Source organism: Scomber japonicus, chromosome 10 (assembly GCF_027409825.1).
Source record: "Scomber japonicus isolate fScoJap1 chromosome 10, fScoJap1.pri, whole genome shotgun sequence".
NCBI lineage: Eukaryota > Metazoa > Chordata > Actinopteri > Scombriformes > Scombridae > Scomber > Scomber japonicus.
Window position 1 is genome coordinate 18,753,010 of NC_070587.1, and position 72,089 is coordinate 18,825,098.

At 39.1% G+C, this 72,089-nt stretch overlaps 3 protein-coding genes across 3 annotated transcripts; all 3 read right to left on the reverse strand.

Moving 5' to 3' along the window:
* Positions 1-15,191: 15,191 nt before the first annotated feature.
* sult2st3 (sulfotransferase family 2, cytosolic sulfotransferase 3) lies at positions 15,192-20,452 on the reverse strand. The gene is made up of 6 exons (XM_053326992.1): positions 20,251-20,452; positions 17,247-17,455; positions 17,000-17,126; positions 16,730-16,824; positions 16,441-16,621; positions 15,192-15,987 (listed from the first exon to the last, which is right to left on the reverse strand). Exons 1-6 carry the CDS (start codon positions 20,387-20,389, stop codon positions 15,872-15,874), a joined length of 867 nt encoding a protein of 288 aa, XP_053182967.1. The 5' UTR covers positions 20,390-20,452; the 3' UTR covers positions 15,192-15,871.
* A 6,805-nt stretch (positions 20,453-27,257) lies between these two features.
* tmem147 (transmembrane protein 147) lies at positions 27,258-31,364 on the reverse strand. The gene is given in 9 exon segments (XM_053326753.1): positions 27,258-28,033; positions 28,036-28,130; positions 28,885-29,006; positions 29,523-29,607; positions 29,739-29,875; positions 29,986-30,051; positions 30,237-30,306; positions 30,711-30,813; positions 31,297-31,364. Coding segments are annotated over 8 exon segments (735 nt in total). The 5' UTR covers positions 30,788-30,813; positions 31,297-31,364; the 3' UTR covers positions 27,258-27,950.
* Positions 31,365-37,798: 6,434 nt separating this feature from the next.
* gapdhs (glyceraldehyde-3-phosphate dehydrogenase, spermatogenic) lies at positions 37,799-49,796 on the reverse strand. Its single transcript, XM_053326614.1, has 11 exons — positions 49,774-49,796; positions 41,398-41,457; positions 40,756-40,852; positions 40,491-40,597; positions 39,843-39,933; positions 39,618-39,736; positions 39,349-39,430; positions 39,060-39,211; positions 38,760-38,922; positions 38,400-38,497; positions 37,799-38,298 (listed from the first exon to the last, which is right to left on the reverse strand). Exons 2-11 carry the CDS (start codon positions 41,424-41,426, stop codon positions 38,229-38,231), a joined length of 1,008 nt encoding a protein of 335 aa, XP_053182589.1. The 5' UTR covers positions 41,427-41,457; positions 49,774-49,796; the 3' UTR covers positions 37,799-38,228.
* Between the last annotated feature and the right edge of the window lie 22,293 nt (positions 49,797-72,089).

The window sequence follows — 72,089 nt, forward strand, 5'->3', positions numbered from 1 at the left end:
TGAAAGGCTATAGAATGTTATCTTTATGAGCCTTTTAAACAGCTGGCATTTTAACTTAGCATGGTAAGTCTATGGTAAGTCATGGTAAGACTGTCAGGCTGGGAAAACACACATCCTCCACCATCTCCATCAGCACCGACGTGCCCCAAGGATGTATGCTGAGCCCCCTCCTGTTCGCCCTCTTCACCCACGATTGTCAGTCAGTCCACACAACAAACACCATCATAAAGTTTGTGGATGACACGACAGTCGTGGGGCTGATCTCCAGCGAGGATGAGTCGGCCTACAGGAGTGAGATCCAGAACCTGACAGCGAAGGAGATTGTGGTGGACTTCAGGAGGTCCAGCTCCTGTCACCATCAACGGAGTGGAGAGGGTCCCCAGTTTCAAATTTCTGGGGGTCCACATCAGCGAGGACCTCTCCTGGACCACACCCAACCTAGAACTGTGCAATACGTACTGCATACTGTGGCCTAACATTTAAATATATCTACTTATTTGTTGTGTCCTTATTTATGTATTATGCACGTATTCTTTTTTATACTCAGGGATTCGCCAACTTAATTTCATTGTTATGCTGTCCACAGTAGCACATTGACAATAAGACTTCTTATGTACATAGCACAGGTGTTACTGATAACAGAAACAATGTGTTATATACACATGATTGTAATTAAGAGTTTATGAATTGTAAATAGCATTCACATCAACTCTCAAGTTGTAATTACATTTAGGGCTAAGTGTTGATTCTGATTGACAAGCTCCCGTTTTGATTTGATTTCTGATTCAATTTGATTCGAACCCAACCCTAATTACAACAGGGAAACTGGAATTCTTCTAAAAACTCGGACATATCTGATTTGTTTCACTATACTAATACAGAGATGCCTGGAAATCAAACAAAATCCGACAGCTCACAATAATCTGTCATTCAATGTAACTGAACTTCATCTGACATAGTGTGAGCCTTTATCCAAGACATTCATATCACAGTAAGCACAGGTGTAAAACAAATGATGGCTGAATTCCATTTAGCTGCAATGGTTTCAGGGTCCAGGTGCATGCTTCATGGCTGTTACCATGTTTAATATATTCAACCATCTTGAGTGAAAAAAGCCTGTGGGAAATTCATAAAAAGTCTCATCACAACTCTTTACACAAGCTATGGTTATTACAAGTTGGAAGCTTCATTCTGTAACATGTCTGGGATAAAAGGGTCAATGACATGATCATCCCGGAGTGACACGCCCAAACATCCACACCTACAAACACCCGGCTTACGTCACCGCTCTTTTATCTACGTGGTGTGAGTGCTCGGTGCCAGTCAAGTTTCATTCCTCTGGGTCCTATCACTTCTATTGGCTAACAGCCAGCCTGCCCCTCCCACCTTCCCCTTGATAGGTTATCAGTCTCCACACTGCCGTTCGGCCAGCCAATCAAAGGATGGAGAGTCCAAAGGGGCTACCTATCAGGTTGATTATCAGGAGGTGCTATTATGGCTCATTAGAACGGAGTGTGCTCATAATGAGGGCTGTTAACGAGGGCCATTAACGAGGGTGGGCACACACTGACAGCTACTCTGTAGCACAGCTGTCTTTCTAACTGTGTTTTTCACTGGATAACTTCATAAATCTGTGAAACTCTTGTTTTGCTGCCTTTCACATTGGAATAGAACAAGTCCAGGACAACAACAAACATTCATATTTTGAGGGCATGTTACAATCACTATGTGCATCATTCTGACATGCTGCATGTTATTCTTCAAAGATCCATTCCAGAAGATGGAGATGTATGAAATACTCTACTTTAATAATTTGATCAGTCTAATAATATGATTTCTCTTCTACTCCCATCCTGTTCCTGGTCAATGTTTACAAGCAGAAAAACTGTTGAACAGTTGAGCTGAAACAAAAGCAGCTTTTGGCTGCAACTACCATTGTGTTTGCAGTGGTTTGTTCAGAAAAACCAGCCACAAAAAAAGAGAAAATGCTGCATAATGTAGACATGACCCTGGTTGAGATAATAGATGTGCTTCCCTGGAGTCTCCAGTGGAGTCTCCACCATGTTTACAATGAGTGAAAACACAACCCAATGGTGAGGTGATTATACAATAATTAAAACATACTTAAAAATGTTATATTCCATTTCTGCCAAGTCCGTTCCACTAGATGCTGCTAAATCTTACATGCCTGTCCTTTAAGGTGACATGTTGAACTTGTTAATTGCTCATTACAATTCAAGCAGTTAAAGGGCAACATTATCATTCATTTGGAGTTGTGCTTCTTTTCACCTGGTGAATGTAACTCTAACACTCACACTTCTTTTAGCTCAGTTTTTGGTCTATACTTACTCCTGAGGGAAATGTTTGGCTCTATAGCTGCTAGTCTGGTAAAGTTGCAGGTTGGACAGCTAAACAAAGAGCTGAAATTCACTATAATACAATTCACTGTAGGTTCATCACTGTGAGCTCCACATCTCATGTGGAAAACTGTCATTTCACACATTATTATTTTAGAAAATATTAATTATTAAATTATAGCTGCTTCATGTTGAAATATGTGAAGATTACAGTTTGACAGGAACAAACTACCTTTATTATTAGATCATTTGTTCTTACATATTTCTTACAGATTATCTGTCATCAATATTAGCTATAAACTACACTATGGAAAGTCATCATTTCATCCAGGAAAACACACACACGCACACGTAGACATACACACGTTCAATGTTCCTCTCTTTGTTTTTGTGACCAATAAATAAACACAATACTGAGAACAATAGCCACTCTGTTGTTGCCAAAATCTTCACATTATGTTTATAATTGTATTCACAAACTCACACACACAAATACACAAACACATGCCAACATTCAATTTTGGTAATGTAGTAGTGTTATATAATTGAAAGAAGAAATGCTGAAAGTTCAAGAAAAAGTGAGCCAACAATGTGATTCTCATCCAGATGTCCAAGTACCATACATGTTGTACTTCAAAATAATTAATAGGGTATGTAAAATCATTAATGTTAGTTAAATATTTAGTTATAGGGTATAGGTTAGTTGTAGGTAAAATATTATTTTTCTCACTGATCCAGAGTCAGAAAACTTAAAAATGTCTCTTTTTGACCAGAGTTGCCAACTTTTACTATCATACAACAAACTGTGACTTTAGTAGCCTGCTATATGTTGCTGTTAATGTGTTAGGCTTGAAGGCAGTGCACGTGTAGTATGTGTTTTGAAGTCTCATGACACATACGCAAACTACACTGCACAATAGTATATAATACCTTTACATAATTCAAAATTGAGTATGAACACATATAACACAGAGACAGAAAATACAAACAGCCACATGTAACAGAGACACACAGAGACAATAAGCTGACAGCTGAAGACATGAGGACGAGACAGCAGGAAGAGGGGCTAGAGACAGAGACAGACTCTCGTGACTGGAGAAGACACACCCTCACTCTCCCCTTTGTGTGAACAAGACAACACAAGAAACCTGAGTGTGTGTATGTGCATGTCCTCATGTATCTTTACCACACAGATAAACTCATTGGTTTATATAACTGGAGCTAGAAACACTGTCTAAAGCTATGCCATGAGGCAGATGGTGAAAGGGGGGCAAAACGTTTTTTTATCATATTATATATAGGTATTATTGTTATTATTATTATTATTTATTTTATTCTTTTTTTGATTGTTGTTATTGTTATTATCATTTTTCTTATTATTATTATTATTATTATTATTATTATTATTTTACTGTTTTATTCTCACTGTGAGATATGCTACATTTAACAGAGCTGCCATCTTTCACTAAGGAGAAATTTTATTGTTAACAATTTTATGCTCCCTTTTGGAAATGTCACCAAATGTGATTGGTATGTGTATTATATGCTAAATCTAACAAATTTAGAATGTACACGTTAAAAAAACCAAACGTCCATAAAAAATGTCCGTCCAGATTATCTGAGTTGTTCTGGTTATAAATTTAAAAGTATTTTATTAAATCATGGATAACCCAACACATTTCCACTCAGAGAGTCTTCATCAGAGACAACATATAAGACATAACAGTAAGAAGAACAAAACAAGTGCAAACATATAACAACCTCACAATTATAATGACCAGTCAAATCCACTCAAGACTATTTTTTGGTTAACCTTCAATCTGATAGTTATAAATATTCTTTACCTGAACACAGCCTGAACTGATTAGTGGTGTATATTACGTAAATATTAGCCCATAAATGGACATTAAACGTAAAAAACCTTAAATTTTGCTTTCTCATATATTTCAACATTACTCTACTACTCAGAGTCAAAGGAGGAATCATTGTCCACGCCGCAATGCAATCATGTCGTCACTCACAACATAGAATTAAATCGAGATGCAGGAAGTACCAAGTGCTCACACACAAAGATAATAATCAGTGCTTTACTCTGCACATGTGACACTAATAGGTTGTGAACGTGTGTGCCTGTGTGTGCGTAATGCCCACACACGTCCTCTCCACCCGGCCGAGCGTATGAAATGACGCACACCAAAGATTAAAGCCAACACATAATGCATGTAACCCGTCATGTGCCCCCCCCCCCCCCAAAGATTAGCTCATTGAAATTAGCTTGAAAGTAGTGTAGATACAAAATTCTGTGGATTCAGTAAATTAAAAATCTCACTCATTACAAGTAAGCAATGACCCTACTTTCAAAAATTGTTCATGTCTAGATAGCTGGCATGTAAAATATTTGCATGTATGTTTACCATCTCAGATAACAGCTGTAAGTAAAGCCACAACATGTCAAAGTAACAATAAGGATTTACACAGAGTTACTACACTATTGTTTCCCTCTACCACTTACAGTATATCTACAGACTGGTATAGCTTTATACAGCTAAATACAAAGTCAGGAGTCAGTTGACTTACAGTACATGCTACATGTGTTTGTCCTGTAAGCTATTCTTTTTTTCCCACACTCTCTTTAATCAAATTTTACATAATCTGTACATTTTGGGAAAAAATATGCTTTGATCATTTAAAGGTCCAACACACAATCTTGGGCTGACAGCAGCCAGACAAATGATAGAGCAATGGTAACATTTCTTGGGGAATTCATAAAATCTTTTAACTAACTATAATTAACGTGAGTAATGAAGTAGGTCAGTCTATCTTTAAAGATACATGCATTGGTGATTTTATATTAATTTGAATGCTAAAAAATACTTTGACTGTATATAACTTATATATGACTGGCTGACAAAACATGTAATAATAATTAATGTGCCATTTCTGTGACAAAGATGCTTGATCAAGATGTCATACCATCACCATGAAAGTCTTGCGAATAATGATTTGTTCCTCTCACGCAGGGCTGTGGTTTACACTCACGTCTGTAGCATCATCACTGTTACTAAAATAGCATCAGTCCAGACTCTAAACAAAAGGAATACTTCCTTTCTCCACTACGCTCTCTATTGTTATCAACGTGAAAGTGACAGCAACACAGCTGCTTGCTATATTTAGTGATATTTATACACAGAGAAGACCATGAGAGAGTGGCCTGAGGTCATCCAAACCTGTGTTTATGCCAACCATTGTTGTCACATAAGCAACTAATAAACAAACACTGTTGTGTGTTGTCCCGTTGTCCACCGTGCTTAGATTGTGCGGAGCTTTTTTTCTTACCATGTTGTTTCTATTCTGGACTGGTCCAGTTTAGCCTGACCTGTATACCTCCACAAATCATCAGCTAATAAGGGGAGTGACCCAGACAACTTCCTGCCCTCTGCTCCTCTCTTCCTGACTTCTTGTGTTGTATAGGAAACTCATAGTGCATTATAAAGGGGGACCTCTTAACATCTGTTTGTCTGCTTGGTTTTCTCTGGACAGCTGTGCAGTTAAATGACAGAGAACCCACCAGCTGAATAAATTTAAATTACACAATCAAAAATCTTTGATGAAAACTGAAGGTCTGGGGCGCAGAACTACGACAATATTCCTACAACAACTGCTAGGTGGAATAAGAGAGAAGGCTGGTGCGAAGTGTGTTGCTACTCCAAGTTATGATTTTTCAGACAAAATCATGTTCCTCATCAAACAGCTGGCCAGTCTAAACAATCCTGAATGTCGCCATTAAGTCTCATCAGATCTTTCATCTGAACATCGAGAACATCTAAACCCACTGATGTTAAGATGTGCTTTTCTTTTTATTTTCTTTTACTACCGCTCCGATTAAAATACCAACTGCAGTAACAACATTCAAATGTGAGAACACCATGTGAGGGAAATGGTACTGAGCAATTTAAAAGACACCACAGAGATAAAGTTTTGAGAGTTTCAGCAAAAATATCTGCTGAAATCTGGAACTGCTAACACCAAATATGTTTTTACATGTCAAATGTGTGACAGCATTTCAGGTCTGCTGCTGATAGAATAGTGGTGAGAGAAAAGTGAAGAAATGATCAAATATATATTCAACTCTTCATTCATTCAGTCCATCATCAATCTGTCATCTGAAGCCACTCTGCATGATTCGCTCTGTGCATGTTACGTCACTGAAATTCAAAATACAATCAGCCACAACAATAGTAGGAAGACAGATGGTACCATAGGCTGGTCTATCGTCCGCTTGTCTAAATAGTGCTAATCAATCAGAGCAGTGTATTCTTGTCAACCTCAACAGGATTAAATTGACGGGCAAATGGAGCTAATGAGCACCTGCAGGATGGTTGTGCATCTGTACACTCTGAAGTTTATATCTTTAACAAAATATAAATAATTAAATATTCACTTAGCTGCAAATTCCATCTGCTGAGGGAGACCAGGAGATGTGATTGAAATCTTAGGATTCATATAGGTCTTCAATTTAGAGTCAACAGAATAGTTTGTGTTAAAGTGGGTTGGCAGCTCTATTTCTAATACAGTCCATTTTAAACTGAGGGGAAGTTGTTGACCCCCATCCCTGCTTAGCAATACAAACATTATTTTACCAGAATGGACCCTGTTTATTTTACTTACAGTTTATTTTTGCCTGCTATCACGAGTGTATGAATACATGTCCAAACATTGCAGGAGGCTCTGAGCGGTGTGCCAGCAGCTGATATTCCACTAGAATTTCCGTTAAGGATGTTTTCCTCCAAACACATGCAACATCTCATTTAGAAAACATCATTAAAACTGACTGTGTTGAATATGTGTCATGCTTTAGATTGTCAGTCAGTATTTTCTGAATGAATGTTAATGACCTACCGGATTTACAAATCTTAACAACCAATTTCTTGAAAATTTGAAAGATAAGGCACATAAACTATCTTGTTATAAAGAATGAAAGCACACATGTTTTCTCTCTATTTTTGTATATTCATATGTAGGCAATATTTGATCAGATTTATGTTCAGTGTTGGTAACATTGGCACGCAACCTCTCCATGCTGCCTGACTTTAGGTAAACTGTTGTTGGGTCTTATCTGTTTTGTAAGAAGAACTGTATTGTTTTGTTGAGCTGCTGTTACCTCCGGGAGTTGATGAGGGTAAAAGAGAGAATTTCAGATGTAAACACATACAGTAAATCCCCCCCTCCCTACCACCACCACCACCACCACCACCACCCCCTCACACCACTACCACTTTCTCTCTCTTCTTCTTTTTCCACCCTGTGAAAAACACAAACACACAAACACACAAACACACGTACAATAATACAAACCCTCTTTATCAAGTATTGTTGTGAAATGAATATCTTTGGATTTGGACCTTTTTTTTGGACATTTCATAGACTACACAAATAATCAAGTAATTGAAAATTACTTCAAATACTGTTGTAACTTATTTACTAGCTGGAAAAATGAAATATGGCCCCAGATACAATCTTAAGTCTGTTTTGTTAATACACAAATTAAAAGAAATACTCAAGCAAAACAAATTGAAGGTATATAGAAGTGCATGTCTCTACAGCAATGTTAAAACTTGGCCCTGATGATCAGTAATATAAATAAAAAAAAATTGGCCCATGGTCGAATCTAACGCTGACCCCAGCCTGCATAGTGGAAAGTGTTTTCAGATATTCAGATAGTAAAACCATTATGCAGAGTCAACGCTTTTATATTATTATATATTACTGATTTGTTACTATGGATGCATTTGGTATAAGCCTTATTTTAATATAGCTTATACCAAACTAAACTGAAGAAGAAGACCAAGGACTGGGGCAGGATATTTTTTCTACCAGGCTGGTAAAGATCTGAAATTCCAGTTACAGTTATGTGTGACATGTGGTGCAAGATTGCTGCTACTCTGATAATGCACATATGTAGCCTCTGGGAAAAGATCATTTTTAATTTTCATAATTCATTCTAATGAGTGCATTGTGACCAGGAAATGGGCTACAACAGCCAGTATCTTATAAACACCACACTTACACTTCAGATAAGTCTTTACAGCTTGTACAGTATATACTACTATGGTGCAATAAAGTCCAGAAATCTTTTCCATAGAATAAATTACCATCTGCACGGAAAACCAGTCTGGACCAACAGCCTGTGAACTACTGGTGGGTAATAGAGAAAATTATTGCACTGGTTCTGTAGTTGTAGCTGATGCCTATTTAGTAATATATTTTAAAAACATATATACTAAAATCTATTGGAACACATATTCTGTTAAAAGCTCATTAGAACATAATATTAAGAATATTGAAAGCTATTAAGTATTGCAGTTAGTTTTTTTTTTTTAAATTAAGCCTTTGAAGTATTTGAAGTATAACAACCTCACCAGATGTTGATACAATTGCTGGGTATGGCACAGTCGCAGTGGAACCTGAGTGCCTGCCAGTCTGACTATGTGACCTGGAGCTGATAAAACCTACGTGACTGTTGTGTCTGAGCCTCATTCAGTGATTTCTTCTGTTTGTTTTGTTTAGGTACCACATCCTCTTACGTTTTCCAGCGCTACTCCTACCGTCATCCCTGTTGCCCCTAAAAGTCCACACCCACTCAGACACCCACTCCTAGACATGTGTGCGGCGACATGCACACAGGAAGAGAGACATGCTGCTGAAACAATAGAAACAACGTAACTGCAGCCAGGAGTCTTGCTGCAGTCCAAGCAGTGGGACATAGATAGGCTATTAGGTAATATTGGCAATCTACAAAACATGACATTCTTGGAATTTGAGGAATCATTGATGTTGCTTAATTTGACTGAGAAACTATGGTCCAGAGGATCATAGGCTAGGAAACTCTAATCAAGAGACTTTGAGATGGAAACAGATAGTTTAATTGTATTTAATTGTACTCTTAAGAGAGAGTCTGGGAGAGAGAGTACCAGCATTTGCGTGTTCCCTCACTCTTGACTTTAATGTCTTATTTAAAATGTAGCCCTGCAGGTAAAAAAATGTGGATGTTCTTTAAGGCCATTTGCCTTGGGGCTCTCTCTCCCCCCTCCTCTCACTCCTTCCTCCCAGGCTCTGTGTCTGACCGTCTGTGTCTCTACGTGACCGGTCCAGGGTCTGTCAGTGCCAGTGGAGGCCGCCATGGCAGCAGATAACGCTAACTAGCTTCCTGCCATTACTCCTAATTGTCCCACGGCTCGGAACTCTGCAGACACCCTGGGTGGGGCGTGACTGAAGAGTGTGTGTGTCTGTGTGTGTGTTTGAGAAATTTAAGTTATTCACATATCTGCCAATTCTACCTATTTATGTGACTGCATGTATACATCCATCATCCAGGGGAAACACATGGTTGACGTGTTGCGTCAGTGTTATTGGTGCATTCGTATAACAGGGAGGATAGGAAGAGGGATATGTAGACAGCGGAGGGATGGATGGGGAAGATAGTCGGCTGCCAGACAGAATGTGTATGTTGTCTACATCGCAAAGTAGAAGAGGAAAAGTCTATAATCAGAGCTGGCTAAACAGGTCGAGGCTGGTCAAATATTGAAAATCAGCAGCCTACTAGGAAAGACAAGGGTTTGTTCAAGTTAAAGAACATAGATACACCACATGCAAAGATTTTCATGTATAAATTTGAAATTCAACACATGTAGCAAAAGAAAAGCAAAAAAGTGAACAAATAATATGTAAAAGTAATTAGTGAAGGTCGCAGAGTAACAGAGTAAGTGCTAAAACAATAAGGAAAATAAGCAGCTGGTATTAAAGTGCCATAACAGAGTGTTTGTGTATCTACAGTATTTGAAAGATAAATTAGACATGTGTTTGACATGTTAGCGTCTGTGTTAAGCACCATAATGCCATGTTATATATAGTGTACATAAGGAGCATACAAGGTTGATGGTGCGTCAGTGTTCATGATGACTTTCTTGTGTCATACAAAAAGGGAGGAGAGGATGTTTAGATTTTGTGCTTTATGTTATCACTGAGCCATTTGTGGATGTCTACAGCAGGCTATATGACCCTGGGGAAGGCCAACAGCCGACAGCTGACAGCTGAATGTATCTAACAAGGACATCAAGCACGGACCATTTAGCCATGCTGAATGATACAGAGACAATATGGGTTAAACTGGTGGGCTTCACAGATTGCGAGTTCATGACATAATTCCCAGTAGTTTCCCATTAAAACATTTACAGCTCATTCTCAAACTTGAGAGTCAAATGTGTACATACTGTATGATGTTAAAAGTGGTTGACTGAAAACACACATCACTCACACATACAGTAATCAACCGGACGGAGCCACACACAAATTTCTGCACCCGAAAAACAACCCAGGGCTTTTATCTTTTCCAGTTTGGATCCTTACCATTGAGGTTTGGACTGATAGCCATCTGTGTATATATGTGCATCTCTGGTTCCTGGAGTGCATTCACTGCAGCATTTGCTTTTCAGATTTATGATTCAAACTGTCAAAGCAACATCTTCCAAAGAGGTTTTGCAAATAGTGGACAGGCTAATTCAGCAAAAAAAATGTTTCATGTACACTATCTTTTGAGGTCAAGATTTATATGGCATCAGATATGCCCTGGGTGACATTTATAACTTCTGAATGAAGGAAACCTTTTCCAAACATTGCAACTGATCAAAAGCATTTGGTTGGCCTTCACAGCAGCTGCATCTGATAAATGAGAGTGTGGCTCTGGGCAGAAGAAGTAAGCAGACTTTAGAGGACTTGGCTAACTGAATGGTACAAACTCTAAAAAGATTACAGGATCTTCTGAGAAGTCATTGGCTATCTTGTGTATGTGTTTGTGCGTAAGTTGAGTGTTTGTGTGTGCGATGAGAGGAGGGCATCAAAGCAGGCTAGCATCCTGTGGGCAGCCCAGGGCAGGACCAGTGGGCATAAAGCGGCAGCGAGGTGGGTGTCCTCGGGCAGGCACCATACCGTCTGCTTTAACAGATACAAACACACACACACACACATGCATATACTTCCCTTGGGCACAAAAGGCCACTGTTTAATTGAAGTAGTGTCAGAACTCTGGGGAGATATGGGAGGGACACACATACACACATATCAGATCATGGTCACTTCTGGGGACATTACATAGACTTACATTCATTTTGTGGAAACTGACTCTAACCATAACCACTGACCCAAAATCAAATTGTCCCCAGTTGCATAAATCCCAATTAATTAAGTCTGAAATTAGCCTCCACAAGTAGCCTATGACGCACGCACGCACGCACACACACACACACACACACACACACACACACACACACACACACACACACACACACACACACACACACACACATACAAACACACACACAAAGCAGCTATATCTCAGCACTAACTTTAAAAGAACTATTAATTAAGAAATGGTGGTTTTGTTACAGGATTAATCATCTTTAAAATTTAAAATTTAATCTTTTTAATGCTTTTTTCTCTGATGCTTTATTATTATTATTATTATTAGTAGTAGTAGTAGTAGTAGTAGTAGTAGTAGTAGTATTTTCAGTCTTTAGCACAGAAACAGAAAATGGACAATTGGTCTTGATGCATAATTCTTTCTTTCTCATTACAGATTTTTAGCATCATCATGATGAAACACAACAAATGTAAATCAACAGTTTTAATTTGATGAAAATAAATCATCAGTGATCTTTATCCTGATTAAAGGTTATTGCTAGATGAGCTGATCAGTTGTCTAATCAGTTGTCTCTCTATCTGTATGTATATTGCTGGTGCGGTATCGTCTTGCCAGACATACAGCACTTAACTCAGTTTAGGATGTTTTTTTGCAAGCACAAAAAGAAGAGAGAGACAATCTCAAAACATATATTAACATACAGTGTGGGTTTCTTTTAGAATTTCTAAAAGTGTGAGTGTATGAGTACATGTAGAAATGACAGTAAACTGTTTGCACTCAGGGCTGCTTATTGGAATACATGAAGTGAAGAAAATGCAACAAGCTACACAGTACTGATTTATATAGAATGGTATGAATATGCAGCTTTGCTTCTTGCTTGTCTTTTCAGTAATCCATGAAATTAGTGATAAATGTGAGATATTGCTGTATGAATGTATTTGTATATTCAGCGTGAAACCAAAATCAGTTGAAATGGGGAATGTGGTGCAGATATCTTACCAGACCTCCTTTTTCTTCTACCATTATAGTTTGAAAAATAATTTGTAGTGGAAAAGTTGAAGACAAATAAAAAAGAAACAGAAATAACCATCATCCATCAAGTATTGTGGGTTTCCTTCCTATTACTTCTTGAACTTTTGTTGTGTGTGCTATTAATGGTCAACAATGTAATTATGGAACATTTAAAGTTTTAATGAGAACCGCAGAAGGATTATTCATATTTCATGTCATGATTATCAGTGTTAATAGCTTTTACAGGTTGTAGAGGAAATGCTCATGCAAAATTTGATTAATTTGTAATTAGATGTTCAGAAATGATTCAGCTACAGTTGGCAGTTTAACATCGTCTGTCTGTAATTTGTTGACTAATTAATTGTTTAGTACATGTTTATTTTAAAAAGTAAAGAAAAAAGTAAAGAATATGTTTCTGTGCAAATCTCCAAGATGATTTTCTTTTGTTTGTGGGAAATGTACATATATTGAGAATAAATAAGGTTGTATTATTGGAATTGTTTTTTTTAAAATTATCATTATTTTGCATTCATAAATTATGTGTGTGTGTGTGTGTGTGTACTCGCATTTGAGAATCTGTCACAGCATCTGACAAACTATCAATGGCTTCTTCTCTGCCTGAGTGATTATTTGTGTGGTGGCTGGCTACTATGGTTGACACTCCTGCAGAAATAGAGATGCTGATTTGCCGCCATCTAGTGGCAAAATCCAATAAATTTCAAGTAAATGAGTGTTCTGCTTCAGCATTTTTTTAAAGTTCATTGTCAGTGAAATTATCCCCTTAGCAACATTAATACATTTGACAGTTTCATGGATTAGTCACTGCCACCAACTGTGACTGTGTGTGTGTGTGTGTGTGGGGGGGGGGGGGGGGGGGGGCGGAGTTGCCAGACAGTATCACAGACTCTTTGCCTTTCTTGTTGTCTGTTTGATGGAGAAGGAAACATGTTAAGACAAGTTTGTTTTCATTCTCTAGCCCACCCGACCCCACCCCCCGAGGATAAACTAGCACACTGAAACACTCAAAGAACTGCTCTGCTCTATTATCACGGCAAAAAAACTAAGGACTGCCAGTCAAGTAGTTGACCTCCAGCGTGAGAGATATAGATCAGTGTCATAATGCTGTATCGACACATGAGACAAGGGCCCACAGAGACATGAACCCATTTTTTTTATCCTACATGCTGAATGCTCTTCTTTGTGTCTGAAAGTGTGAAATCTGACTGACTGGCTGATTTAAAGGCCACATCCAGTGATTTATGACCATGGAAACATTTCAATACACACTCAAAGAAACACATACTATGAAACAAATTATTTTGCTTTTATTTATGACTTGTAACATATCTATAAAGCTATTATGTCATAAAATATACAGTATGTAATACATCTATTAGTTATCTCAATGAATACAAGAGTAAGGAATTAAGATTTGTTTATTGTCTGGGCTTTCAGAGCTTTTTGTCTCAATGTTGCACACTGATTTACACCAGCACTCTGTGGTTTCATGCTAGACTGGAATCATGTACTCAGCTTGTTTGAGCTTGTCTGTGAGAAACAGATACCTATCTGTAGTTTTATATGTTAAGGGTGATGACAGCAGTGAGACAACCATGCAGTATGTGGCAGCAAGTTATCCATTAAGTGTAGTCCAGAGGCCTGTACTACGAAACTGGATTAACCTATCCAGGATCTCTCTCCGTTACCTGGGTTGACTTAACCAGATCTTCGCAGTCTAGGATAAGCGGTACTACGAAGCTGGTTATCAACTCGGTAAATCAACCCAGGGTTTTCCAATCTGGATCTCTGCGCGCTCACATAAAGGGGAGGTGTTTGCAGCGTCTGACCAATCACAAACATGGAGAAACCCTGCAGAGCAGCCTACTTTACCATGGAGGAGCAGACAATTATTCTTCATAAATATGAAGAATTCAAACATCATCCAGGACAAAAGCAACACTGTTGCTGCAGCAAAAGCCAGGAAGGAGTGCTGGCAGAAAATTGCCGACTCAGTTAATGTGTAAATTCATGAGATCATACAATATTAATTTATCAGACAATATAAACGGACAGCACTCTGATCACACAATGCCACTTTATTACGGCACAGACGTTTGGGGCAGAGCGCTTCCTCAGTGCCCTTCCTCTCATAAGAGACATTAAGTTAGTTTAATATTCAACATTCAAAATACAAACTTATTATGCTTTAACCATTTGAGTGAATGATGTCAAACCAACTGTATAACATACAGAATAATATCCCTCAATGATTATTTTTTAAATATATATTTTGGCTAATTAAAAATTGCATCTAACCCTAAAAACTCTTCCTCTCCTAAGCGCTCCTCTCGCGATCCGCGCACCAATGTTGACAGGATCTTCTAAGAATGGGCAGGTCATTTTCTAAGAGAGCTGATTGGTCAGGAGGTGGTGCTTTTGTACTCATTGATCTCTTATCCAGAACATAACCTGCTCCGGAGCAGGTTAGCCGTTCAGCATAAGTTACCATGGTGATTTACCCCGGTAAGAAGTGAACCAGCTTCGTAGTACGGAAAACCCAGAGTTAACCCTGAAGTTACCTCGATAAGAGAAAATCCAGCTTCGTAGTACAGGCCTCAGGTTTTGCTATCCTTTAATCACAATATCTAACCAACAGTGTAACATCTACAAAATGTTGACTCCTGTTCCGCCATTTGGAGCTTATACAGAAACTAAGCTGCTGTAACTTTGGATGATCTCAACAAGAAGATAGCCTACATGTACAATGCTACTAATACAATGTAGTACGAGTTGAGTAAAAAAAGACCCTCAGTGAAGGCTAAAATGTACATGATTAAACCAACTTAGAATTGAACAGATGTATAAAAGATTAAAAGTTTGATAAAAAATAAACAAATCATTACAAGCCAATAATAAATTAGTTTGTTCCCTCATTTACTCAAATAGGTAATTACATGTATATCATGGACACAAAATAGTAATACCATGGCTATTATATCATATAACTGACCAGTAAGCATTATATGAAATTATTGGGTAAAAAAAAAAGTAATTAATAGAAAAGAATTCACTGTGTGGCTACAAGAGTCAGACAATCAGATTATCCAAGCTAGCAAATGCGTCATTGTAGTTTTAATCATGTTTATTGGCCGATGACTAAATATATGTGGTACTGGCACATTAATGTGCAAAAAGCAGTTGTGAGGAATCCAAATGATTGATGTTGTTATGTTTCCAACTTGGCTATGGCTACTTCTGCTATATACTCCTGCTTCAACTCTCTGTCTGCCTTTCCTACAGTTGTTAGTCAGTCCAGGCTCCATGGCAGCGAGAAGCTCTCACCCTCCAGCTCTTGGCGAATGACTGATGTGAATCGGGCCAGTTGCTCCGAGCTGAAATGGTTCTTCCAGTCTCCAGCAACACCTGACACACACACACACACACACATACAAACACACCATCATCAAATCAATGAATCAACTGTGCAGTACTAAGACCCAAGTCAGGCATTTGTAAGAGTCTGAATTAAATGTCATTAACTTGATCAGCGTCAACCAGCATGACATCAAAATCCAGTCAGACAATTAAAGGGAGTTTAAAACAAAGTATACTGGAATGTAGATCATACTTTATGTTCAAATGTATTCCAGAAAATGATCACTAACTCATACAAGGACATTTCTAAACTACAGGATCAGCCAGTAGAGTGAATCAGAAACAGCACTACATAAATGGGCACAAGTCAAAATAAGTATTATAATCAGTATTATAATTGTCTTCTTTACCACATTAGTATAATTGGATAAGAGTGACTTCAGTGCTTATTCAAGCAATAGATTGCTGCTATGAGGGAGATGCGGACAGATGCAGCCTCACCTTTCCTGAGGAACGGAGACTTGTCTGAGTCCATGTATATTTTAGGGACCAGGCTGAAGTTGGACATGTTGTTGGACTTCATGGTCTTGAAAGAGCAGTACTCTGCTATCTTCTGAATGGCTTCTTCACTAAGATTACGATCCAGGAAATCTGAAATACGTCTTAGAGCTGCAGGAAGGTCCTGGAAGAGAGGGGAGGGGCGGGGGTCATGGACGTGAAGCTTTTCTCCTATGGTACACAATCTCAAAATTGGGGCATCAACCTGTAAGAATGTTGAGTAGTCAATTACCTGAACCATTTCTTCATATGTGATGTACATTATTCTGTCTCCCAGATCTGTGTGTCTCCAACCTTTCACATGATCAGTCCATTTTCCAAACATCACTGCATTGGACCACATTATAAATGTTAGATAACTTTGTCTTTCACATGTTGAACTGTCAGAAGGTCCTGATTTTCAACATTCAAAATTTTAAGTAATATAACAAAATGCTAAAGCCCATTTTCATCTACAGCAGAAATGCACTTATCAGGCTAAACTGTGTATGTGACCTCTGACCTCTGCCCTCCAGGAATTTTTCCATGAACTCATCAAAGGTTCCAGGGTCTTCAAGGAAAACTGCCATCTGATGGAAGAAGTACGAAGACACCATGATGTCCTTCGGGTTCCTCATAACATAGATCACCTAAAAGGCAGAGAGGAGAGAGACAAACTTCAACATTAAGGGTAACATCATTTTATCTGCCAGTAACTCAATATCTGAAGGCTACTTTATATAGAGCCTAATATCACACAAAGCCTCTACCTTGGCTTTAGAAGTGTGGAAGGAGGGGGGCATTAAGTGGTAGGGAAAATGTGTGACCATTGCCCTTGGAGATGCCAACTGATCCACAACTACTGACAGTCTTTTCTCCTCCAACCAGGGCACCCTGTCCCAGTTAGGAATGCTTTGAATCGGTTTCAGATCCCCTCCATTCAGCACCAGTGGGAGGATCTCCTGCATCCAGATTGTACCTGCAGAAAAGAACAGAAGAGCAAATGATACCACAGGGCTGCTGGAAGCACTAACTTAATTAAATATTTGTTATATTATTGAACTATCAGGCATTGAACACATTGACTGCTGTTTGCATGCATCCAGGACTCTTTATTGCTTGTCATCCATCCACCCCCCATACCATTAGTTTTATAACAGCAACTTTAAAAGACTTACGGTATTATTACAGGGGAAATACAATGTAATGGAAGCAAGTGTTTTTTATAATATTGCAAACTTTGTTGTTGTAAATTTGAACCATTCTCTAATTTAGCTGTGATGATAATGTCATCATGTGAATTCTGTTGTTTTTTTTCAACAGGGATAATATAACAACTTTTAGGACACTCTGGCAGCACCAGCAGTTATTCTACTGGGATACAAGAATGTTAAAGTCTTCAGCAACAGATATGCACAGGAAATAAATGAAAAGAGGCTCACACATTGTATGCTGGTGTTGCCCTAATGAAGTTATGTCCCTTGGAAACAGCTACCAGTCTGCAGTGTTTTCCAACTTCAGTATTTTTTTAATCCTCTAAGCACCAAATGTCTACATGATACTCATTACAAATAGCCAACAGGCTCTAACATCGCATCATCCAGAAAACCATATGCTGTATGTATTTGTTTAAAGAAAAAAGTGAAACATATGTCCACAAATATAGAAGCTGGTAAATCCTGCTATGTCCTAGAGACAAGAAAATTACAATACAGTACATGCATATGAATACACTATACCTGACTTGGGGTAAGTCACGGCAAACACATCTGTGTCTTTCAATGGGAAATTTTGGGCATACTCCAAGCTCTCCAAGGTGTGAGCCTCAGATGACACGAGGATGCCTCGGTACCGAATACACTTGTCTGTGGACATTTTTGTCTGCTAGATGATACTTCACGGCTTTTGTTTTTTTTCCAACAAAGTTTTATTGAAAATTTAACAAACAGACAATCAAGAAGACGGAAAAAAATACACGAGATTGTACAACATACATAAAACAAAGGTAGACATATCTTCATAATATGATAATGTAAATTTGCTTTTTTTGTTGGTCATTTGAGTTAAAGTATCAATATATAAGTTAAGATCTATAAGAAACATGTTAAAGGTTGGAAGTGATTTAGAGAATGTTGCTTTGTGTATGTGAAATTTACCAATGCAAGCATGAGGTTTGTTATATAACTTAAAGATTTATTGTCCGATTCAAATTTTGTGATAATATGTTTAGGCATAATGGTTATAGAAAGTCCAGTTTTATTGTCCACAGCAATAGGTTGCTTTGGGCCATACTTTGTAAAGAAAAAACAAATGGGAGATTTGGCTACATTTGTCTTAAATCCAGCAGACAACACCATAAGAATTCAGTCTCCGTTGGGTCATTTAGATAAAGGGCATGACTAGCTGACACAAACAGTCAACGAACATGAAGATTTGCTGCTTTTGTTTCTAATGACTCTAAATTAAATATTTATTGATCTCAGATAGTTGGCTGGACAAAACAAACAATTGAAAAAAGTCACCATGTGCTATGGGCTGTGGTCACGGGCATTTTTCACTATTTTCTGATATTTTGTTCACCAACAATTAGTGGAAAAATAATCAGCATATTAACTGATGATAAAAATAAATAAATAATTGTTGGTGTAGGTTTAATGATAGTGAATTAGACTTGAAATAGCCTTTAAATAGAGAAAGAACTGTGTATTTTATGAAAAATTACCAAGCCTAGCCAGTGTTCCAGACCTGACTATTTTTTATACTGTGGGCTGCATTTAGTGGTATTTAGAGGTCAGACCAATAAGCATTGTTTTAATTATGTTTGGTGGTTTCTCTACATCTGCTACATAATGTTGCTCTGAAACCCTGCTGCACGGGGTTGAGGAAGCTTCCTGCAGCCTTCTCAAAACCGCAGTCAAACCAGTTATTTCTGTCTGAATGTACACTTCTGTTAGCTTTTTTTTTTTAGAGGAACTGAATAATCGGTTTGCTGTCTCTTCTTTGCTTGATGTTTCTTATACAGATTAACGAGGTATCATATTCAGCATATTATGAAAAGGAAATCATCTGTTTCAAATCACTAATTCCACTTCTGACACATACTTGAGGACTTCAGGTAGCTACTCAAACAATTAATTAATTTATCAATTAATTAATTAGGACATCTTGTTTGGGTGTACAACAGATTTAGAGGCGCCTTTATAGTTAAAATCCACAGTGAGTCATCGAGGAAATTTTTGAGCAGCTACCTGGACTTCTTTCAAATGTGTCTGAAGTGAAATTAGTGATGTGAGGAAACAGACAGTTTGCTTTTACTACATTTCTGAGAAAAACATTTTCATAAATATCTCGATGCATTGCTAACTTTTCAAAAAATAACAAGCCATACTCCAAGAAACATTATAGAGGTAAATCAGGAAGATTGGAGTGGACGAAATGAAATAAGGTTATGAAGTCCATTGCATTATTAGAAAGATATTGGACAAATCAAACGAATGCAGTGACATATAGAGGATGATACCAATTTTTATATGCAAGAAAAATAGTTGCATCCATACATGTAAAAATGAGCTAATAAGTTTATGATCCACTTAGTAAAAACAACACTTAGACTAAAGCCTTACAGCATGCACCCTCCCTGCACACTGTTAAGGTCTCTGTATACATCCATGGTGCAAACCATAGTCTATGGTGCAAACACGTCAACACAGTAGATAAAACTTTATCTTTCGACTTTTATAAAGTTTGTATCACCTCTTTCATAAAAACACTGACCTGCCTTCGGGTACGTAACAGCCACGACGTCATTGTCTTTAAACGTGAAGTCCTCCGCAAACTTCAAGCTCTCTAAAGAGTGAGTCTCCTTCGGAACCATCAGTCCACGATACAGTAAATACATGTCTTCAGACGACATTATGGTGCGAGGTTTGGTTTACCCCATAGCACCGTGTTCAAGGGTTCAAATACTGGGGTGGCGCTGCTGCTGCTGCTGCGTTCCAGTCGTGTGGGAAATATGAAATTTACATGAGCCAAGACGCGAGGGGAGAGGGGATGTTTTGTTTTGGCGTTAGGGGAGCGACACAACTACAACTTTTAATACTTGCGGTTTGTTTTATTTTACATACTTTCTTTTCTTTTCAAAATACGTATTTTACCGCTGTATGGTGACTGTAGGGACTCACAAAACGTTTCTGAGGAAATAAACCATCTAAACCTGTCTATAGGCTACAGATTGTGCTGGAATGTGCCTATCAGCATTTTGCGCCTCCACCGTTGCTGGGAGGAAAAATGGTGCTTTCAGCTCTGTGATTGGTGGTCCAGCTATGACTTTAGAGAGCCGTGTAGAATTGACCAATCATAAACATATTTCCCCCCCTAAAATGGGTGGGCTTTGTTGTCGCTGCCATTACCACGCTGGTTCACCTGTAGGCGGAGTCTGCACTATCTGACAGGTATAGTAGTCTCAGATTGGACAAATCTGCAGACAGATTTCAGCTGCGTTTACGGTCACCACGACCACATGGAGAAGACTAACACAAACAAATAAAAGGATATTGATGATCATGAGAAAGAGAATTGATGAATATTTATTTTTTTGTCAGCGATGAAAGCTACAATCGTTTGCCCTGTCGTCGTCAGCTGACAGTGTCAGTTGACAAATTACACCCCATATAAATATAATTTTTAAAAAAATCTTTATTTAGGCTATGGCAGCGCAAAGGTTATGCGTGTCCCTCCAGTAACTCAGGCTGATTGTTTGCTCTGGGGAGGGTCAAGATACAAAGACAAAGTCACACCACAGCCACCCCTGTGATAAATAACTAAGAGATACTAACCTTTTGTGCCTCCCAAAGTTTGAGCTGATCAAATAATCTCACATTTAAATTCATATTGTTCTATGTTGTTCTGGTTTTCTCAACTATAGGCTATTCTTTGGGCTACTAACCTACAACTTCTTCAAGGAGCCTAGCTGTCATTTTCACAAAACAACACGATTTTAGAAGTGGCAAGTCTGGGCTTCTCTGCTTAGGCTGCTGCCCCCGCGACCCGACCCTGGATAAGCGGAAGAACACGGAACAGAACAAGTTTCCCGAAGGTGACTTGAACGCATCATATTACTTCCTCAATGAGCGCTATAGTGATCTGATGAACACACGGGGTGAACTAAACTTTACACCCCTCTCTGTTGCATTAGAGAAACATTACACTCGTTAATCAGAGAGCTAAAACGAGCAAAAACCTATGAATTAAATTCACCCATGTCTTTCCTTCTCTGTCCATTTTCAACAACATCATGATGCATTCAAGGACTCCTGGTGCCGGTTTAGTAAAAACTCTTGAGACAGCTCAGAGTTAGTCAACCTAGGGTTAAGATTTTAACTCAGAGTTTGTTAAACTTGCTTCCCGAAACAGGCCCCTGGCTCCCCATGTAACCACAGGCTCAGGTAGTTGCCACAGGACTCATGAGATGGACATAGAGAGACTCCTGACACATATTATAAATAAGGTAAGTTGCTTAGAACATACCACAAAACACAAGTTGTATAAGGTTGAATGTGATGTTGAGTGTGTTTTATTTAATTCCTTCGCAGATTTATGTTTGTGTTGCTTCTATTGACATATGTTTTCTTATTTATTTTTTTAACCTTTATTTATTCAGGGTAAATTCACTAAGAGCAATGCTCTCAGGGAACACCCTGATCACATTCACACCTGGAAGCTGCCAAGTACAACCTCAGTCTGATTTGCTGGTTACTGAGCAGGTGGAGTTAAAGGCCTTGCTCAAGGGCACTTCAGTGGTGGTAAGACAAACAAGTGCTGCTTCTTCACTTTTCTCCACGCAGATCTGGCCTGCCAGTTCCACCTTCCAGTCACAAGTTTGCTTGTCTAACCTTTAAGCTGCCACTGCCACAATGTTTGGTATGGTACTCTATAGGGCTGAGCAATATGAACACATGGCCGAATCTACCATAAGGGCAATCTGGGCAAGGGGCCTTCAATGATGGGATGTGTGTTCTTTTTTAGCACTTTTTTTATCATTGGGCTCCACAGCAAAACAAAACCAGGCTTGACCCTTTCTCTTGATGCTGATAATTAAGGTCACTCTCAGAAATCTAATATGTCTAAAACAAAATATGGGGTTACAAGGTTTCTACCTGACAGCTGCATTATCCAATTGGAATAAAAACAAAATTGTAGCATGAGCTTCAGCAGTGCCCATAATCAATTCAGCCTTGTATGGACAAAATCAAATATCACCATATTTTTTACCAAATACCTCGATATTGATATTGCGACAATATTGTTGGGGAAGCTTTCACAAAATGAAATTTGAGATAAACAATCATCAGTAATGTGGATATAAAGAATAAGTGGTTAAAAGGTAAATAATAGAGCAACTAGAACAGTCTGGTAAGTTTAGAAAATTACATCACTATACTTTAATGCAGCCTTTAAAACCAGGAAATCAGGGGGAGGCCCCTTAAAAGCTGCTAACGTGCATATTCCACTGAGAAGTTGCTCTGGGTTTTTTAAATTCTTATTATTATTTTATAAACAAACGAAGGGAACAGTAAATAAAATTATAGCTGATATTCTAAGCATGATAACATCTTTCATTTATAAAAACCCACAGACTTTCTTAGTGCATCTTGGTGAATTTACATAGTTTGAGTTAGGAATACAATAACATCATGCCTAAACAGGTGGAAACTGTTGCTACAATGAGTTTCCATGGAAGTTTGTAAAACATGCTACATCCACCGGATACTTTGAGCACCAGTTAAAAAGAGAGAAGCTATAAAAAAGAATCCACTATACCTGATTTGGGGTAAGTCACAGCAAATACATCGGTGTCCTTCACAGAGAAATTCTGGGCATACTCCAAGCTCTCCAAACTGTGGGCCTGAGGGGGCAGGAGAAGGCCGTGGTACTGAATGTATTCAGGGGAGGACATGATGACTGTGCCTGGCTCCGGGACTAAAGCTCTGCAGGGGAATTCGTAGCCTGCAGGTCTGGTAGTCTACACGTTGCTCCTACCTCTCTCTGTGAGGTAGTCAGGGAGTTTCTCCCGTTACATACAGTCCCTGGGCTCCTCTCTATTTGCCACTCTCCCAGGCAGGGTTGAGCCACTCTTCTTTCCTATACAGTTTTCTGAATGGCAACTCTGTACTGCAAATCATCAGCTGGTAACTAATCGAGGGCTGGAACCTCTGGGGAATGTGAAGACAAGGTTTGATAGGTTTGTTGGCAACGTTTGCTTGCTAAAGTCTGCTTTCTTTTTATATGGGAATGAATTGCTTGGAGCAAGGAGAGAGAGATGAACATTTCATTGCCACAGACAAAAGTAGAGAATGGATATGTACTTGTCAGCATAGATGCAAGGCTCTTTACAATAGTGTTGTTGGTTCATGTTAGTTTGATTTGAATTTGGAGGATTTATTGGACTTGGGCTTTTGATAAATTTGCTTCCCATATCTAGTTTTATGAATATCACTGAATGTTTTAATCCCACTCAACATGTCACAGGTCCTACACATCATCACTTTTCCAATTACTTCAGCTGATAAGTGCGCTTAATCTCCTTTTGTTTGTAAGATAAATTACATACAAGCAACACCTCCTCCTTCCCAGCTAACAATCATGGGGAATTTTTTTATCAGTCTCACTACAAATGCTCACAAATCAGGTTCTAAATCAGGTACTATAAAAACCTCCTCTAGTCCCCTTGATGTTGTACCCAATTCTTTGTTAAAGAATGTTATTGATTTTTCACCCATGTGGGTTCTGGTCATGTCCCATCTTATTTTAAACAAGCCAATCTGGACCCTTTTTTGCTCCAGAACTCCAGAGGCTTGTAAGTTTGTTTTGAGGTGTTCCCCAAGGTTCTGTCCTGGGCTCATTGCTGTTTGCATTAAAAAGATGATAAAGGTCATTTTAACGGTATTTAATTCCATTGTTATGCAGACAATATTTAATTATACTTGTCATTTAAGCCTTAAAATGATTTAAAACTGTCTCAACTCTCATTTCTGCCCCTGATGATGTTTTCCCAAAGGTAATGGAAACTCTTGGTTCTTAATCTCCCTCTGTTAAACCTACCATCTGTAATCTGTGTGTTTGCCTCAGGTTTTGAATCTTATTTTCACAGAGAAATTGATTTCATGTTATGTATCCATGGAATGGATATGTTGGTGGTCCTAATATCCAGCGAGTCCAGCTCACCCTGTCTACACTATTAATGTTGTAAAGTATGAATTGACCTATGAGGGCCAAAGTTGGTACCACCCAGATCCTAGAGTCACACTTCTCTAATTCTCACTGGAATTCACAAGGTCAGGCAAATATTAATGTGTCACTGCATCCTTCATTCTTACAGCCACAAGCAGCAATAGTGCATGAACAGAGAATGCAGTGTGTGTGTGTGTGTGTGTGTGTGTGTGTGTGTGCGCGCATGTGTATTAGGTAACAGGAAAGACCATTGTGGCATTTCAATAATGAGAGCTTTGTAGGCCTCCAGAGGCCCCAGCTGAGAGAGGGAGAAAGAGAAAGGCAGAAAATGCACACAGTGTCTAAACTAGCAGAAAATTGGTGAAAAACATTAGGTTTAATAAAGGCGGAAGTGTGTTGTGTGAAGATATATAAATGAACAGTATTTGAATAGCAGACACTCAACAAATCAGGGCTAGTCTAATATGTTGCAAGTCAATAGTTTTTATTCACGACGCATGACTCAGATTTGAATCCCAATTCCATTCTGTCTAAATTCAGTCTTCCTAATCTAATAATTGTAAGTAGTCTTTCCTGTAGACACTGTGGAATGAGGAGCCAAAGCCAGGACATGATGTGTCCTATTCGATTTTTCAGATCTGTGACATATTTTTGCAGAAATTATATAGTTTGCTTTACTGATATTGGTCTTGATGTTTTAACTGAGAAGCTACATGTCATCTGCTGCAGTGGTTAGAAATATTAGTGGAGGAGTTAAGCAAAAGACCCAGAGATAAGATTATATAATGGAAACAGAACAGGTCCAAGAATCTTGTCCAACAACCCTTATAACAGATCTGGAGTTTGAAGGGTTAACAAGAAAATGGGAGATCACACTTACATCAGGTTTTGTAACTCCTGCAGGACCATAGTCAGTTGAGTGTTGAGGACAAAAGGTCATATCCCATGCAGAAAGGGTGCAGCAGACCATATTTCAACAGTTCTCACAAGTTCAGAAAGAAGGTAAAGTTGTCAATAAATATAATGTAAGTAAATCCTTCAGAATGTAAGAAGAGAACAGTTTAGGTTAGGTTTTAACACTCTTTCGTCTGTTTTAATCCTCTTCTTTTGACTGGATTAGCACTGTTATCAGAGACTAAACGTGTTTTCAAAACCAGATTCTCTCAATTTCATTATCCTCTTTGTCTCCCTTATCTTCAAGACACCCTTGACTTGTTTTTCTTTCCTCCCTCTCTCATGAGACCAGTCCAATATATGCATGTTCAAGTTGTTGTTTTCCTGCCTCAGCCTCTCTGCTCAGGAGTTAGTCTAGTGTAACAGTAGGAGTGTGGGAGCGGAGTGAGAGCTTTCAGTCAACCATCAATGGCGGAATTACAGTAAGCTGCTGCAGTGAACCACAATTTGTGGACATTACTGTGTATGTGATGGACAAAATACACATGGTGAGCCATATGGTATGTAAAGTGGCTCGATATAAGGCACAAGATACAGATAAAAAAATAATATTTGATTAATAGTAAATAGTTTTATTTCCTGAAACTGTATTTTTTAATTGCAAGAGGTCATGGATGCCGTATCCTGCCCTGTTTTATTGCACTTTTTAATCTTCGTAAATGTTGTTTTATGTCTGATAACTAATGCCTTTTCATTCTGCCAAGTGGGTGACATGCATGAGACTTGAATTGCAAATATAGCTAACTACTTAATAGAGAGGAGAGAGGAGAGGAGAGCAGAAGAGAGAATGAAAGCTGTTGAATTTGGTGATCCTGATTTTTCTTCTAGCACCATCAACAGGTCTGTTCTCCACCTTAACATCTAGTGGAATTTGCATAAAATGTTGTACAGACTCTCATGGTTCACTAGTGACATGGATCCTAATGGCTTTTATGATCCACTGACTTTTCATCTAGATGTCACCATAAGATTGACATTTGTAGTTTTAAGTGAAATGTCTGATTGCCATGAACATTTTTGCAGACATTCATGTCCCCTCCAGGATGAATTGAATTGTCTAACATTGTGGTTAAAGAATACCAGCATAATGAATCCCATCCCATCAGCCTTAGGTGTACTTTAGTGGAAATTAGCAAAGTTAAACAATTTCAACAAACAAAATAGCTGATGTTAGCATGTAGCTCTAAGAATTGCACTGAGAGCTGCTATCATGGCTGTAGACTCAGGCTTGACAATTGAGTTTACTTGTGACTGCAGAAATAATTCTCTTCAGATACCATAGATGTTGAGATGACAACATTTTGACTGATTGAAAAATATGAAACATAATTAGACACTAGACATCTATAGCCCTCCAAAAGCAAAAGCTCCTCCACCTCACCAGACATAAAATACCATTGAGCTGTTCATCCTATTGGTTTATTTGACCTATTCTATTTAAAAATATTAATGGTCAGATAACAGTGACCATCACGCATGCTCCGACAATCTGCCCAACAGTGAAAATAATTCATTTAGTTCTTTTTTTTTTTTTAAATGGGGAATATCAAACACCCAAAAAACACTACATAAAATTATTAAATCAAGACTCTGTCAGATAAGACAAAAGACATTTTTATTAATGTCAAAATCACAGATGTTTACAAGTCTACATAATGTGGTCAGAGTAGCCCTCAAGTTTATTCATACTGCAGGTCTCATTGAGTCTTCTGAGTTCAACTTTAAATCTTTAATACAATTTCAACAAAAAAAAAAGTGTTTACTTGCATATAAATAAATTGATACATTTATGGCCACACAATGAACTATCAAAAACCATCCATTTGTCATTAATCCACTCAGTACATTTCACTATATCACTAAGTATGCCAACTCATTAGACAACATATAGAAAAGGAATATGTTAGTTATAAAGACTTAATTATTTTGTGGTTGTTATAGTACAAAATTCACCTTTCCACAAAACCAACACAGTTAAAGTAAGCCAATCGTATTACAGAAGCCTCTTGATGTCACCACTCAGCCTGCAGTTTTCACCGATGGACTGAAACACAGCTTTACCCTGAGAGAGCATGTATTCTACCAGGAGTCCATATAGACAGATAAAAAAACAAAACAAACTGGAAGAACTGGTTAGCATACCAGTTTGTGGCTTGTACGTTAGCCTGTTTTATACAGCAGACCAGTCCAGATACCCAACATCCTCAAGTATTTTTCAGTAGTCTTTGGTGTTGCATGGTGATACGAGGACTGACAAAGGGTTTGAGATCAGCTTGTGATGTTTGAGAACCTCAGTCCAATCTGGACTTAACATACTGTTGAAGGCTTATTCCAATGGTGTCGGCTTTTACTTGGTTGCTGTGGACAAGAGTGAGAAGAGAAACAGCGAGCAGAGAGAGATGGCACCAGTCAGCACAGCTTTCACCAACAACACTGTCCAGCTGCCCAGCAGGAAGACGTGGACAAACAACCTGAAGACACAAACACAAATATGGTTATACTTTTCATCCACGGGCAAAAACAAAATCAGATGAATTGACATTTATTTAAGAGTTTCCAGATTTGTCGTTGATATTATATCCCAAATATACAGAACATTTAAGAGGTTACTGGTAAACCACGAGTTAATAGACATGGCTTTCAATGTGGTATTTGTTCTGTAACTCAGGCCGCCAATACAAACACCACAATGAACTACAGAATTGAAACTTAATTAGAAAGGATCTGCTGGTCCACTTAGTTTTTAAAGCAAATCAACAACATCAAGAGATTTTGTTGGGTTAATAATCACATTTGTGCTGTTAATACATCGGAATCAAGCTAAATAAATGTAGAGAAAAGGAGGAGCTTGTTTAAGAGATTTTTAAGTATATCAAATTATGCAAGTTGTATGTGGTTATTTTTTAATGTATTTCTCTAACTTGTACCTCTGATGTATGTGATGCAATTCCATTAAATGCTTGTAAATTAAGTTCTGTGTAAATAAAATATACCCATTACTGTTGCTAATGTGTTGCTGTGACATAGTGCCATCTTGTGGTTTTCAAAGTAAAGTGCAGCCAGGTGGTCAAACCCTGACTGAACTGAATTTTCCCTTGAACAAATAGTCTGCCTTTTTGGAAACAAACTTTTTTACTTTCTTGTTGAAAGTCAGGCAAGAGTATTTTGTTTTTGTGTACTGCGCAATATGTAGTGTGTCCGCAGGTGAAGAGGTTGTGTACTTACTCCATTAAGAAGCCCTTGTAGACACAGAGAGCCAGCAGTACAGTAACAGGTAGCCTGAAGCTCTTAGGAAGGTCATATCGTGTAAACATCCACACCACTGCTGCCATGGCGATATAATGGACCTACACACAAACGCAGAAATGAATGTCCTGGTGGCACCTGGAAGCTGCTTGACATCCTATTCATCACATTCTTCATATATATTATAAATGCATTATAATTTTGTTATCCTGTGATTTGTGCTCTATTCTGTACACACATCTACTGCACGGCTGTCCATCTTGAGAGACTGATTGCTCCTCTGTTGCTCTTCCCAAGGTTTTTTTTCCTCCCTGTTAAAGTTGTTTTGTTTAAGGATTTTTCCTTATTAAATCAAGGGTCTAAGGACAGAGGTTTTTGTGATGCTGTACAGATTATAAAGCCCTCTGAGGCAAATTAGTGATTTCTAATATTGAGCTATACAAATAAAATTGACTTGATTACAGATACAATGACAAGAACAAAACATTTTAATGTAATCTTTTCTGTAGACTAATGCTATCTCCGAAGTGAGAGCAGTGAGGAAAAGGAGACGGTCACAGAAAACAATAGATTAAAGTCAATGACAGGACATACAGGAGGAGAAAACAGCGACTCACCAAACTGATGTTGGAGTCAAAGCTCATCTGGATGTACTTCCAGTCAAATTCAATCCCTCTGGCTCCGACCCACAGAGGAAGACACCTGAAGAACCACAACAGGACACAAACGGTGAGATTCCGCATTGAAATGTGTACAATAATTTGATGAAGTGAAGCCGACGTTTCTTCTATAATCTTAAATTAAATCTATAAAAGAGATGAATGACTGCTTACCTGGACATCACAAGTTCTGCAGTTGCCCAGCCCATAGCAGCCACCATGATCTTGTACTCTCCTTTGCCGGCATTACGAGACATTACAAGATGGAGGCCCAGAAGGTCTGCCAGGTCCACTGTGGCCTTCATGAATTCCTGGAAGACAAACATAAACACATCAGTCTCTTAAATAACCTAGTACTATACACACTTTATATTTTTTTGCAATTCCAGTAGTAAGTAAATCCAACACTGATGCAACTCACCCCTACAAAGTCATAAACCCCAGCTCCTCCTTCCCATGTGGGGAAAAATGTAGCGAGGAAAAGCATCTGAAACACAAAATGATAAGAAAACCAGATTTACACACTCCAAAACACAAGGAAGATAATGACATTGATAGTTTGTGATTATATGTAATCTCCACCACTCATTTATTTTTCACTTCATATTTTATTCCAGGTTCTTTAGCGTCAAAATGATGACGGATCAGTGTATTGCCTGAAAGCTCACTCACCTTACAAAGCTGGACAAATAAGTAGGTTGCTCCAGCCTGGACACATCTCCAGAAAGCATTGTACTCTGAACTAAAGATTGGACACATAGAGTTAAAATTTTGGACTGTAATATTGGTATAAGCACGCAATGAATGCAGGATATGACGGGTTACTATGAAAGAAGTCAGTCCAGGCAGAAATTGGAAATTTTGGATGCAAAGTTTTAAGATATGACAGCAATTGTGTATTGTGTTGCTATGAGGAAGTACTACCAAATTCACAAGCACACTTAACAATTGTAAGAGGATTAGACAAACCCCCTCCCAAACCTCTGACATTACTAAGCAGATTATTAAAAGGGACTTCAGCCTCTTGCCACAGAATAGTAGTATATAAAAAACATGTAATGATAATTACATGACTGGACTGACGGCATATACAGTCATGCATCATTCACCACCCATGTTCAAGATGTTCTGATTTAAAACACTTACAGCCCGCTGCACTTGTATGTTATAAAGTAAGGGAAATACGCCAGAGCAAAGCAGTTTCCAAAGTGAAACAGCGTCATGGTGTCTGCTCACAATATTCAGCTCCCTGTAGTAAAAGAGAGAAGAACACAACACAGAAGGGTTGACAACATGGACCACACTTATTAAGGGATACATTATATTATTACAGGGGCCAACTACTCCTCAAATAATCAGAGCAGCTGTTCTAAAAAATGTCACGAAATAGTGAAAGATGATTTACAATTCATTTATCAGGATTTATAATGGTTTAAAAAGGATAAAAGCAGCAAATCCTCGTATTTGGGTAGTTAAATTAACATGTAGTTTCATGCTGTCGCTAGACACAAACTGATTTAAATGTATGTAATGTTAAGTTAACTAAATAATATGTACATTAACCAACGTTGAACTATTAGCATTACAACACGACGCTGCGTCTAGCTAGCTTAGCAGGTCTCGAAGGCAGTTTCTCTGTCGAGGTTAAATACGAAGCTGTCTTAGTTTCATTTATCGTTTAAATAATACAGCGCAACATGTAAACCAGAGCTTTTTCACAGTTTGAACTTACTGTGAATGAGAAACTTAAAAAGGCTGAATGTCGTGTGTCGTTGAATGACAGACGGAAGTTAGTTTGGGTGCCACGCCGAAATGCCTCCGACAATGTCACTGAAAAACGGTTCCGCAAGATGTTCTTCTTGGTGTAGTCTATGGTCAAAATATTATATTAATAGACTGAATTTAAGGTAATATAATACTTCACTGCTGTGTGTGTGTGTGTGTTTGTGTCATGACAATGTAACATAGACAAAAACATGTAAGGGCTAAATAATGAATAAAAAAGAGGACGAATGTTTATTTTAATGGATAAGCTTAACATTTCTAGCCCACAATTTGATTTTCATAGCAGTTGGTGCTTATACAAAGGTCTCAATAATACTTGCAATTGATACTAGCGTAGCAGTAATAAGCGGTGTAAAAATATACAATATAAAGCTGATGTAGATCAAAATTAATAACTGACTGAAACTTGAAAATAGTGGAAATCATTGTTATGTAAGTGCAATTTCTACCATCAACTTAATGGAGTTAGACATTGACTTAACACTGGCCAAAGTTCACCTTGTGTGTATATTCATAAACCCATAGGCTACTTTAAGAGCAAAACCAGTGCTATAAGTGTTATTTGATTTTATCCAAATAATAAATAAACAAAGATACTATATTAGTTTTTTCAGAAATCAGGAAAAGTATATACACTACATACTATACACTAGTATATATAGAGGACATAAAATGTATAAGATTGTATTTCACATATTCTTTGGTAAAGCTAAAGTTAATTACTTCCAGGTGGTTGATGAACTGAAATGTCTTAAATGTCTGCTGATAGCCTTCATAATTCAGTGTTGTACACAGCTTATCAACTGGAAATCATTTTAACACACGAGACAGTTATGTGAAAATGTATTTATTAATTCATTTTGGTTGTAATAACATCTGTAATATTTAAAGCGTTACTCTTCAGTCTAAATCTAAAGCAAATTTTGAGCTGGAGCAAGTGATGATTTCATGTCAATGATGATGACATTACACAAGCATAGAAATGTGTGAAATATTGCAAAGAACCAATGAAGATTAATGAAGATAAATTAAAGTCAAATTACATCCTCACTTTATACTTTATTATTCTTTCTCACTTTTATGGTAAAATCAACCAACAAATGTATATTTCTGGGTTTCTAATCTGATTTATTTTTTTATTTTTTAGACACTCCATGAATTCCAACTGAAAATGATCAATATAGGTACAGTAGATCTATAAAAGAACTAAAAAGTATTCAAAAGCCTCAAAGTAAACCTTGCACTTTGTCTAGCTGGTGTTTGATTCACCACTTCGCTTCTTTACTTTATATCTGTGGCAGACAAAGTTTCTTCTCTCTGAGCAGTCCCTGGTGAGCCACTTATTCGTGTCGTATTTGGACAGGGTCCCACAGTGCTTCTGCTGGGACGGACAGGTTTGCAGCATCCCCTGGTGGTCCAGCGTTTTTCCATCCAACCACCACCACTCTCCTCCCAGGAAGCGCATGCCGGTCCAAACCTGAGAAACACAAAGCAGGAATAATAATGTTTTATCTGAAACTGCTCACACCTCTTTCACTTTATGCTCGCTTAGTTGGGGAGGCTGTAGTTTAAAGTGTAAAGAGACTGGCTTGTAAACAATAAGGTTGCTGTCTTCAACTCCTTGGACAGATGCTTAGATAATCAGTGGATCATCTATTTCAGAGTGCTATGTAAATTTAAAAAAGGCATGAAAACCACAACTTACCCCTTTTAAAGCCACTTTTTTTGGTTTGGATCAAATGTTGATACTAAATGAAACCCAGTGACCCCTATTCACTCAATCTAAAAGTTATTTAGTGTGTATATGGATTTTTTGTGGCCATCTGTACAGCTTGATGTTTCTTGTTGTATCCATATTAAACAGACTGAACAAAAAAGACAGACATGTTCACATGCAGCAGATTGATTTGGATAAAAGAGCAAAACATTTTGTTATTCAATCATTCAAATGGTATATTTTCCCTTTTCAGTGTTTACATTTAACATAAAATAATTAACATTTTAAAAAGCTAAGTTACAAAGTTATTTAAATAGCCAATTCATAATTCTATGTCCTTGTTTTTAAATCAATTTTTTAAATCATCATTTTATTAATTTAGAACAGAATTACAACATTAATTCAAAAAGGCTTTTAAAGTTTATTTTAATGTTTGGATCCCACAAGTGTTTGCAGAATAAATATGAGAGTGTTGTGATATGATTAAGAACATAGCAAACAAGAAGAAAACAAGTCTGCTATTTCTATTTTGTCCAATATTTGTTCATTAAGAAATCCTGAATAGTTTCACACCTAAACTATTCAAATAAATAGTGTGGAGGAAACATGACTCCTCAGATGAACTGTGTGCACATTATAGACATAGGCAACTTATATCAGTTGGTGGTTGGGGCAATTACCCTCCCACTGTCCCTGTTGAATGGAAGTTGAATAAACATATTTGTTTGCTCAAATATGTCTGTGAAAATGAACATTTAATTTGCTAATGTGTAAAACCCTTATCCATCCTCAAACCTCATCGGTTGTGGCTTTGTAGATCCTATCCCTGGCATACTTGTACTCTTTCTCATATGTCAGGCTCATGAGTCTGTAGCGGTAAACGCAGGTGTCAGGGTCAGCACATGATTTTGGGATCATGGACTGGCAGTACTTCAGCGCTTCCTCCCATGTCTTGTTCTCCTTCACCACCTCCAGGTAGTCATCATAGCAGATGAACCGGAGCTCTTCAGAGCACTGTTCACTGTACCAAAGTTGGGTCACATTATCAAAGAAGGCACAGTCTTCAGTGAGTGGCTGCCCTGATGCCCAATTTCTGTAGTCAGATGTCAAGTCTCCACTCCAGCTCCAGGTCTTACCACCCTCTCGGTACAGTCCGATCCAGCCAGTGCTGATGAACTGATCGGTGGTTTCACTGGTGACAGTGGCTAGGTCATCAAATTCACGCCGACAGTATTGTTGAGCTTCATACCACCCAAGGTTGATTTTGATATGATGATTGACGCCATGAGATGAGCAGTAGAAATGATGCTCACTTGAACAAGCATTACTATACCACAAACTATCACTGCCCTGCACAAATGCACAGTGACCGCTCTGCTGTCCATCAGCCCAGTTGGAGCTCAATGAGAGGTCGTTTCCTGAGATCCCTTCTCCAGTTCTGAAACAAACAAGTTAATATTGCTGAGTAGCTGTCTTTAATCTAATACACTGAAATCAGCATAAGATCATGATTTAAAGGGGATACTCACTTTTCATCTATCCACTTCCAGACCGAGTCTTGTTCAGGGTCTCTAAGTAGACCGATCCAGACTTTTTGGATTTCTTCTTCTGACATCCAATTAGCCAGCCAGCTTTTGCCCACCCTTTTAAACGTAAGCATGTCAATGTTGTTCTTCTGACAATACAGTCTCGCCTTCAGCCAGGTCGTCTCATGACTTTGAAGGTAACAAATCATATTTGTGATTGATGCATTCAAGCCAAGAGCAGAAATGAGCAGGAGAGCAAGTATGAGCTCAGACTTGTTTCCCATGGCTGGTCCAGGTGAGTCAAAACACTGCGATGTCGTTAAAAAACTACAGAGAGGAGAGTACTCTGTCAGCCAGGTCAGTTGTGCAGTCAGGAGCTGCCTGAGTGTTTTTATAGCAGCTACCTACCTACTGGATGACTCACCAGATCCACCTGAGGAGCAGCAACTCTCCACACCCCCTATTATGGTGTGGAGAGTTGCTTCAGTGAGTCCATGCTTTTTAAGCTAAGTATGGAAACTTTTGAATTTTTCATTGAACAGGATTTCTTTTCATTTAACCCACCAGTCAACACTTTTTACAGACTCTTCCAAACTGAGGTCCTTGTGTGTTCAAATATTCCTTTAGCTGTTCTCTTCCTTTGATTGCTTGAAAGATATAAAACACTCAGAGGAAAAATATATTGTGTGAGCAGTTTGATTTGGGAGGAGAGAAAAGTGACTCACAGTCAAAAGTGACTTCTCTTCTATTGCACATATTTTGATGATGTAAGAGTGGCGACAAAACCCTGATATGTTCTGGTGTAAAAATAATCAAAAACTGTGTTTATGTTTTTTTTTTAAATTTTGTCAGTATAATACAGTATATGTTCTGTCAGAAAGGAACCTTGCTGTAGACATGAGGCTATGCAATCTGTGAAAATTATTCAAATTGTTTTTTTTCTCTTCTTTTCTTCTTTGGCCATGTCATACAATGCATTGTGGCTCTAGCTTGTATTAATTTGTATAGTTTTGTAAGCCTGTGTGACATGATGACATCTCACCATCTCTTCACGTTTGATCACTTACAGTGTATTTTTCTTTGAATTCAACTCAACAACTTGAAAGATGGAGTACTAAAAAATAAACAATATGAACAATTGTGTTAGCCTGGGTTCTGTTTGCTTTTCATATGAGTGCATACTCAAAAACAAATAAGGTGAAAACATGAAAAAACAAACAAATACAGAGTACACAAACAAAATGTACCCAAATCCAGTCATGTGTGACGCAGTAAAGGCTGTCGCTCTGCATCAGAAAGCTTCATTCAAATCCTGAACATTCAAAACTGTCCAGTCGCCATGGTTGGATGGGGAAATGAGGCTGCAGGCAAATGACTGGATTAGAATCTCATAAATCAACAGATATTGATTACCACGTCCTTGTGCTGATCTCTGTCTATATATACAGTATATACAGTATATATGTATATATATATATATATTACAGGGCAGAAGAAACAGTATTGATTAACAGCCTTGTATATTAAAGGAAAGGGACAGACAGCTAGAATGTGAAAAATAAAAAATATATAAAATACATTTAGTTTAATTTTAATTCGACTCACTGATCTTGTGTCTTGCAATTTAGACAACACATCATGATTTTCTAAAACATAACATGCAGTAAACAACACGTGGTAATTAAAGAGTTGTAGACTTGATATTTTTATAAGCAATTCAATAAGACTTAATGGAGTTGAAGCACTATGTGGAGCAGCAGACTTGAGACATTACCTGGTACCTCCACTGGTGTAACTGGAGCAGGGAAAAAGGTGTGAAGAGAAGGTATGTCTACACTTTTGACTGGTAGTGTATATATACTGTTAATAGTTACAATAGTAATAAATACCCTGCCTTAAAGACCTGTAACATATTGTTTTAATGGCAGTATGTTAAATAGAACAGCAGGTGGCACTGCAGTATTTTTTTTTATGTCAGTTTCTTGTAAGAGGAAGCAGCTTTTCCACGACAGGAACTAAAAAGTAAACGTTTCTTCCATAGACTGTATAAGGTTTCTTCTCTATTAAAATGCAGTAACATGAATAAGACAGCAGATGTCTCCACAGGCTCTGTCCTGCAGCTGCTCCACCCTTTCCCCACCAGTGTCTCTAGAAAATGACTGGATTCGAGGGAAGGGTGCCCAGGTAACGCATCATTATTTTCATCACTAGTTAAGGTGACCATTATGCCAATGGCAGTTTTCCCTCAAAAAACAACTTAAACTATTATTTAAATATCAGGATATTTCTTGCAACAAAACAATCAAGCATTGGGGCAAGATTCTTCCATTACTGTTTAAATATTGGCCTCCAGCCTTTAATTCGATGATATATATCATTAACATTAATATACAGTATCATTATAGAATAATACTCTCTCTCAAACACACACACTGTCTCTCCTTTCTCTCTCAATCCAACTAGTCAGGGCAGATGGCCACCTACCAAGAACCCGGTTCTGCTAGAGGTTTCTTCCCGGTAAAGGGGAGTTAAGTGCTTGCATTTCTTGGGGAAATGTTGGGTCTGTTCAAATTAAATTTAAGAGTACAGTCAAGGCCTGCTCCATGTTGTAATTTGGCGTTATAGTAAATAAACCTGACTTGAATTGAAATGTGCTGCAGCATCTCATTTCCACTAATTTCCACTAATAGTCGTTCTGTCCTGACTGGTTAAGTGATGCACACCTGGTTGCAGTGATGGAAGGAAGGCATTAAATAAGAGTAAACCTTTTTATTGAAACCAAAACTGGAGCTCAGAAGAGTATTATTGATCCCTGTGGGGCATTTGACCCATCCTATACACACACACTAGTAGCAGCTCCAGAATATTAACCCTAACAAGGGTGGGAGGGAGCCAAGCATCCCATGGGAACCCACACAAACACGAGGAGAACATGCAAACTCTACACAGAAGAGACTCAGGATATCCGGGGTTCAAGGACAGGACCTTCCTGCTGTGAGGCAACAGTGCTAACCACTGAGCCACTGTGCAGGAAGTGATCATCAAAGTTGTGTGAAGTACAGCTTAATAATGATTCATTCAAATACAGAAAGTGATATGTTCACTTACCATGTGTTGCAAATGCAGTCAGTGTATTAATCAGAGTCACATAAGTGATTTATTGTCTTTGTGTTCATATAAATAATGAAACAAGTCAACTGCACCGCTTGAGGTTTTTCAAATTTTATTTCTTTCTCATTACTCTTAAGCGGAGTTACAGTAGCTCTGCCTCTCAGTTTCCTCCTTCCACTGGTGACTAAGCCTTTAAAACACACCAACATGGAGATGGATACAGTAGTTACCATTGTATTGAGCCATAACGACACATCTAAAGTGGCAGTGAGAGGTGGAGAGGGAGGGGCACACAGACACAAATACTGTCACCGACCAATCGTCTCGTTATTAAAGGAAAAAACAGATAAACTCAAAACACTCAAACACACTGTTGCTGCTGCCTACGTATACTGTAGTAGAGCTAAGGACCGTGATGCTATGACTTGTCTATGGGGGGGGGGCCTGTGTGTAAAAGAGAAGAGAGGGGGTGAGAGGATGGTTGGGGTGGTCCCTTTCCTGACTTCCTTTCAGGACATGAAGTATCTACTCCTTGGTGTGCATGTACATCAGCAGGTCAGCAACACGGTGGCTGTAGCCGAACTCATTGTCATACCTGCAGAGAGAGGCAGCAAAAAGAAAAGAGAGAGATTTAATGATCAGTTTTGAAACTGATTAAACAGTTTTTCCTGTTAAATGTAGGACAGACAAACTAACCAGGAAATGAGCTTCACGAAGTTGTCATTGAGGGAGATGCCAGCGCCAGCATCAAAGATGGAGGAGTGGGTGTCACCGATGAAGTCAGAGGACACAACCTGTAAAACAAAAAATATGTCAGTCAGATATTGTGTAGCCAGGGACAGCTTATGCAAAACTACTTACTAGTCTCTACATTCATAACTATCATTGAGGACACAAGTCATATTTTCTTCACATAAACCATAAATTCATTAAGAACAAGACTGGAAATAAATCTTAATCCATTGATCCACATTCAATTAAAAAAAGAGAAGCCCCCTTTCAACCCACTGGGTGATGATTTTAACTGTGACATCATCATTAGTCATATATCGTTACCTGGTCCTCGGTGTAACCCAGCACTCCCTTCATGGGCCCGTGTGCGGCCTTCTTGACGGCTTCCTTGATCTCAGCGTAAGATGCAGACTTGGACAGACGGCATGTCAGATCCACCACTGACACATCAGCCACTGGCACCCTGAATGCCATGCCTGTCAGCTTGCTGGAGACAAAAACAGAAAAAAAGACAGATATTGGACTTGTGGCACCACCTACTTTTTCTTTTTACAACTTTTGCTAATATCCTTGACACAAATAAAGGTCAATCTGGTGGTTAGGTTGATGTGTGCATGAATTTACCCGTTGAGGTCGGGGATGACTTTGCCCACTGCCTTGGCGGCACCGGTGGAGGCGGGAATGATGTTCTGGTGGGCACCGCGGCCATCACGCCAGGCCTTGGCGCTGGGACCATCCACTGTCTTCTGGGTGGCTGTGTATGCATGGACTGTGGTCTGCAGAGGAGAGTGTCACATAACATACATGACATATTTTCTTTCCAACCTTCAACTCTGTAAAATCTATGAAAAAGTCTAATCTGAACTCAGATCATGCATGTTTTCAGAGCAGTAACAGATTTATTGGGACTTACCATGAGAGCCTCCTCAATTCCAAAGTTATCATGGATGACTTTAGCCAGAGGGGCCAGGCAGTTGGTGGTGCAGGAGGCATTACTATCAACAGAAAGATACACATGGTCACTAACTAGCAGACTCTACAAGAATCACTTACCTTAGAGAAATTTAAAAAATATATATTTTCTCACCCTGAATTGTGTTACTAAAAGAGTTCTAGCAAGGCTGTAGTAACATGTTTATGTAAATCAAAAACCTACAGTGTGCAAAACCTAGAGCAAGTTACCTGACGATGGTCATGGAGGAGGGGTCGTATTTGTCCTCGTTGACTCCCATGACAAACATTGGAGCATCAGGTGAGGGGGCGGACACAACCACACGCTGAGCTCCACCCTGGATGTGAGACTGTGAGTGACAAGCACAGAGAAAGAGAGCACAAGTTAGAAACTGGACAATCTGCATACAGTAGCATACAGTATTTCCATGTGCAAATATATTTGTATGTACATACAGAGGCCTTCTCCACACTGAGGAAGACTCCGGTGGACTCAACAACATACTTGGCTCCAGCGCTGCCCCAGGGGATCTCTGCTGGCTTCATGCTAGAGTCAGAGAGGACACGAGGGAGTTAATGTAAATGTAAGTGATTATTACAAAAGTATGAACAGAGACACAGAAACAGTGTACAAGGTATGTTTAGCAAAAGAAGTGTTAGATGACGGTGGGAGTGTAATCATGTTAGGGCAGTACATCGTGTGCTGCTTAGTGCTCATACTGGTGGACATGTAAAACAGGAATGTCTCTTCAATAACCCTCCACTTTGTTGGTATTGGCTTTTTCAGAGTAGAGGCCCCATTATTCAATGGATTGAAACAACAGCGGGTACCATGGACAGAGGGGCAGCTATGACAAAGGCCTAAGGCAGCAGACAGCCTCATTCCGAGTGACAGGAATTCACCCCGGATATTAAAGACCAGCAGGATGAACTGGCATGAAACACCTCACCTTAAAATGGAAAATACGATTCCAACTGGATGGCTGTTTTAATAAAATAATACTCATGTTGGCTTCTCTGGAGTTTGCTGCCACCAGTTAGCAACATTACTGATGTCTGTGCACAAACAGCCACTAGCCACCAAATGTCTTCATCATCACTCACCACTGGAAGACAGAGATGGCGTTGCCATCGACGATGAGCTTGCCATCCTCTTGGGAGACCTCTCCATGGTAACGGCCATGGGTGGAGTCATACTTAAACATGTAGACCTGGGAGAAGAATCAGTTTAGGTGTTACTAACAGCTTCTTTAAGCGATAGACACTGCAGCTTACATCTTGTGTTAGCACCCTATATTTTTACAGTGAGCATCTACATGGATTTAAACATGTCGCTGTGAATAATTTAAGTATTTGTATGTTTGCTCACCATGTATTGCAAGTCAATGAAGGGGTCGTTGACGGCCACAACCTTGATGCCTTTCTGAAGGCAAGCCCTCAACACGAGGCGGCCAATACGACCGAAGCTGCACAAAGACACAAAGACAGATTATTAATAGTTACTTTGGGAAAATTGTGGTAAACTTCCTCAGGATGTCAAATCACTCCCGGGAGTTAACATGAACCCCATCGGCTAGAAGATCATGAACTTCTTTCACTTCTACATTCTTGCTGCTCCACTATTGTTAATCTCATTATTAATGCAAGTAAAATCTAATAAATATCAAATACAATCTTTATCAACAACTTGAAGTGCAGCCTTTTTTGTCAGATCAGTTTCATATTTTGGAAAGAAGGAATGTAAAAGAACAGGCAGCCACAGTTAACTGGTTAAATGAAGAGCTACAGACTGCCTCCAACATGTAATCAAAGTAAACTACAGATTTTACTGTCCCATTACCATTTAAAAGGAAATGGATTCACATTGTTCTGCATCCCAGGCTCTAATTAAAGTTGCACAGGATGTGGTGTAGGCAAGTAAAGGCATTCACAGCACCGTCGATAATCCTCTACTAACACAAGAAATGATTGGGTGCACAGTGTTTCTGAAGTTTCTGCATTTCAAACTTACCCATTGATTCCAACACAGAGATCTGACATGGTTGCTGTTGCTTTGGGTGGATTGAGTTACCTGAGGAAAACAAGAAAAAAGAGAAAAAGCATTAACATTAGAAAGATAACCACAGAAAACTGCTTAGAAACTAAAATGAAAATGTACATGTAGAACATCCTAGCTAGCAGGCAGAAAAAATAACCATCTGCTCTTAACAATGCCAGAAATGAATGTAAAACACTCTCTTCTTTGTCATTTGGTAGCTTGACAACAAAAATACAAATATGCAAACTGTGGCCTTGGCAGCAAGAGGTGGCTTTAATCAGGCAAGTTAAGTTATTAGTAATACATGAGGACTGTGTGTGTGCTGCACTAGTGTAATGTGGCCATGTGAAACCAAAAAACAGACAAATCTAAACATCTATTTTGAGTGATGTTCCTTCATCTGTCGGTCAGCTGTCAAGTCTGCACAGCAATACTAAAAGAAATCAAGACTAGAAACAATGTTAGCAATAATCTAAGTAAATGTGGACAAGGAGTGTGAAGCATTAGCACGTAATAGTAAAGAAAACACCAAGGTGCTACATTAGTGTCCTCAAATCAAATGAAGCTGGTGTAACTTATAATAATAAACTCAAGGTGGGCGCTGAGTTTGTTGTCATGGACACAAAAATACGGGCTGTCAAATAGTGTGTTTTACACGCATGTGCTGCAGCATAAAGAGGTCTTACATCATGTGTGGACATGTTTAGAAAACAATGGAGAACAATAAGAGGGCAGGCAGAAGCACAGTCAGTGTTAGGTATGTAACACGACAAAGAGAGACTTGTCCGCTAACTGAAGAGAGATAAAGTCTGGCCTCGACTCAACTATGTGAACTCTTTCCCCTCTGCTTTCCTCTCCTTTTCATACACTCATCTCTCCGTTTCTCCTCTCCACGCCTCCTCTCTCCTCTCCTCCCACTGCTCCTGCCCCTGTATTTTCTACCAATTGCTTCCTTTCTCTCTCTTCCTGCCCCCTCCTCCATCATCTCACTCCTCCTCTTCCTCTTTTCTGCTGCCGTTGGTATGTCTATAATTGAAGGGAAAAGCACTCTCTGATATCAGATTTAGCATCTTCTTCTACATCTAGTTGAAAAAGAAAAGATTGTGTGTTTAATTTAGGTTAATACTATGTCAACAACCAGCTGGTTTAAGAGCTGTTCATTTGAAAACCTGGATTAATTCAGGGACTCATTCTGGGTTAATTAATACAGGGTGTGAAACCCAACAGATGAACCACTTTGGGTTCAACAGATGTGATAAACTGCTACATGTGGTGTTTCACTGAGGTTTCGTGTCTATAGAACTGGAGATTTAGAGCTCTCTGTCTGTAACATGTCACCAAACCCTGCGCTCAGTAACCAGGTAGTAACCTTGTATGTGTGTGTGTGTGTGTGTGTGTGTGTGTGTGTGTGTGTGTGTGTGTGTGTGACAGTCAGGTAGACTAAGTAAGGACACTGCAGATTGCCCTTGAAAGTGGTTGGTTGCCATTTTAGGCTACAGTAATCTCCTAATCTGTTGTATGTGTGCTTCTCTCTCTATGTGTGTCTCTGTGGGGAGCATGTAGGACAGGCTGTTGCTCTGGTGAAATGCATTGTGGGAGAACTCTAAATAGATTGAAGGGGCAACCAGATTAGAATAAATCATCTCTCTCGTTCTCCTACACCATCTCCGATGTATTTGAACCTGAGGTGTATTCACTGTTGTTATTAATACAATAAACTGATGCTGTGTCTTGCTCTGTAATACCATTTGATGCCAATTAAAATTCATTTAGAGCGATTATGGTCTTCAGCTGCCAGATTTCTAAAAGGTATTTGAATACTTGTCTGTAGCATTTTCTCTGCCTGCTTCTGGTACCTTCCTGTCAGGACAGAGCAGCCATTTTATTCTGCTGTTAGCATCCATAATACAAGGTCACCAAAGGAGAAAGTTGGAAAGAGAGAGCGATAGTATCATCATGCTGTTCTCACATTTCTCTTTCCTCTCCTTTATACTCGGTTCCCACAATCACCTATTGTTCATTCACAAAGCTCTCATTCCTCTCTTTTGAAGTTTCCCTCCCTGTCTCCTGTACACTTTTTCACAGTCCAGCGTCCCACTCCTTGGCTTTGTCCTTCTCTACACTAATGTCCCCATTTTCTCAGCAGCTACCCCAGGTTCTACAACACAAAATGGCTGCTCTACTGATAAATAATATTACTTTTTAATGCCGGGTGGACGATTCTTACTGACTTAAATAGATGGAAAATGGGATTGGACAAAGTTCGACATAGCCAAATAAAAGAAGAGAACTGGTGGGATCTGGCTCCAGATGTGGAGAATTTCACAACTTGACAACCTGATCTCGTGGAAGATGTAGTTTTTAATCAGCTGCTGAAGTTTAAACTATGAAAATGAGAGTATGCTTGAATGAACTGATGTAGGAGAGCACTGGAGTCTTTTTACTAAGTGGCACCAGCTTGTCTGTATGAACTTGATGACACGCCCCCTTTATATCCGTTACTGTTGCCTAGTTACAGTGTCGAGGATTGGCCAATCAATGGGAGGGACGTTTATGGGACTTCTCTAGACTCTAGAGTCTAGAGGAAAAGGCTACGTCTGATGTTTGGAGAGACATGAGCTGTCATGACTGAATATTCATTACAAACAATGAGCACAAAATGGTTATAGAGAAAAATCAAAGGTAAAAGCACTATACACATATTAGTTTGGTTATAGATGGTTAACGAGTGAGCAACAAACATGCCCAAGAAGTTGAACCCTGCACTAGCACAGTTACATTATCCAACGTTACTTCTGGCATTTTACAACAGGACAAAATATCCTCAAAAGCAGCCAGCACCTCCTTCTACTCCTCCACTACACAGCCCTGCCTCTTTTCACTGTAGACCAATCAGCCCAGATCTGGTATTCAGCCCACACTTTTCTCATAGGGCGACACACACTCACACAGACACTTCCCTGCTCACAGAGGCCGTATTGTGCACAGCGGACCTCAGAAGTTAAATACTGTGAACTGCAGTTTACAATCTGCTGAAACTCATTCAACTGCAGGGAGGAGAAGCAGACCAGATAAATGAAGTGTAGCAAGGTTTCTTTAACATTTATGTGACTATTTACTACCAATTACAGATGAACTACTCTGCTCACTTTGGATCAACATCAAGTTGAAGACTGAAAAGATTTAAAGTGAGTGATTTTATGAGTTCACTTAAGTGGCAGCGTCTATTCTAAATGGATTAATCTGTCGTATGAGCAAAATACGTGATTAACATTTTTGCAGTACAGCCAGCTCTTCTCCTGATTGGCTGGCCAGGGACCAATAAGAGGGACGCTCAACCCCGACTTTCCAGAAAAAAACCTGGAAAAGCATCTATCCAGTCTCTCCATCTCTACATCTAACCGTCCTCCTTCGTCCTCACTTCTGTCTCGCCTCAGTTTTGCTCCATAAAACTCCCCTTTTCACCAGTCTGACAATAAAACCACCAAACACTTGAAGAAGGTGGGGCGACCATACCCTCTTCTGATTGGTTAGAGAAAGAGAGGAATCAGCCAGTCAGATACGCCTAAATGTTTTTTTTTAATCTTTAGTCATTCCACTTATTATCCAGCAGTCCATACATCCGAATACATGTACTGTTTATTCAGAGTGTGGGTCAGTCTCTCCCCCTCCTGCTCTCTCTCTTTGTCATCACCTTTTAATCCCATTTCTGTATTATTCTCTATCTAGCTTTTTTTTTAATATATCACACATCCCCTCCTCTTTTCCCAAGCACCCGAACAGATCATTCAAATTCAGTACCCTACCTCCATCTGCCTATTTGTCTTTCCTCACCACTCTTTGTCTGTCTGGTCCACCTCATTTAGCACACTCTACCCTCCCTCTGAGCTGCGACCCATTTTCCTCACAAAAACACAGTTTCACCGGTGGGGGTGCGGGGACAAGGGGTGTCTACGACTCTGCGTGTACTGCATCTGCACCACAGGGACTGCTGAGAGGAGAGATGACTCATACCCAGCCAACCAGAAAAGGACAAAGACCACAGGCTGCCTCAGGTGGTGAAATCCTAAAATTTACACAAAAGATGTCTGATGCTCAGAGAGAAAAAAAAAAGGAGACGAAAGGAGAGAGTGTGACACAGCATTTCCCTTCTGCCAACACCTCCTCTGATGTCAAACCCACACCGACTCCTCTTTTCGCTGTAATATGTCAACAGGCTTAGAGGTGGTGTTTGTGTGCAGTTCAGTCACATGCTGCTCTCCCTTATATGGACTTAAGTTTAGAGGAGCACAGATGAGCTACTGTTCATCTTCCCAACGTACTAGAAAACTATTCACATAATTCATTGCAGCCAAATAACAACTGGCCTGTTTATTTGCTTTAAGATGAGATGTTTTCTAAAACTACAACTTTAAAAGAAAACTATGTTCATAACAAGAGTTTAAGACTATATCATCATTCTTTGGGTTTCCTCAGTTTGTGCATCTACTGTAAATTTGTTGGTGAGTCAATGAACCGAAAGACTGTCATTACTTTTTCTGCCCTCTATGCCACTCCCCCCAGCCTTCCTCCTTCGTCTGCCCTTCTTTCAGTGTCTGGTGCCTATTCAAACCTCCCTCTAGCCCTCTTTCTCCTTGTCACTCCCTCTTCCTTCACAGTATTTTTCCACTGCAGAGGGCTGATTGGCTAGACGCCAGACAGACTATCCAATTAGGAAATGTTTTCTTTTCTGGCCCTCCTCTTAGTAAATTTAAATAAATCAAATACATTAGAAACAGTTATGCACTCTTACATGCACAAAACTGGTGAATTCAAACTTTCTCTTGTCAAACTCTCTATCTGACCTTCCGATCATCTTTTTGTTCCTCCCCTCCTGTGCAGTGTACCTGCTTCCTCTCTTTTTATAGTCTCATCACAGAGGCAATGCCACTTTGATGCCATAAACTAGTCAGTTAAACGTCCGACAGCATTACATCAGCAGTCAGACACAAGCCTGTGCCCACCACAGGCTGCGTGTCCCTCTCAGCAGGTAGAGCCTCCTGCTGACAGCAACAGACACACAGTAAGTCCACTGTTTCATCAGTGGCAACAGTAATCTGCCAGAATATATAAAGAGTTGATGTTGCTAAGTATTTCTATTACCTAATACACATGCATACAGTATATCTGGGTTAATGGTAAGAATACAATTAGTTAATAATAAAGCTAGTGGATTTAGTAACTTACTGCAAAGATCTGTGCAAACACACACTCATTCATGTACGTGCGCACACACCCACCAACACAAAGACATTAGGTGCCATGAATTAGTAAAAAGTGAGCTGTATCAAACTGCAGAGGGCTCAGGACTCAGTAGGAGAGACATGTGACTACTCTGCAAAGACACACACACACACACACACACACACACACACACACACACACACACACACAGCTCATATCCTTCTGAGCTTGTGTCAGCAGGCAGATGACAGATATCCTTCCTAAAGCCCTGGTACCTTTTGTCCTCTCCTCTCAAGCTCTAGAGCTATCAAGCTACAGTTCACCTTTATGCTGTGTGCGCTATTTTTCACTCATCATGGTAACTGAAAAACTGTAAATTATTTTAAAAACAAGTCAAACTGCTTTGTTACACATGTATTGGCTTATATTTTCCAGTTGTGTGCCTCCTTCCTCTGTGTAAGGCTTATTTCCTTAAATTAACACTGGCAGAGTGCTGAGTCACTGTGTAGTTACTTCTCTCTTACTCACATCCTGGACAAAATGGCTGGTTGATTAGTCAGCTGCAGAGCAGAACTGAAGGGGACTAACCCTAACCCTAGTACAACAATACTACTTAAGGGCGGAAAACTTGAGTTGATCTAGAAAAAAATGAATCACAACCTCTTCAAGAAGGACAAATACTTAAAGCCTGGGTTGATAGAACAAAGAAATAGCCTATGTACTTCTTAAAGAGTCTATTCCCCATCTATGACCAATGACATAGAGACCTACAGTACTGCCTCACTTACATCTTCAGTAGATCATGTGTGTTCTTAATAACATGGCTGTGATCCTAGTTAGGCTGGAGGAACATGCCCTGCGTGTTACTGGTGGAGCTCATTTCATTGGCTAATGGTATACTCCTTGCTCAGCAAAGGGCCAACATGTCAGTCACACGGCCGCTGACATTTACATGTCAGAAATTTAGCTGACACCCTGATCTGCAGCACTCTAGAGTAAGCACAAAAGTAGAGCGAATGTCACATTAATTATGTGTGACCTGACAACTTGGCCTTATTATTATGTGTCCATAATAATATGATAATAATAATAATAATGACAATACACCTTATACCAGGTATATCTTTGGTTCATATTATTGGCATGGCACCACCTTGCCATGATGTAAAGTTATAGCATCAAACCAACTCCAATAGACTGATAAGACTATAGGACTCATTTTAATTTTGAAAATGTATTACTATATTGTAATTTTTGATATATCACAATAATTAAATTTGATGTTGTATATTTGTTTATACTTCAATATTAAGGTAAATAAATTGGTATAAATGAAAGTTGCAGTCATAAATCATGCTAATTAGAAATACTGCCAAATCATCATCTGCTGATGCATGGCACATGGCTGCTATTTCTCACCCAAAATGATCAACATGAGGCCTGAAAAGCCTGTTAACACATACAGCTTTTAGCTTTGTCTATAATATTCAGCAGCTCTGTGGCAGCTCTGGGTCTCTTACTAATTACCTTCAGTCATTCATAACCTGAGCTATGGGTCCAGTGTGAATGGCTCATTTCAGACTGATGAGGGAGTTTGAGAATAAAGATGAACAGCCCCTCAGCATCACTACAGCAGCTCAGGGCCTGCTGTGACCTTCCTCAGCTGGAGTAATGACCTTCAGCAGTGAGACAAGGCCAGACATGTCTGCATCTGCATGTACCACACCTACCTGACAGTAACACTGTGTGGCTTTTAGGCTTTGACGTTTATTGATTTTGCCTTTTTAAAATACATCAATTCGTCTGTTACTGTAGCTTCCTCTTATTAATTTTCCACACAGGACACGGCTGACTAGTTCTGCTATTAAGGCCTCTAGTTAAAAGCTTTGTCACAAAATAAACTGAGATGAACTTCAGCTGTGTCGTGTGGCTGCTTTAAAAAGTAGCGCATGGCTCTTTTAAAACCGCATCAACAGGTCTGTCGAGTCAAACTGCGGCAGAATCATGCGACACCCCTTCTGTTTGTCTGCCCTTCAAAAACGCATCTCAGGAGCACGTTTCAGCTCTCCCCCTTTCATCTCTCGACATTGAACTTTATTCAATTGTCCCATGTCGGTTCAGATCTTACATCACCGTGACCCCTGCTTCCTCTTTTATCAAGAGTACAATCATCTCTGTAATCTAATGGCGCAACGATGGCAGGCTTCATCATGAAGAGCCAGTAAGGCACGTAGCTTCACCTCCGGCTCACGCACGCCCATCCTCCCCGCACATCGTGTCATAACAGCTCAGTGCATTATAGCCGCAAATAGCTGTATTACAGTCAAACTACAGCCTTCACTTTTAACTCGTTTTCATTCCAGCGTCTACCGAAATAGACTGTAGTTACGTTTTTTTCTGGTAACTTCACGCATATTCTTGTATGTGATTACGTAACATGGAGACTAATCCACTTCCGTAAAGATGCAGCATAGGGAGCTGACAATGTCACGTTACCTTTAGCTTCAGATGAATGAAACAGAAAATATGAATGGACCGCGATAGCAGCATTTCAAATACATATTATGGTTCATCTTTTGCTGGGTTTTGGCGTAAGCTAACTGATGCAATGACGAACTAATATTATACGAGGCTGCGTGGCCGTATCGCATCTCCTCCCATCCTCGCTCCTTTCTTCATTTCCTGCAGCATTAAGGCCTGCATCCAGCTAAAGAGGATGATTTAATTATGCCAAATGGTCGTTACTTTACCCTGCTATCCTCTTCTCAGTCTCTAAAGTGGTGCTGCGCCACTTAAAACGGGATAACGTTTGTTGGGCCGATTTAAATAAAGCTGGATGAACAAAACGTGCATAAGCTACAGTTACAGCCTCATTTCATATTATATCAGTTTAAGTTAAAAATGCGAGGAATTGAGAGTCAAAGATGACAATGTATCATTTAAAGAGGTTAAGGTATGATAGGCCAACACTGAAGCGTCTGCAGACAAGCTAACATTTGAAACCGTAGTACAGACCTTTACAACGCTGAATTTTGCGGAATTACGGTCATTTTTTGGTAAATATGTGTAATACGGCCGCAATAAAAGCCGCTACACACCGGAGGGTAAATCGGGTTGACAGCTTACCTCGGCTGATGCTTCTTCTGTCTGTGTGCGCACTACACTGTCCCGCCTGCTGCTTTTATATAGGACACGTGCCTCGGGAGCCTGGTCGCCCTGGTGATGTGACGTAACGCCATCCTTCGCTGCTAAAGAGCAAAGCGTCCATTCGGAACGAGGGACTGGTCACGGTCGTCTAGTGGCTGCCATAGTAACCAGAGCGATGGCAAATTAACATCTAGTCACAAATCTTACTTAGTTTATAAACTTTAGGGGTGTGTTGATGGTAAAAACATAATACTAACAAGAGAGGAAGACACAGCGACATATGAGAAACATGGAGATACACACATATAGATTGTGGTACGGTGCCACAGTGGAAGAGGAAGATGTGGTGGTGGGGAATGATGAAGCATTTTGTTCCATTCCCACCATCTTGTAAAAGCTGGACATGACAATGTGTGATATAGCCTACTGGGGGAACATAGCATAAGACATAAAACTAGAGTAGCAGCTTTAATAATCAAATATAAAATGAACACTGTGCTGATGTAATTAGTAGGCTGGTCACTGCATGTGGTAGGATCATAAAGGACAGCATGGCCTTTATAGAGAAAATGTTTTATAAGCAGGCACTGTGCATTGATCTGTAAAGGACTGCAGATTGGCTCGCCTATGGATGCAGTGTGTGTGTGTTTGTGTGTGTGTGTGTGTGTGTGTGTGTGTGTGTGTTCCTATATGGAGGGATGCACTCTTATGTAAGATGCCATGAAACTAACATGTCACGTTCCTATGGAGACAGGCTGTTCTTGCTTGATGGGCCTGATGAGTTGGATGCTGGCATAGTCTATCTACATCATATTTATTTTCCTTTACGATTTCTATTCTATTCTATTCTATTCGTTTATATTTTATTTTATTTTATTCGTTTATATTTTATGTACATCTTCTCTTTTCCCCCTTCTCCCGTCATGCCACAGCACGTGTCAGACACAGAGCAGGGCTACGTGAGGCAGGATGCGTACTGTAGTGAAACATGGGAAATCCCTGCAGTGCAGCGCAAGCAAGGAGGGGACGCTGGTTGGCCAACATGGCGTTTCGTCATCATGGTTTGATTTCCGTATTTCGAGTAAGGATGGATTTTTAAAAAATTAAAAAAATAAAAAGAGGAAGGATGGATTGTTGCGTTTAATCTAACGTACAATACTGAATAATGCCCTTCTTACTGGAGCAATGTCTATAATGCCGTTATCTCACTGATGATATGATGCATTTCTCTTTTACCCTATATGGGAAGTGTGTGTAGGTTATGAGTAACCTAAAGCATCCATGAACGCATCTTGTACGAGGGTAACAGCGACCTGTTGTGTTGATCGTTCGGTGAAAGTATATATCTATCTATCTATCTATCTATCTATCTATCTATCTTGTATCTATCTATCTGTCTATCTATCTATCTTGTATCTATCTATCTATCGAATCAGTCCGTATGTGTGTGCTGTTCCATATATCCCTGCATCCACCAAATGCTTTTGAAGTTTACTAATGTATCAATGCTACCTTGTTACATTCATGCACACGACCTGAACTTCATTTTAAAATATAAAACGAGGCTTAAGTAAGTGCTGAATTCAGAAGTTAGACTATAGCACCATCTCCTGGACAAAGCCTCATTCTGCACTTATCGCTGTAAAATTGGTGCTTAACATGTTATTCTAAAGGGGATTTGTGTTGGATGTCAAATCAAGATAATAAAAAAAAGTTCTGAAATGTTGCAGGGTACATGGATTTTTAAAAGGAATTTTAACATAGGCTTAATAAGCACCGAATTAAAGTAAAGCAGCTTCACAGTGAGAAAAAAATTCAAGGGACTTAGATAGAGAGATGGTGTGCATGCAGAAGAATGATAGGATGGTGTGTGTGGATTTTAAGGGAGCATGTGATTAAGTATTGCACTACACTACATTGGGGGACTCATACAAACAGACTTTTTTTAAAAAGGGGGTCAAACTCTTTTGTTGCCTCTTTCATTCACTTAACTTTTATTTTCATTGTTATTTCTACTTGCATTGTGCACTGCCTGGGAGTGTAACAAAACAGCATTTCACTATATGTACTTGTATATATAGTGTATGAATAATACAATTTCCAATAATGCAAATGTCTTTCATTAGACCCCCCACCTGCTACGTACTCACGGCTTTGTCATGATATCATCATCAGGGTTATTGTCTCTGTTTTCACAGGCTGAGATGAGTATGCTGACCTTTTAGTGTAAATTCAGTGTAGTGCCCCTTTAAGTCACAAACAACATTCAAGAATCTTTTATTCTAATCACACTCCACATGCAATCTATTCTTTGTTCAACAGGGGGCAGACTTGTCTTTGAAATAATATGAGTTGGTACGGGTTGGTACCAGTTGAAGATCAGCATTCACTCTCAGTTGAATCTGATATTTAAACGAATGTCTGTGCCACCAGAAAACAAGTCTTCGAACAGATAGATAATAAAGCACAAAACTGTGAAGGAAGTAAATCCTGGCACATATGTCTCTGTAGCTGTAAATCATTCAACAGTTTTTTTATGTAAGGTTGAAATCATGAAGGGTGTGCATTATTGGTGCTGTGCTGATACGGATTTGGGTTGTTACATAACATGAACAAAGCTTAGAAAACTTGTGAATTACTGTCATAAAAAGAATACTTATACTTATTATTTTGAATGATTTAATAGGCTATGTTTGTCATGGAATCTAAAAAACTAATAGACAATAATGTTGCACTTTTCAACTATACACTTTTCAAACATTTGAAGACATTTTTAATTCATCCCACATATTTCAAACTGCAGTTGTAGATCTTTTGAACACATGGATAACATAACGTACATACACATATAACACATGTTACAGCAGCAACCTTGATCTCTACAGTAGGAGACAAACTCTTCTCTGGATTCCCTTTCCTGAGCTCTGTTTCATAATTTAGTTTGAAAGACTTTTCTCCCTTGAAAAATACAGGCTCTACACACACATTACACTACAATATGCAATGGGGAGTTACCAGGAAATAAGAAAAGAAAAAAAAAACATTGTCTGCAAAATTAAACCCTAGTGATTTAGCTAATTTGTGAAAACAGTTTTACCACTCTCCGAATTTGGCACACAGTAAAAAAGTCTATTTTTGATCTGATATGATGCGTACATTTAGAGAAACGTCACGGTAGACAGATCATGTTGTAGTGCAAACTTGATTTCCATTCATTGGGTCGACTTTTCTTGGATATTTTTCATTATTTCTTTCCTCCACATATGTCTTGGAAACAGAAAGCACCTGTGTAGCAGAACAAAGTATTTATTGATATTTAAACTTCCTTGTGTAAACTGTCAGCTGATATGAGCCTCTAGCCTAATGACAAATCTTTCACGTTCACCTCCTACCGCTGCTTAACAGGAAATTTAGGTCTGAGCAGAGGTGTGTGGGTGTGTGTATATGTGCATGTGCAGATGTGAACATACGAGAATTCAGGCTTTCCCTTCATACACAACACTGGAAAAACAAACCATTTGTCATTATAATTCAAACTTTTAAAATAATTTCCACATGTTCCAGGCAGAACATTATGCCTAATTTTCACGTTTACATTACTCCGTACACATATGATTATATCTTGTATAGTTTTTCTTCAAATTCTCAACCCCCTGGAAGTGATTTAAGGCATCTCTAATGCTGTGAGCTTGAACAGTTCAACACACTGAGCCCATGGTACCATTAAAACAACCTCCTGACCCCCTCAGGCAGCGAGCCGGCCCTCTCTGATAATATTTTCATAGGCTGTGAATTATAAGTGTTTAAAGGGGCACTAATCGCAGAGTTACACTCATGCCAAGAGCTGCTTAGCATCAGTAAACCACAAAGTCTGGGGTTAGAGGGCCAGGATTTAACCAAAGTTAAAACATTCATTATAACAATTATTTTTTATAGCATATCTGCCTTTTAGGAGAGTATACAGTGGAAAATACAAAGGAAGAATTGGGGATGAAATATTGCAAGGCCATCTGTAGTCATATTCCAACCCCTGACACCACTTATACATAGCGTGTGCCTGGGGCTGCTGAATACCCAGAATTTTCCAAACCTTCTGGCGAAGCCCAAAAATGGTGGAAGGCAACGGTAGCCAAAAAGTGAGAGAGACTCCTTGAAGGTAGAAGGGCCCTGGATTGGATCCCTGGGCCGGCTGGATAAATACATCCCAGTGAATTATTCTCCTGTCTACACAGCTAACATCGAGATTCTCCTCAGGACAGTGTTTTACCTCCTGTGGAGCTGCACAGTCGCCAACAAGAAAAGTCTGTGGTTGAAATGTGCAGTTCCCAAAAAAGAAAAAAAAATCTTCAAAACTTAAGAAATTTTAACTCAACGGATTTCGAAACCGTATGATTCAGTGTGTTTAAGGTGCATAAAACTGACTTGTCAAGTGCATTTGCAATATTATTTTTTTATGATGACAAATGAAAGCAAACGCTAGCAATAATGACCTTAATAATTAACCACTGCCCCTGCCCCCTTCTAAACCCCCACATAACCAAACAAAGGACTTAATGCCCTTTTGCACACACTGAACAATTTGCACACCTCATTTGTCACTTTGCACATACATTTTTATACTGTTCAACTGTTATGACTTTGTCTACCTTTAATGCATGGATGTACGTGAGAAGTGGGGAGATATAGGTGTGTGTGTGTGTGTGTGTGTGTGTGTGTGTGTGTGTGTAGGTGTGTGAGTGTGTGTGTGTATGTGTGTCTGTTGTTAATTAAACAGAATTTCTAGTATATATTTTAAATAGAGTAATTGGTTGCACATAAACTAGTATTTCAAGTAATCAAGCTGTCAATCTCAAATGATAAAAAATATTTGCATACTGTATTATTTATGTCTCGTGTTTCCTAGAAGTGTAAAAGGTCCCATCATGATTACACAGTGACCTCAGTGTTTGATCAACTAACCTGTCCTTCCACCTACTTTCCAATACCTGCTCGTCTATCAACTGTATAGATCCCCTCCACTTCCTTTTGAGCCTCTCCCTTTCCGGTGTGTTTTCTTTGGCCTAACACTGAGGGACTGGAAGTGTCACCTCATCACAGCAGAGTTTTGTTGCCCTTGGAGGCAGCAGAAGGATGTCTGTTAATCCGATCTGAAATCCTCAACCTGGATTTGGCAGTTTCCTACAAACATTGTTGGCTCTGAAATGACTCTGAAGCCAATCTTAAAGCGTTGTCTATCTGAGAGATAGACTGCCTGTAATAACTCTGCGTTCAGCCTCAGCGGTGTGTGGGACAGTGCCAGTTTCAAACCTTCTCTGACTTTGGCTGAGCGTTTAACTGTGGAAGCAAACAAGGCATTGTGCAATAAAATGGTTCTCAAATTCCCCCGTATTTGATATTCTGGCATTTGGATGAAAACACTTGGGAAATCTCAGCAATAAAAGAAAAAAATTAAGAAAAACACCACCTTCCAAATACTGACAACATCACAACAGGAATCACTTTGAGCCATTGCTCATGAAATTTTATTGCTAAGTAATGTTGGAATGATTGGTATTATAATTTCTTTTCAACTGTTATGTAAGAACATTGTAACAAGAGCTGAGAGTGGTTATATAAATTGATTTATATGAAATTACCAGAAAGTAGCTCAATTGAATGCTGCAGAATTGCTGCATACCATCAGTGCTTCATCTCTCTTGTCATGCTACCTGTTTCCATATTTACATACTATTCAGGTCAAATTCTACCTACATTGATACTTGAAAGCAGTAAAGACAACCTAAATTAAATTCTTTAAACCTGAAGTTGTATGGGCTTTTCCTCAAGTGGTCCAGAATATACAAAAATATTTCAAAATGATTTATTATAAATATATGTACATAAGGATGTTCCAACTCAAATTTGACCCATCCTTATTCAAAGGGATTTTTAAATCATTAATCAGTGTAAAGACTGGTTATGTGGAAAACAGTGAATCTATAAATTGGCATGTGTATGTTTGTCATTGAGACAGTGGAGAAAGAGTTCAAGGGTGACCTCAACACATGACCTGCCCGTGTTCCCTGGCCCTTGCTGAGGTTCCCACTCAGATGGGCATCTGCACCTGCAAAAAAGCCTATAAACTCACAAATCAAACTCATCAATCCCCAGGCAGCTAACATAGTGGTTCTCCAAAATACAGGTTATCCTCCCTATAGTGGAGGCCAGCTTTCATAGGATTATAAAAAAGTACCTGAACCCCTATTCCACTGATTTAGTGGAGTGGGACGAGTGATTTTGGATCCAGAATGAAAAAGGAGACAGTGAGTGGGAGAGAAAGAGGACATATTAGAAGAGGACAACACAGAGAAAATGGAGGAAAGGTCCTTGTGACTTCGCTCATGCAAAGGCGACGCCACCTTCTCCACACGGCAGCAGCTGCAGCAGCACAGTAGTCTGTATCTTGCCCTGCCAACTTGCAGTCCCACAATTTATTGCTACAATGGGAGAGAGAGAGAGAGAGAGAGAGAGAGAGAGAGAGAGAGAGAGAGAGAGAGAGAGAACTTCTGTCTGCACAACAAAAAGAACTCAGAAGTAATGTTTTTTGCAGTTTCATTTGTTTCAAATTTGCAAACCAGTTTGTTGTTTTGTTTTATGACTAATACACTCAATTCAGAGTTGATTGTGTAGTTTGACAGAAATGAGGGCATGTGGTTTGTGGGTAGTGTTGATGGATGGTTTTAATGGTTCTAATGAAAACTACCATTCAAATATGCTATTTCATCCTTCACTTTCAATAGAATTCATGGAGATAGTTACTGCTGTTTTGTTCTCCTGTTTTAGATGATTGTTTTAGCATGGTATCATAATATAGTGTGATTGTGAATGTAGTTCTCTATAAATGAATGGTGTCTAAGGAAGACATTCTCACTGCACTCTGAAAGATTAATTACCTTTTATTAATGACCAATAACACATCTATGGATGCAAAATACATTTATGGTTCAAAATTTGTTTTTTGGAACTAATCATCTGCTCATGATTATGAAGAGTCAAGATATTGTAAGGGTTGTAAGGGTATGTAAGGGTTGATACCTTTTTTTATTTCTTTCTCTCTCTGCATCAAGATGTATTTCAGTTCTGTTTCTCTGTCCGTTTTAGTTTCTGTTTTCTGATTTTCAGACCTCAAGTCCATCTCGAGTCAATAGGAACAGCAGGAGTTCACCTTTTTGTAAATGACCAGATTTGCCTGTGACAAGACAGACAGTGTGTTTACATTGGAAAGATGCGTTGTGTTTGTGTGTACGTGCACAAGAATCAACTAGTTTTCCAGTTGGGGAGGAGGTGATCTGCATACATAGTTGATGTTTTTCTTCTCTTTGTGTGTACGTGAATGTGTTTAACCTCTTGATGTGGCTGGAATATCAGTACAATTGCAAAAGTTCAGTCAGTGGTTTGGTCGAATGTCAGTGTTCAAGTTTAAAGAATGAAGTAAGTCAGTGGAATGTCCTCACAAATGCATGTGTGTACGAGTGTGTGTAAGACGTGGTATGGCAAGGGTAAGACGACATTCTTGAGAGTACAACGTGTCTCTTCTCCTTTGCTCACCTTCTGTCAAAAGCATCAGGTGGGTCTCTGGGGGGATGAGCAAACTTTCTTGGAGGAACAGAGAGCGAGGTAGAGAGAGGGGCAGAGAGGGAGTCAGAGGGAGAGAGGAAGATGAGCAAACTCTTACGAGAATAGATAATGACTCTGTTTCTGTCTAGCAGCTAATTCTACACTTAAAGTAACAAGTAGTTTATATATCTGAATGGAACCAATTCAGAAGAAATGTTTTTGTCATCATAGTACAGACCAAAACTAATGCATTACTAACAAGACATATATAATAATATATATGAAGCTTGAATTCATACAGTAAGTAAAAAAATACAGAGTGGGCCTTTAAGACAGTGAAAAACTTTGTCTACTAGGATTTGCTGCGCCAGGCTTTCATACTCCTATAACTCATGTATGTTAAGGTAAAGTTAAAGTTGTCATCCTTATGTATTTTCCCTTACCCTTAAAATATTGCATGCAATAACATGTTGCATATGGAACAGCAACCCTGTCAGAGTTGGAGCTAAAGTAAAATTTATTCATGTAGTTTTTTCCATAAAAGAAACCACCACAGGAAGGAATGCTTTTTAGAGCGAGGTCTTCCTGCTTCTTCTTCTTCTTCTTAAAAAAATGTTTTTCTGAGACATAACTTATAGTAAAAGATAGACGGAATCTTGTTCTGTTTAAATAATATAAAAACAAATTTCATGTTACATACCAAATTTAGAGGCTACTTCCCTGGGAGCAAGTGTTTTATATGTTGATAATGATAGTATCAAAAATGCTTTAAACATAGTTCTTTACTGCTGTGTGCTGAATTCAACAGCTGCAGACCAGTTGAAAGAAAGATGCCGTGCTGAAATGACTTTTGACAGCGTTGCAAATGTTAGCGTGTACAGCATTTGGATCTAGAAAAAAATCTGCAAATGAATTGCCCTCAAATCAAAATTTGGACATTTAATGTTAATTGTGGAGGACAGAATGCAGGTATTTTAAGCTGCAGTCCATTTAAATAGACTGTTTTAAGTCTTTTTTTATCTTAACCAGGAAGAACTATCAATACAACTCATTGCTAACCACAATGTTAACCACAATGAAGCACATACACACAATCAATAAACCATGAGCTACTATGATGTTTAAACAGCTGCTAAGTCAAGCTCTTCCCCAGAATACCCAGCTATACATACAACCCGTCTTCTCCTCTTTCCTCTCCTCTGTACTTTTTTCTCATCTCTGTCTCCTTCCCATTTCTGTACTTTGTGTTTTTTGCCGTTTTGTCTCCTCTCTTCTTTCAATATCAGGATTCACCGTAACACGTTAACGCCTTCACTTCTCTCCTCGGCCTCTTCTTCTTTTCTCCTCATGCCTTTTTGCATCAACACCCAGTCCTGCATGTGACCTCTCTCCTTTGGTTCACTCCTCATCTGTCCCTCTCTCTCGTCACCAGCGCATCTGCCAGTTCGTAACTCTGGGACTGCTAAGTGTATTAAACACATCGTCCGGCAGTTGCCCACCCAAGAAATATATAGTTTTCTTCTGTTTTCCATTTTTATCTGTCTCCATCTCATTATTTCTTAGTGCCCTTTCCCCTTTTCCACCTCTCCTTCTTTTTCACTTAATTCTGTCGCAGCCCACTTGTCTCACACTTCATCTCTCAGTCTCTCTCAACACTGGTTTCTGTCTCTCTGTGTGCGCATCTGCCTCTTTCTCTATATGTTGAAGTCATGTGTTTAGATTGGGCTGCTTTGCACTCTTTGACATGTATATGGAGCAAAACATATAATGTTTACCCAGACAACTCCCTTAATTGGCCTTTTGAACTTCCAAATACAATAATTCACATATTTCAACTTCTGAGGGAGGGAACTGATGCTGGAGATCTGGGTCTTCGGTAGCGTTCAGCCTTTAAAGCAAAACCTTGAGATTCAGTGACAGTATACCACTTAACACACGCCCCTGTTTTTTATGCTGTTAGCCTAAACAACATGCCCAAGTTGTGAGCAGCACAGATCCCACATAGTTTGAGACTCAGAGATGTGTCTGGTATCATTGGAAAGGAAACACTCTCAGGATTCTTGTAAAAGTGCCTGTGTGATTCTGTGACTTACTGACAAAGAGTGGCAGAGGTTACAATGATGGGGTTGTTTACTCGCCCATAGGTTTGCCTTTACAATGACATGTGTACAGACATTCAGGGACCTCTCAGCAGGATATAGACACAATGAGGCCACAGCCACATGTCTTGGCTTCATGTAGTCCAAATTTGGAGTCAAAAGACCAAAAGATGAATTTTTCAGAATTATTTTTCAACAGGTATGTCCATGCGTTTTCCTCAGGTCCTTTTTGGAGACTCCAAATGGACACTTGGTTACCAAAGCTGTATAACCGCAATCAAACACCTATAACTTCACATCCCCTTTGCCTACAATCAAAATCTTGGTCTCTAATGAGAGCTGACGCCATATTATTATTATTATTATTAATATTATTATTATTATTATTATTACATATAACCATATGTTTTTGTTTGGCCATATCTATCTATCTATCTATCTATCTATCTATCTATCTATCTATCTATCTATCTGTTTATTTTGGTATAAGTCATATGTTAAGTCGAAGAAGAACCAACCGTGTACCAAAATGCCGAGTGCGTAATGATATATGGTTCAACTCTTTTACGCACAGGGCGCACGCCGGTTACGCTTGGAGTTTGTTTATGGACAGCCAAACTTAATAGCTTAGTGTCATACACCGTTGGAAACCTCTGACTATTGGCTAAAAGGTTATCAACTTCATTTCACCGAATATTTCCATAGGCTAGAACAGCAGTCAATCAAAGCCATGTCGTCATTGTTGTCGGTCACATGTCCTCATTGGCTTTGGAGACATGTACTGCCTAATCCTAAACACCGATTGGCTTATGTGTGGTGTCGTCAGAAGCAGAAGATGCTCACGGTCGTAAACATCTAGTCACGTGTACTCTGAGATGGACGCGCAGGTCAGGAAATGACGTAAACGGACCGTATATAGTTTGTTATTTGTGTTATTACGTTACGTGTTGGACTAAATACATCGACATATTGAGGAAAATATTTCGGTTTTATGGAAACGGATTTCATATTCCACAAGAATGGATATTTGGCGAGCTGTACAGAAAGTGCTGAGTCATAAGATGATCGTTGTGGATAAAGGGAAGACTTTGAAGGTATGTAGCATTATAGCTTTTCTTACTTAGCTCAGGGGCTAGCCGAGCTAATCGCTAATACTATTACGGCTGTGAGCAACCATATAAGTCGTGAGTGGTCTTGAATGAATCAGGACAATCTAAGCTTTCCAACGATGTACGGCATGAATATATATGTTTAAGGGTTGGTGTTTAAAACATCCAGAAGAACTTGTGGCTACCTCCTAACATCCGTCCCGTTCCGTAGACGGAACAGCGTGCGTTAAGTGGTTAAAAAGATTTAGAGTATGACATGCTGCAGGCAGCTCGGTCTATTCCAGCATCCAACAAATGCAAATTCATGATAAGCTGCACCAGCTTGGTGTTAATCACTAATGATGGAGAAAACATTTGCCTCCTTCCCTCCTCTTCCTGCATGCCTCTGTCGCTGTGTACCATAATTCTGCATGAGCAGCAAGATCTTTTAAATCTGCACACTGAGGGATGCGTTCTCAATGCAAATGCTGGGGCTGATCTACTTTAAGTTCAGCAAAGAAACTGATATTTCATGGATATTTACAGTGGCGTATCATACACACACCTTCCTCTTCAGTCAAACACACCAATCTTCTTTGAGGTGGAAAAGGTTAGCGTGCCAGACAGGAATCAGACCTTGACCCTTAGTACAGTACGTATAGAGCTCTACTGCTGAATCCCCAATGGAAACAAATCTAAAACTCTGAAATTGTTCTGCAAACATGAGTAAAATTGCAAGTACAATTGGCTAGAAACCGCAAAATATGATTGGGTCCTTGAGCTATTTTGTGGCAATTAGTGCAACCCAATTGTACACCCTATACTGCAGACAGGATTTGTCAGTTAGTCTACCCCTCCTTCCAGACTTGACACCAGAAAGAGAGAGAGCGAGAGATAGATAGAGAGAGAGAGAGAGAGAGGGAGGGGGTCGAGCAAGCTGTAGAGTGAATGAAGAGAGCCATATATCAGACAAATCAATGCTATTCTGATTGTTTCACTGCGGTCACATTCTAAAGCACGCCCACACAAGGTGCCGCATTGCTGGATTTTGCATGAATGCAGAGCGTCATTATGTCCACTGTGACCTCTCTGCTTTGTGTGTGTGTAGTTTATCCCTTGCCTCGGTCAAGCAGACACACAGACCTGCAGCTCTTTATACATCCATGACACAGAGATAGAGAGCAGAGCAGAGGAGACAGACGGAGACAGTGATGTAACCTGGTCGCGATGCTTCAAGTCCCAATCTCACACACTGTATGATGTTATTGGCTGGCAGCCACACGCCCACTGCCCAAAGCTTGATGCCCAGAAGCATTCCGAACACAACAACGTAATAAGAAAGACAGACAGAGGGCAGGGCCTCTGTCGATAAATACACTGATAAACACTTCTAGCGGGTCATAAATGATGATGAGATGTAACAGCTAATGTAGCAATCTAGCATTTATGTTCAGATAACAGTAAAATGTAATTAGTTTTCTAAATTATTAATGTATTTTTTATTCATATTCTATCATATTGTTACTCATCCTGTGGTAGTACAGTATGTGTGTTAGTAAAACCATCAAGAAAAAATATTCTACACTTCCATCCCCCTCAATTCAATGTAAAACATTCATAAACGGATTAAGTAGCTCCTCTCTTACGCAACAATTTCTAAACTTGAACTAAAACAGTTGTATGTCTTTTTTTGTTTTCAAACCCAAATGTTGGTATCTGCATATCTACAGTCTATGACTAAAAGTGTCAGAGTGAAAGACAGGACAGTGCAATAAATGCTCAGAAGCCGAGCTCGAACCTGCGTCGTTGCCAGCACACGGCCTCAGCCTGCTGAGCCGCAGTTTACCTTGTTAGTCTTGATTTCACATTCTGACCTAAACCTGGAAGTTCCATCTGTGTGATTCACTCCAAGGTTGACTGAAGGATCAGGTTGCCCCTCTGGCTTCCTGATGTGCATGTGTGTGTGTGTGTGTGTGTGTGTGTGTGTGTGAGAGTGTGTGCGCATGTGTATTTTTTGGTGCATGTTCGTGCATACATACTACATGTGTCTGCACGCGTGCACACGGCTTTGTGTTTGCACACGTGTGTGGATGTCTACTGTACGTGTGTGTTGGTGTGTGTATTTGCTGAACGAGGGCCAGGTATGGGTTGAGGAGAAGGATTGATGGTCCTGGAGGGACTCAGCAGCTGGAACAGAGAACACCAGACAGACGGACGGACGGATGGAGAGAAACAGGGGAATAAATCAGAGACGAGAGGAGAAAAGGAAGGTGGCTGGAAGTGGGGAGAACAGGGAGAAGGGGAGAGACAGGAGAGGAGAAGAGAAGAGTGGAGAGGGGAGGGGAGACGAAGGATCAAGAAGAGGAAAGGAGAGACGAGGAGGAGGGGGATCATAAAAAAAAAAAAAAAGATTTGTCCAGCCAAACAAACTGCAAATTCTTCAGAAATGATGTGATGTAAGATTTCAATAATAGCCCAGTAGGCTGCAATGTGTGCCGTCATTCAGAAATGCCAGGAGACCATAGGAAATATCATATAATACTAATGTATCTGACCACAACCATTCTTGACTCTGCACAGACACAGACAGACAGACACATACACACACACAGGCTCACACACACACACACACACACACACACACACACACACACCTCATATCCCTCTCTCACTCTTCCTTTCTTTCACTCTCCACTTCTCTTTTTACCACATCCCTTACTTTCTCTCTCCCTTGCTTTCTGTCGCTCTCTAACCCTTTCGACACACACACACACACACACACACAGACACACACATGCACACACACACACACACACACACACGCTATATCCCTCTCTCTCCTGACCACATCCCCTCCTCTCTCCTCTCCTCCCAACCTCAGGTCGTGTGGTAATGAGTGTGTGATGGAGCCTCGTGGCTACCAGACTGGCAGAGGTATTTTTAGCACTTCTGGTGGTTTCCATCACTAAATATGCTCCAACTTCATATTTCAAGATTGAAGGCAACCTCAAAGGGAGAAGTGGATCGTTTGTTGCAGTTAGTTTAAGTTATTAGATGGTGCTCTTAAATGTAGCAGGGGATATTCGTGGATTGACGGGTTGGAAGGTAATCAGTGATTATTTAAAAAGATATGACAACATTGCCATGAAGAAGAAGAGGTGAAAAGAAACAAGGTACAGAAGATGGAAGTAACAGAAAAAGGTCACACTACCTTGGTGTTACAGTTGTGTATTTTAAGGGGAAATTATGAATGGAAACACAATAACAGCAGTCAAAGCAAAGAGTTTTCTTTAATGTGGCAACAGAGGCAATTCTAACAGTTTTTAACTGTGGTGGCCAAATGCTGGCAAGGGATGTCTAGAGGTGGCCGCAATGTGTTAATATTCTTTTTATATGCATTAATATTCTGCTAATAATAGGCTAAAACATAAATTAATAGGCTACATGCATATAACAGTTGATAGCCTGTCCTATTTTGCAGAACCTTTAAAGTCAAGTAGGCTCACATTAATGACAAATGACAAATACATAGGACCTTTTTCTTAGCTCACTTTCAAAAGTTAAGGCTATCAAGTAGTCAAATACTCTAAGCAAACCAAACATAAATGCATTATGTAAACCCTGGGTTCTATCTTCCTCTAAATTGATATATAATGACTGATCTGAATTATACAATATGCCAACATGAATTCAAATGTCAACCAAATTTAAACTTGGTGATGCTCAAACTGATCAAAAGTGTGCAACAATGTTTGGCACCAGACCCAGACCCTCTTTACAATGGTTCTCTACAGTTCTTGAAATCATACAGCCCAGTCCCTTCAATCTGTGTACAAATAACACCACTTTACACTTTCATATTGTGTACAGTATGCCAAAATCAAATGTTGCGTGCAGGTGATAGGCCAATCCTTCCCAGGGAAGTGAAAGCAATAGTGATTTTTGGTTTGGCAGGTTGGGTGGATGACTAGATAATTTGTTGGCGGAAAAGTTGTAAAATCAGCAGGAGAGCACTGTTCAAGACCACCAGCTGGAGATTTTTAATGTCACGTCGGGACATTTCCACCAGAAATGTTTAGCATCACTTTGGGACATTTTTACCACATTTTGGTGTTTTAACCCAAACCATGATCTGTCTTACCCTAACACTGTGGTTTTTGGCCTAAACCAAACCAATTGTGTTAAAATAGATTTTTAAAATGTTAAAAATGCAGTGTTAAATTGCTGTATTGCCTGCACAAAAAATTGGACTTTGGTGTTGACCCATAGCATGACAATATACTGTAAAGGTTGTACCAATTACTCAGAGACATTGGAGCAGACATGACAAGAAAATTTCCTTGAAAATAGTAAATTTCCTTGACAAGCATAAGGAGCAGCCTGATGTAGGTGTTGCACAAGACCCCTTGCTTAGAACTATGCAATGGCATAAAGGAGGAGCCTCAAAAACAAACCAGGAGAGCTCTGCACCATCCCCCTGCATGATGCTGGGGGTGGTGGTGTAATAATGGTTAAGCAACAAAGATATATGAGTAATAAAAAGAATAACAACAACAGGACTACGTTGAAGAAATTGGTCAGCACTAGTCAGACTGCCTTGCATTTTTGTTGAAGTCAGGACTCTATTAATAAACTAATATATGCCATACAGGTATTGTGTTACATGTGGTTTAATGCCACTGGCAAGAGCCATGGCAAACCCTGTCTTCAGCAGTTTCCCTGAAGTGATGGCTGACCCAACCGTACAGTTTACGCATGCTCACGTGTGCAGCTTTTGTTGTAGAGAAAGTGCTGCCTCAACCACATTTTGTGCTGATAAAGAAGCTTGTCATACATTGCTCACTTTGTTTCCGTAACGACCAGTCAGCTGCAGCAGTTGCCACTAAACAGTAACTCGCACACACTTAGCAGAAACTCCCGTAACACAGCCAATTTGTTCCCATCAGGGTCCCACTACAAACTTTCCTACCGCTTCTTTTTCCATTTTCATTCAGCTTGTTGTTGTCTTGAACTGTTAGCTGTCTGGTTTGTGAAACTTCAGTGATAACCATAAAAATACCCCTGCTAAGTTACCTCAAAAACAAAAAGACGTCTGTGTTGTTTTTGAAATAAAAAAAGAAGCTATTGTTGGTGGAAAAACCTCCATTTGATTTATGTTTTCAAAAATATGAGCGCTGACTGGAAAAAACAGAAATGCTTGTCTGCCCATCAACTCTGCTGTTCGGTGCTTGTTGTCGAAGGAATAGTTTGACATTTTTGCAAATCTGTTTATTCTCTTTCTTTTTGAGTGTTAAATGGGAACATTGATACCACTCTCACAACTGTGCATTGGATGTTGAGCTGTAGCCAGGAGTTAGCTTAGCTATGTTTAGCTTGCATAAAGACTGGAAGTTCACAAATTTATTGAGCTCAGGAAGTGTCATGAGGAAAAAATGTCTTTATTTAATTCAATAATGAATCTCTGTGCATTTCAAAGTATACCGCAGTTTTTAATCTGGTGTAGGGTTTGACATTAGCGCACATGCTCTATGGGCAAAGTGTGTGCATTAGAGACTCCCGCCGACCAAGCTAACCTCTGGTTAGCTCTCTGCTAACTTGAATGGGGATGAAATAATTTGATGGTGTGGCTCTGCTAGACTTTCCAAATGTTCTGACCAAATGGATCAAATTCTGATTGTGATATGAGCAATTTTGTGGGGGCGATGTGATCCTCAAAACGATTCACCATTTTGCAGCTGCGACACAGAGTAGTCTACAGTAGAGCATATGACATAAGCATGTCGACAGTGTTTTTGTAATTACTATCACTGCCACAAGGGGGAGACAAAAGTCCTGCACTCGTCCTCTTTGTCTTTTTATGAGTGATTAATTAAATATTCAACATTATTCTTCAGTATTACTCAAAAACTCATTACTAAACTCTAGCAAATTACATCATTTCAAATAAATCTGTTACTAAAAATGGCGTTTAAAGAGAGTATAAGCTGCACTTTGCGTGACCATAGTTGACAGTGCTGGACACACATAAACCACAACCACAAAACATCTGTCATGTATGTTGAGTTTAGCCTCTTTGAATTTGCTTTAAAAGTTTGCAGAGCTTGTGATATATTAAGTATACTTTTTACCAATTATGCTCACATGAATAATCCACAGTTTTGGAGAAAAGTTAGTACTGATGTTCAGTTTGTTGCCTTCAAATGTTTTTTATGTTTTTACAGCATATGACATATACAGCAGCAGGAAGACAAGTACCTCTAAATCCCTATTAACCGTAACCCTAACTCTTTAAATTAGTTAAAATGACTAATTATCTTGCTTTGGCAAAAAGATCAGTCAAATAAGGGAAAGTAACATTCTGAACATTTCTACACATCAGACAGATGAACTGTAAAACATAGATTTCAAGTTTATGCAGTCAAATCGGTTGGAAAATGCAGCTCCCTCAAATCTATTGGGACATTTTTATTTTACTGTTTAATAAATAAGAAAATCAAATAATCTCTGTTTATACAAAGTTGAGAGAAAAGACATCTTAGAAAGCCAAGAGTCTACTTGCGTTCCCTTGTGTTGTTTTATAGATTTTCTGAGCCCAGATTAAGTATAAACCTAAAATATTTTATAAGATATATTTAATGTCTTGATTTAACATGTTTGTCTCTGGGAAGAAACAGGGCATTCTATAATGTACAGCATCTAATTTATGCTGATACAAATATTATCATTTGTTCTTCTAGCAAAAAGAAAGGCTTATGAACTGATTGATGGCTCACAGTGGAGCGGAGATCTTATTCTTTGTTTCATTTGAGAGCTTCCACTTTTTTACAGAGCGCTCCTTCTTCTCCTTCTTTATTTCTGTTGGCAAGCTTGTCTCATTCTCCCTGAACATCTTTCCTCTCTCACAAGGAGGCTCATTGTCCGTGAGGAGAAGGTTGGTTTATGGTCCATCCAGACACAAGTGGCAGAAGTACATTCCATAACTTATTGGGACCCATAACCCCATCACTCCACTTCTGCCCCGATATGTTTGCACTATGTGACTGTTGTGGTCAATTCACTTTGAATCCAGTCTACACAATGTGTAAACAGAAGCTGCTGTTTCTGTTCTCTACATGTTTTTACTATATTCTCATATTTCTAAACATAATCACATTGATGTACTAACAAGACACAGAGTTGTATTGTTCCAATCTTTACAGGAAGCATCTTTCAGTCATTATGTCGTATGTCTCCTCAGTATCTCCTCCCGTCTTGTCTTGTTTTGTCATTTGACTCCATGTAGGAGTCTGTAGTCAGTAGGCCTGCTGGGAAATAGAGTTCTGAAGATCGTAATCCTTCAACTTCAACCGCAGATTCATGTTGAATGTGCCTGTGTGTGCGTGTGTGTGCAATGACTACATTTCAATGTTTCATGGTCTACCATGATGAAAATAGAAAAATAATAAAGCCTTGTAAAATAAACGATACCATATGTTAAGTAAATGCACACAGCATGCTGGCGAGCTTCTCTGCGTGTGCCCTGTGTGAGGTTGATGTTGACATCGATGCAGTGCTGAAATATACAGAAAAAAAAATTATTGTCAGAAGCAGTCAATTCTGAAGGATTTTAGAAACTATGTGGGGGTAAATATCCAGAAAGGGGATCACAAGTTTTAGTTCATTTTGAACTATAATATTTTATAAAAGCTATAAAAGTTGGTAAAACTTATAATACTCAAAATTATTTGAAGGTCTTCAGAGCTGTAGGCAAAGTGAAAAGAGTGAAAAAAAACGCTTATTTTTATCTGTTGTCAGAGTCAGAAAACTTTAAAAACATTTTGTACCCTTGAGATCAACTAATAGCTTTATTAAAAATGGATAAACCATTTAGAAATCCAAATATTGTTTAATACGAGCATCATTTTGTGTCTCCAGGCAGTAAAACATCCCTTTGAGTCATACTGTGTACTTGGATCCTAAGTGAAGTCTGGCTTCATCACTTTCACTGATTATTGAGCTGGATCACACAGCTAGTCTTGGCCACAGAGACTGTTCTCTCTGAGTTCTCGATGAAATGCTGCCACGCTGTTTGAATTTGATGGGCCTTATTTTCACATGATAACGCAATTTGCTTCACTCTTTGTTCTGACACCACTGCCTGAAATTTGCTTCGCCTCTCAGCGTGTCCTGATTTTAAGGCATTTTTCCACAGCATCTCCACTACATGGGCACTGGACTTGATGTTTTCCTGTTTATGTTACTATGATACTATGTTACTGTTTTGTTGTTATTGACTGTATCCATATGAGGTCCATGAAATGTGTGGAGATCATTATCCAGCTCCCCTTTTATGCCTTTATCATAACGACACTAACTGGGATTTTAAATATTTTGGGAACTCCGTCAATTGGATCACACAAAGAACTGAAGATTTAATGACTCTACTTTATTTTATCTACCGATTTAGTCCATATGACCAGTTGTTTCCATTTTCCTCTCATCCTTAAGTGGAGCAGAGTCTTGGAATAATCAATCTGTGCTAACACAAAACTCTATGAAAAGAACATTTTCTTTTATTGTCGCCGTGCTTCCAGTCAGGAAATGTGAGACATTACCCTGGCCTGGGTTATAATTATATGAGTACACTTGTGAATTCAAATCTTGATCTGGGTTTGTTATCATCTACCAAAATGTCAGAAGTCTACTGTACTTCCTAAACTGGATTTAGTTAAACTCTGGGCAATATCTTCATCTTCTTTTTTGTCTGAAACTTGGCGAAATAAAGACATTGAAATTAACATTAAAACATTTTCCATAGTGACCGCCCCGGGAAAGGTGGTGGTGTCACCCTTTATATATGAAATAAATTTCATGCTATGATCCAAGCGCCATTATCTCAGCAGATTAAGGGTTCCTTATGAGAAAGTGGGACCCAGAATTACGACAACGTGTCTCAAGAAAGACACCCAAAACTCAGTTTGAAACTACTATGAGTCACTTTTTCTTTGCTATCAAATGATATATACACACATATTTTAGTATGATATGAGTTGACTTTTGCTTAAGCTTATGTTTTTTTTCAACCAGTGTTGCCTTTATAGGCAGACCCGGCCCTAACCAATGTGGCGCCCTAGGCAAGATTTTAGGTGGCGCCCCCCTTGCATCGAAGTAAATTCCACTGCTGGTGTACATACTCACAAGAAACTGAATAGCTTTATCTTGGACATTCTTTTATTTAAAGAAAGAAATTGCCCAATCAAAATACTTAGAACAAATTAGAAAGAAATACAAAAAAATATGAAATTAATATATGAAATATAATATAAATAGCTTACATAAAGTATAAGATTTAAATACCCACAAAATAAAAAGTGTAAACAAGTGACATGCTGCTGCATCACTTCTGGGTGGTGCTGCTGAGGTGGAGGCAACAGGAGGAGTGCTTGATGCTGTAGGTGGCCCAAGATTTGCAGGAGTGGGACTGAGAAACCTCAACAGCGCATCTGAAGAGAGAAGAGGAGTATGTGACACCAGTCTAATAATAAATATGATATGATAGGCTAATATGATTTCAAGAATAAAATGAAATGAAATAATATAAATGAAAAATCTAAGAGATACATGCATGATGTTCACTATACTGTACATGTATAATATACAATGTACTTTTTCTGATATGCAAACTATATAAGATTCAATTTTATTGTCATTACAACAAAATGCTGATTAGCAGAATGCAAAGAAGTAGTAAACTGCAGTATAATATAGAATGTGGGAATGATAAGTTATGCTATAACATGAATTATGTGCACTATAAACACACTTTAGACAATATGAACTGTAACACAACATACAGCTCGGCTTACAACTATAATAAAAGGGTGGAAAAGGAATAGCATTTTGATTGACTATTACAAGCTAAGAAAACCTTAGCTAACCAGATGTTAATAAAAATGCTGAATAGATCTAATATTTACACATTACCCTGAGGAAACCCAGCGAGCACAAACCCTAATTTCAACGTTTGATTTCCGGTTAAAAACAGGTTGATATGAGGTCTGAACGTTTTTTCAATCGTCTGAAAACAGTTACAACATCAACGTGTCACAAAACACACATTTGTTTGATGTCGGTTGATAATTACCTCAGTTGTAGCTTTCTACAGAGATTGTATTGATTATTTTGACGTTTTTTCTATAAATGAGAGGAGGTGAAATGACGTCTAAACAAAACGTAATTTCAAAGCATTTAATGTTGAATAAAATATCATAAATATGAAACTATATAGGCTATCTCTGCACACTAAATAAGCTGGGAATTTTCTATACAGCAATTCCCGGTGAAATATGTTTTCTATGTGAAAGTTGAATAAACGTCTCCATATAGCCGGTAAAAAGACGTTCACTTTTCAACCAATTTTCAACGTCTTTTCACCGGTTACCATAGACGTCTTTTAGACGTCTTTTCAACCAAAATGTGCTTGCTGGGAAGTAAGGTGGGAGTAGTTACATTACTATTTTCCAACTTAGGCTCTTCCATAAGATTAACTGGCGTTAAAACTAACAGTTTAACAACAAACCATGTTATGCTAATGGTTAACGACGTTAACGACGTCGTTCTGCAACACACAAATAATGTCATGACATCATCTTTATTGTAAGGTTACCTCTGTCTTTGTCTCGTTTTTCCTCCTCTTCTTTTCTTTTTTTCCTCCCCTGGGCACCAGACAGTTTGGGACGTTTTGACATATTGTTGTCGAGCTTGCCTTGGGGTCACGTTAAAAAACGACCATCCTCCCCCAGGTAGCAGCTACAGTCTAATTAGTGGGGGGGGGCGTCTTAGGAAAGTAACGTGTCATCATTATTATTATTATTAGTATTCCTATTTAACAGGCTTTGCTATCCAGTTAAATTAGTGTGGGCTTATTATCTTCATATTAAGACATGATACCAAGTAGTTTTAAGAATAGTGGAAGTTACATTTTTTTCTTCCCCCGTTTGTGGCGCCCCCTGGATGGACGGCGCCCTTAGCATTTGCCTATACTGCCTATGCCACGGGCCGGCCCTGTTTATAGGGAAACACAGAGTGCCCTGACCTCCGCCCTGACCACAAAACCCCAATATAACTGCCTGGCTAAACTGCTCGTGGAAGTGGCAACAAATCCGTGGCACCCAAATTCCACAGGGTGTATCCTGCACTTCCAGCAGGCTGCTGCTAGTTTGGTATATCTCCACTCTCACATGCACTATGCTTCATCTACTACATCTTCCCAGAGCAAAGTGAGCTTTGCAAAGTAAACAGACTGCTGAGGAATGGACCTGAACAACAGGTCAGATCTTTGGCAGCCGCTGATGTTCTCCTTCAGGATTATAAATTGCTGATCAGCTTGGATTTCACAATGCCTGGTGTCTTGTGTCTTTGACTTCTCCTGCTTTGGCGGGCTACTGTAACATGAATTTGACCCTGCACTCTTTGAATTATGGGTTATCTGAAGGAATTCCTACAGTTCAATGATCAACTTTCAAACTACTGT

What these genes read in the sequence shown, in the direction of transcription:
- gapdhs (XM_053326614.1), bottom strand. Translation starts at nt 41,426, where the DNA reads ATGTCAGATCTCTGTGTTGGAATCAATGG. An exon ending in TCCTCCATGACCATCGTCAG is followed by an intron (nt 39,431 to 39,617) that starts GTAACTTGCTCT and finishes TTCTGTTGATAG; the next exon opens with TAATGCCTCCTGCACCACCA. An exon ending in GTCATCCCCGACCTCAACGG is followed by an intron (nt 38,923 to 39,059) that starts GTAAATTCATGC and finishes TTTTGTCTCCAG; the next exon opens with CAAGCTGACAGGCATGGCAT.
- sult2st3 (XM_053326992.1), bottom strand. Translation starts at nt 20,389, where the DNA reads ATGTCGTCTGAAGACATGTATTTACTGTATCGTGGACTGATGGTTCCG. An exon ending in TGTTACGTACCCGAAGGCAG is followed by an intron (nt 17,456 to 20,250) that starts GTCAGTGTTTTT and finishes TCTTTTCTGCAG; the next exon opens with GTACAATCTGGATGCAGGAG. An exon ending in GTCTCCGTTCCTCAGGAAAG is followed by an intron (nt 15,988 to 16,440) that starts GTGAGGCTGCAT and finishes TGTGTGTGTCAG; the next exon opens with GTGTTGCTGGAGACTGGAAG.